The sequence below is a fragment of the Scylla paramamosain genome, chromosome 17 (assembly GCF_035594125.1).
Source record: "Scylla paramamosain isolate STU-SP2022 chromosome 17, ASM3559412v1, whole genome shotgun sequence".
Lineage (NCBI taxonomy): Eukaryota > Metazoa > Arthropoda > Malacostraca > Decapoda > Portunidae > Scylla > Scylla paramamosain.
Window position 1 is genome coordinate 16,623,017 of NC_087167.1, and position 72,089 is coordinate 16,695,105.

Below are 72,089 nucleotides of genomic sequence, written 5' to 3' on the forward strand. Positions count from 1 at the left end.
AATTTCCTACCGCACATATCTCGACCGACGCAGTTTCCAGACAGCAGGAATCTAGGAAAACCATCCCTCTTAGATCATATTCACACAAATTTCAATAGAAAATTCATTTCTGGAATATTAGACTTTACTATTTCAGACCATTTGCCTGTGATCGTAAACATTTCAGTATCCCCAAAGACCAGAACTCCCATAAAATTACGTTTTCAAACTTACACCATGCAAATAAGCAAACTTTTTCTCATAATTTTTGCTTGTTAGACTGGAAAACTGTATTTTTCTTCACAAGACGTTAATGTAAACTGAAATCCAACAAACATTTAATGAATGCTTTCCTCTTAAAATAGAATGTGTTTCAGAAAAGCGATTGCAAAATCCATGGATTGCACAAGTTATTATTATTAGATCCATAAAAATTATAAATTATCGTTATAAACACTTTAATATAGGAACAATAACTGAAAAAAAAAAAATATATATATATATATATATATATATATATATATATATATATATATATATATATATATATATATATATATATATATATATATATATATATATATATATATATATATATATATATATATATATATATATATATATATATATATATATATATATATATATATATTATAAGGAGTGGGTATTGCAAAGATTTTATTTGTTGATAAAAAGAAATGCGAAAAATTCATACCACATGAACTTTTCACTAACTTCAGAAACACCACTCGAAAAGTTTGGCATCCAATAAGCCAACTCAATCATAAAAGCAAAAAATTCCCTTTTACACTATATTACTTACTAGCAGAATTACCCGGGTAAAATTTGGCTCTCGAAAGCATGGTTTATCATCCTACTAAGTCAGTCGTTTGTTTGGCAAGGCTATTAACCAAACAAAGTTTACTTCGAAATGAACCTAAAATATACGTCCGTTTACTGTTGTACATGTCCTCTGTCGGCAACCATTAAGAAAGCTTCCCCGAAATGAACTCTTTAGGACATACAATTTATTGATTTCTTTTGGAACCTGTTATCTCAACATTTTTAAGAGATACAGAAGTGAATATTTTCCCCTTTGACTGGACTTGATGTAACAACTTGGGATTCAACTCCAAGCTGACGATGAATGCTCCATTTATACCTCTCACCGTCATCAAAAAATCCAAGCTAACAATGAATGCTTGGCACCACAATCAAAAATGGGTTACGGTATATCTGGCGCCACCATCAAGAATTGGGTTACGGTGACAGATTTGCCTGAATAATCTAACGGTTTTGGGTTGGAAGTTAAGACATAGCCTATGTCACTCCCCGGTTTCATAACAATATGTTCAATGGTTTTTCCGTGAAAAACGGACACGCCCACTCACACATACACAGACAGAGATAGACAGTGTGTTTCATTATACAAGATAACAAGAAAAAATAACAAATCCAATGGAATTGGCAGAACAATTAATTATTCATTACACAAGCATTGCTTCCAAATTAGATAAAAATATCCAACCCTCCAAAATTAACCCAACAAGTTTCCTATAAGGTGACTATCCAGATTCAATGGCAGTTCCCATGATTCGTCTTCAAGATGCAGAAAGTGCCATCAACTCCCTAAACAACAAAAAAGGAAACGTGCATGAGACACTTATTTATCTGATAAAAGACAAAAACACAACAACTGGGTTCTCCAATATCTTTTTTATTTCACCAATCCATTGCTACTGGTAAGTTTTCGCAAAATCTTAAACATGCCACAGTTATTCCCATCTATAAAGTTGGTTCCACAGATATTGTAAACAATTATAGGCTAATTTCGATCTTACATGTTTTCTTTCTTTTCTTTTTCTAATAAAAAAAAACGTGTTAATTACCTAGATAATAAATCCATTATTAATCCAGAATAATTTGGATTTAGGCAAGGATTAAGTACATTTAGTACATTAAATACTTTTCAGAAAAAAAATCTATTCCATTTTTAATGCGCAACTTTCCACTCTAAGCATTAACATTTATTTCACAAAAACGTCTCATACCGTTAGACATGATTTATTACTGCAAAAGCTATATTACCATGGTATTTTGAAACACAATCATTCTAAAATCATTTGATATCAAAAAATTTTAAATCTGAGTATGTATGTAGTATAAACTGTGCAATTCTAATAACCATGTGGGATCACGTGTTTACCATAACTATGCTACTCGTGCTCGTGTACACCTACGTACACCTCAGCACAACTTGTCAGTCTATAAACATTCTTTATCATATTCTGGGACTGAAGTTTGGAATTCTATCCCTGATCAAATTAAGAGTATACCGACTTTATATTCCTATTTTAAAACTCATCTTTAAAAAATATATATTATTATATGGGAATTCCGTTCCTACGGCGCGACGTAATGCGATTTTTGCCCTAAGTCGGAACTCACCTACGCTCTCAAATGGTCTCAGTCTTTTAGCCTTCTCAATCAACATAAGGCTCACTGGGATACGCCGTTGATGCTGGACTTCCAGCCAAAGCACTAATAATCTTTCCATCGCAATTATGAGACCACTATGCTGCTTTGTAATCACAGTTGATTTCATAGGAGCAGATCCTTTCACATGTTCAAGTATGCGCTTTTTATCGCCGATCATCGAGACAGTTGCGCGATTCAGGCCAAACAATCGGCCAATGTACGATGGTATTTCGCCCTTTTCCGAGCGTTTTATTACATATAATTTCACCTCCATGGATATATATGGCTTTCCTTTTCTTCGAAGCACTGCCATCAGAAGAGTCTGATTTGAGCTTGGGACCCATAAGGAAGGGCAAAAAATTTTCAAAAAGAAAACACAAACGAAAGAAAGCGAATGTAGCACAGTCCGATATGACGTACAACGGCGAATGTAAACAAAGTTGTCGTCCTCGTATAGCGCCGCGTGACGACGCAAATTTATGAGAGATTGCGACGTAATCACGAAGCGCCGTAGGTCGAGGACGTTGTAAACCGAGGATTCCCTATATATATATATATATATATATATATATATATATATATATATATATATATATATATATATATATATATATATATATATATATATATATATATATATATATATATATATATACTCGTATATATATATATATATATATATATATATATATATATATATATATATATATATATATATATATATATATAAATAAGTTGGGGTTCTGTTGTGGCTAGGGATGTATTTCTAAAAACCATTTCTTTGTCATAAACATATGTTACAATAGGTTAAAACTGTGTTCATATTTTCCTTCATTTACTGACCAAAAAACTAGGCTTCATATGGGCATGTTACTGATGTTTTAATAAAATTTTGTATTTCCTGAAAATGCAGTGTGTAAGAATAATAGTGCTTAAAGCAGTAGTTTTCAAACTATTTAGTATGGTGGCACACTAAGAAACAACCATTTTTTTTTTGCGGCACACCTGCCCTTATATATATATATATATATATATATATATATATATATATATATATATATATATATATATATATATATATATATATATATATATATATATATATATATATATATATATATATATATATAGTTACCCTTGATAAATGTAAAAATGTAAATTACAATTTACAATAGCTTCATTATATTATGTACACAAATCAAAATCCCACCCAAATTTTCACGGCACACCAAAGAGATAATGGCGGCACACTCGTGTGCCGCGGCACACACTTCGAGAATCACTGCTTTAAAGTGTCTAACCGGGATTGCTTTGCACCACTCTGGGCGATCCCACCCCCTCTTAAAACCACTAATTTAACCTAACCTATACAATCTAACCCAATCAGATATATACTTACAACGCCTATTACACTCCAGACACTTCACAGATTGCGATAAAACGCCTTAGGAACGTAAACTCTATCGCATACAGCGATAATGTAATTTTGCAATAAAATGTTAATAACAGCATTCGCATTTATTTAATTCAGTCAGAATGGCAGCTATTTACAAACTGATGGATACATCCTACAGGGCAACATGTTGTCTCTGCATTGGCCAGAAATAGAAGTTATTAATTACTGGCGGAAAAGGACGTGACGTCACACGTTATAGCACCTCATGGGGTGGGGAGCAGGTGCATTAGTATCCTGCCTGTAAACAAACACACGAAAGAACGCAGCTTAGGCTCAGTTGATGGAGTGGTTCGCTGGACTTTTAAAAAAATCCGAGACGCCGAACATTCTCGGAACTATTACAACCATATCAGACTCGTCCCCCAAAAGATTTTTACATCCACGGCAAGACCACAGTGTGTCCTACATTATATGCAAGTTTTGTTATTGTACATGACACAAAGTTATTATTAATAATACCCGAGTGATGTAACAACACACCCTTTAGGTCAAGATGAGTGGTTACTTCTCATAATGGACCATTAATAATAAGCGAGCCTCACGCTACATTGTTAACTTGGGCTGAAAATCTATCTGCCACGTAGCAAAAACTATCATGTAACACTCTTCCAGTAGAAACTATTACATAACCTCTAAACTGTCATGTAACTGTCTCAAACGTCACATTACAATGAAGGACATTTCAAACCTAAATATTTTTTAATGTATAACCTAAATGGAGTAAGGGGGGTGCCTTGATGACTCCCAAATACACTCAGATCTCACACTGAAACACTATGTTCTCATAGAGTGGAACCTCCCTGCTTCACTTGGGCCATCCAACTGCCTAACTGCCTCGGCACAACAAGTAGCTTAACAATACGCAAACTTTTACATCAGACACAGCCTCTAATGAATTGTTAACCTAACTTTGAAGTAATAGTAATCTAATATCCCTAGACATGTGCGCCTTCCCCGGAAAATCCCTAGATATCCCAAAGGGAATAGGTGGGGAAATAGTTTGCAATTAGGTACATACACTACATAGCTAACGTAGTCTAGCATAACCTAACTTACATACGTATGTATGTGTAGACTGGCAAAAAGTAGGAACACTGTTAAAAACCATGAGACTTTACCTTACTCTCAAATGGAAGGTGCCCCTCCTCGCTGTTATTGGGATCAGTGTTTATGCACCGCCATAATCCTTGATCTTCACTATTGTAACACTTGTGACATTTATGACGCTTGATATCCACAGCAGTAACACAGTAATGTCTAAAGAAATTCACAGCAGTATCGTTTTCCCAAAATAGCAACACTTCTTTCGAATTAAGAGTAACAGGACTGGTCGAAGGAAGACACGGCGACGCAATGATCTTACCTGACCTTCCGAGTTCTGTGATTGGCATGTTATTTCAACGAATTATTTCATTGGCTGTGATGCAGTTACCGAGCAGGCGCACTTCACGTCAAGGTTCCGAATCCTTGCTCGAACAGAGCTTTCCTCGAACACCGCAGATCGAAACATGACTCGGAAATACAATGGCGAACAAATCTTAGGCAAGTGATTCATGCTTCACAAAATCTCCCAAACAACTGACTGGTGAGGGAAAAAAAAATCATGATAGTAGTTTCACAACGCAGTGAGACAAGTCAAAAAACAATCAATTAAACCAATCAATTGAAATGTCATGGTGTTTCCTGATATTGAACACCCACGAACGCATTTCTTCCTGTGGTACAAGCTAGGAAAGAAGTGACTACAAGAAAAAAAAAAAAAATGCCGGGTATACCTAGCCAACCTCGCATTTCCGCACATATATAAAAAAAATAAAAAATAAAAAATAAATAAAAAATAAATAAAAAGACCCGAAATTTGGAATTCGCAGCAGAAATATATTGAATAAAAATAAGAATTTACCGGGCAATGGAAAGATATTCATTTTTTTTAAAGCATTATTAAGAAGTTAAATGATATTTGTTGTAGAGTATCATGTTACTGTCTGGACAGTGTGACACAGGACTGGGCAGATAGAGGATGTAATGCCTTAACCCTGTCTTAAATAGAGCATAAAAAAAAGTATTTAAATAAAGGAAACTTCAAAAGGCAGCTTCTGAACATTTAAATCGGTCACCGTCATCATCCACAAACTTATCTAAGCTCCCATTGATACTTGCAGCTTCCTTTTTCTTATCGTGTTTGTACACTCACTTTATTCTTGCAAAGTTTGTTCCAATTGGATTTGTCTTGAGAGCTTATCCCATGATTGGCATTATCGATATCACCAGCTTGTATGATTTCAGAGCCAGACCGACTTCCATAAATGTTTTCCACTCATTCCGGTTCGTTTCTTGTACATGCAAAGATACTCCCATCATAATATCTTCTCTCTCCATTGTACCTTCTCCCATCCCTTGTTACACTAATGGTCTATCAGCTACTTGTTTTCCACAGGCTCCCTGCTCTAGACATAGACAGCCCCTGTGAGACCCAATTTGAGTCAAAACATACAGAGGATGATTGTGCATTCTGGTAACCATTCCACAACAGGACAACTAAGGTTTATGACAATAGACTCACAAGGGGCACACTTTGAAAAACCTAGAAGTCGAAAATAAATAAAATGCAAGCAATTTTTTTTGTTCCCTGGCCAAGGGTCCAATATTTTTTGCTCAGATCTCGTATGTGTATGTACACTCCCTGATGAAGCATTCCAAGAATAAGAAAAGATTACTTTTTTTTTTTTTTTTTTTTTATTTGTGATCGACTCCATACAGAACGTCTGACCACACTAGTCAAAGAGACCCATGCCGAAGTCTTCATCGGACTCCTCTTCCTCCTCCTCCACCTTGGGCTCCTCCTTGGGGGCTTCTGCAGCAGCTGGTGCAGCAGCAGTAGCAGCAGCAGCAGCAAACTTGCTTGGGTCCTGGAAATTAAATTATATAAAAATGAACAATGGTATGTTACATGACCAATATGGTGCTAAGTGATTGAATAAGTGCATGTAAGGTTCCCTGGTAGTATAATGAGTTACAGGTTTGTGGGCTCCTATCCCTCTCACTCCTCTTTAGAGGTCTCTTTCAATGCGCAGGGAATACAGTGGCAGAATTTAGTCCCTACCACAAAACTTAGGCACTGCACAACTGGCAACATACATCCAAAGCAAGTATATCCTGTTGGGCCTTGCTTAGGATGTATGTACCCAGCTGTGCCATGCCTAAGCTCTTGGGGCCATATTAACAAAGCTTCTCTAAGTTCATTTCAGCCTCCTGCTTAGACTTGTGTTTATCTCTTAAGCGGTCTTAATTTGTGCAGAGCCAAACTCTTAAGTCCCAGTGTGAAACGGTGAAAGAACAGAAGTGAAATTTCATATTTTTCATTTTAAGTTAATAGTGCAATCTTTTACATTTTTATTAAATAACAAAAAATATATAATTTATCATCAATTTTGTAAGGGTATGAGCACATAAATTTGTGTTTATTAATAAGCAAATTAGGTCCCACACAAGGTGCGTGTATTTTGTCTCAGTGTTTACGTCCTTGAACCAGCGCTGTCCAGCCATTCAAACTCAGCAATGCTCCTTTCCTGCCCTTTTTCTTTAGTATGGAGGAGATGACTCCTTAGGTTGAAAAGGCCAATAGAGGAAACCCAACTGGACCGATGGCAAGAATTCCCTACCTCATCCATTCAGTATATGTGAAAATATGTATCCTGAAGGCTTCACTCATTCAGCAGCACAAAAAAGCTACATGGGGCTCTATTACTAAGGTAAATGAGACACTCCAACAGGACACATGGAGGTCCAAGGTAATCATTGCTGCAGAGCTGCATTTCCCATTGGCTAAATAACTAATTATTACTTTAATTACTAGTGTCAGTGCATCACTCCTTCCTGTGGAGCTCTCCCACCAAATATGTCACAAATAACACTACTGCAGTTTTATTCTATACATGTCCAAAAGTTCAGTCACTCAGGGCATCAAAAACACCCTTACGGGACTGACAATTCTTGAGGTGGTGGGCTCATATTCAAAGGTCGGCCACCTTTGCCTGGTTAACTTAGTCTTAGCATAACTCTTAAAGTCAAGCTGACTCTGGACCTGTTTTAAACTTAAGACCTTGACTAAACACAACTTCGGAAGTTAAGCACAACTCTAAGCATAAGAGTTGGTCTGAATCAACTTCTATAGTTAAGAATCTTTGTTAATACAAACCCCTGGGCCTGTATTCTTCTTAGTGCTTATAGTCAACCCTAACTAACCATCATAGCTAAAAGAATTTATGATTGTCAGTCTTGTGGTCGTTGGAAGTTGCTGGTCATATCTCAGTCACCATCTGATGCTAAAACAAACACAATTTGTCAACTTTTAAATTAATGGAATTAAATAGGTTCTTGGCATTATTTTCTTAGATTTAAATTGCTTTGACTTGATATTATACAAGTTTTGAGGAAGTTATAGTAAAATAGGAATTCACTGAGAAAATATGCTAAAACATATTCCCATTGGAAATTGTGTAAACAAAATTTAATGTAGCACATCTACAATCCTCTGCTGGCACTGTATATAGATGGGCGAAGCAGAAGGCCATGTGAATATTCCCCAGTTTTTACCAAAACTGAAGGAGCTATATAAAGGCCTTCAAGACATGGTACCCCAAGCTAAGCAGCAAAGGAGAGCAAACTGGGTAGGAGATGAATCTCTCCAGATTGCAATGTTGTATAGGGGCAAAGTTCATAAACTCAGAAAAAAAATTCAAGAATGTCAGTGTATCTAATCAAAAGAAACATGATATTATATACAAGAGAAGATTATGGCCAAGAGCCCAACAAAAGCAGGTGGCACATGGCAAGGTTTCCTTATGTTCCAGAAAACTGATCATACCACTCAAGGCAATAATCTACAATACTTTATTGCCTCATAGAAAAACATTATTTACTTATAGTTACTAATATCCATTGTTATATTTACAATAAAAATGATCGGGGTCATGCTGTGGTACATACAGCCATGTTATCATAGTGTTGACACATCTGACCATCATAGGCAGCACTAAGACAGGGTGAACCATCATAGCATCTTGTGTTATTTTATGGTCAACCATAAGAGACAGCAATGTTTCGCTATGACCAACAGATTTAGCTATGGTGGTTTGTAGAATACAGGCCTTGGGGCAGCGTGGTCCACGAGACTATCCCTTTCTACCAGGGACTTAAGGAGCTAAGAGAATGAATGATGTGGTGCTTGTCTGAGCCAACTTGTGGGACAGCCTGCCTGGTTTTAGACAGACAAGTGAGAGGTATAAACGTTCTCATTATAGGGGTACAAGTGTGAGTCTTGTAAGGAAGGTGTTAAGTGTTTATCAAAAGTGTTGGTTTGAGAAGGTACAGCTGGAGTTATCTGTGAAATGTAGTGTAGCTCTGGAAGCAGAAGAGATCGTAGTAACCAAATGTCTGCTGTGAATCTGGTTTGAAAATTTCACACCTGTATTCCTAGATTTACAAAGTCACTCAAGGAACAACTATATGACCTACAATGAGCATCTTCTCATATTTATTCAAACACTTCAATGTGATCTCCATGTATCAGTGATCTAAATTTTTAGACATTCTGTTACAGGATATATAATCACTGTTACCAGAGCTAGTGAAGATTAAATTATAGCAAGTCTTGTGAAGGCAAATCTACACAAGTAATCTATGTAGCATACATTACCTCTGTATGTAAGGATCTAAACAATAAAAAGTATATTATTCAGTGTTATAATGAATATGCTGAGAGAGAAAAAAGCTTCACCACTTACAGCCAAGAACTCCTTCAGTTGCTCTGCCTCCTTGAAGGTGACGTCAGTGACAGCAGCAATGGCCAGCAGCCTCTTGAAGCCATTCACGACAGAATGAGGCACAGACACGATGGTTGGATAGCCAATGGAGAGTGACAGTGAAGCCACTTTAGCCAATCCCTGAAAAAAAAAAAAAAAGGAAGTCAGTATAATCACTAAATAGAGCAAACCATATTATATAAATAATCTCTATGTCTTGTTACTTCCCCTCCAGGAGCCTCTCTCAAAGGAATGGCCACAGCAAAGCTGGCACATAATACATGCTCAAATCTGACTCCCCCCCCCCCCTCTCTCTCTCTCTCTCTCTCTCTCTCTCTCTCTCTCTCTCTCTCTCTCTCTCTCTCTCTCTAATATTTGCCCACTTTATCTGTTCTTCAGATATTTTTTTATATTTTAAGTCACATTATAACTCACTTGGTGCCTGCTCCTGAGAGTTCCTATCAAAAAGACTGCTGTAATATAAGTTTCACAGCTGCTGAATGCCTCACCAAAGGGCAACTGGAAAGCTTACGTAACAACAACAAGAACAGCAACCCCTTATAACAAGGATTTATGCTGTACTCACATTAGCAAAGGACAGGCTGATCTGGGACACCTCAATGTTACAGAACCCATGCCAGCAGTTTTAACACCCACTTCCACCTCATAACACAACTATCAATATACAGATGCACCATGAGTAGGGTGCCATGGGATCCTCCATCACCCACAACAGGCCTCAGAGGTGACCCAACAAGGCATTCATGTCGTGAAAACAATTCATGACAAGCAAATCACTTAGGGTTCCTGACAAACATCAACACCAGCTGAGCAGCTCCAAGTTCTCCCTAAAACTGAACTTATCCTCACATAAGTTGTGCCTAGTGCCAACCACCACCACTCCACAAAAGCCCCCAATGCTTCAGAGAGGGAATTTCACAATGCACCTGTGAATCCCCATAATCGCTTAACCTGTACACTGTTCAGTATGTATGTATGTATGTATGTATGTATGTATGTATGTATGTATGTATGTGTATCTATATATATATATATATATATATATATATATATATATATATATATATATATATATATATATATATATATATATATATATATATATATATATATATATATATATATATATATATATATATATATATATATATATATATATATATATATATATATATATATATATATATATATATATATATATATATATATATATATATATATATATATATATATATATATATATATATATATATATATATACTCGTATATATATATATATATATATATATATATATACACACACACACACACACACACACACACACACACACACACACACACACACACACACACACACACACACACACACACACACACACACACACACCTGTTAGAGAAGTGTTTAGTATATATACAGATGGGAAAAAATCCAAAAATAAAAATCATATGGTAAACACATTTCCATTCATGGTATGGGAAAAATGTATATATAAAACAATTAAACAATCTTTTTTTTTCCTGTTTTACAGGCTAAATAAAAAACATACAAAAAAAAATGCAACCTGACATGATCCCTATCTCTGACAAAGCACAACACTGTACAGGTTAAAAAATGAAAAGTGGATAAGGGCAGGCATGAAGCCAACCTAGCACCACCCTTGTATGTAACACAAGAAATAAAGATTAAGACATCATACAGTACAGTAGACCACACCAACCCTCACTGCTGGAAGAGTCCAGTCATATTACCATCATCATTCTCTTACAGTATATTCAAAAACTGCATTTTATCCATACCACACTATAGCCTATTCCCTTCAGTTTCACATAAGTATCCACTCAAACTTGGAAATTTTGGACTATTTGGAGGGAGTACTGGTCTGATATAGCCAGTTTGGGGAGGAAGTAATGTTCCATAAATGCATATTACATGAATACATATAACAATAAAGAATACTTTACACAAATGTATCCGTAAAACACTAATACATATTAATAAGTACGTGAAACTAATAATGCCCACAAAGTAAAAGCAATAATGGTAATGAGAGAGAGAGAGAGAGAGAGAGAGAGAGAGAGAGAGAGAGAGAGAGAGAGAGAGAGAGAGAGAGAGAGAGAGAGAGAGAGAGAGAGAGAGAGAGAGAGAGAGAGAGAGAGAGAGAGAGAGAGACCAAAAAAATTGCCCCATGTAAACCCGCCTTAACACAGGACAATTTCCCCCTCCTGGCTAGCTCCAGGCCCCCAGAACTTGCAGGTTTCAGCTGAAAGTATCCAAATGGTCAAAAGAAGCCACTGGTCTGCTCACATACATCAAAACATAAACAATTAAACAGTCCTCCTCTGACAAACTGGCTGCTGTAGCTATAATTCTGGAGAAAAAAAAAAAAAAAAAAAAAAGTAGTGTGACTTCCTCAGCTGACGATGTAAATAAATAAATTCCATGTCTATTTTTTTTAATTTTAACAAGTAAATTTAAATACTCTCATTATTTACCTTAAATAATGGTACAGTCAACAGTTATTATTAAGACTTTCTAATCAGGCTACACATTTTGAGCGGCCAAAAAAGATCAGCTGTTTCCAAAATCCAGTGTTCCCATGTATGCAGTTGCCCATGTTGAGCACACAACTAAAATCCTAAAACAAAACTTGTTAGTACTAACAAATCTTTGATGGAATTATACTGATCAGTCTTGTAAAAAAAAAATCATCATACTCCACCACTGAAACTAAAAAAAAAACTTACATCTTGGAATGACTTCATCAAGTCTTCGTCAGTGATGTCAAGGACACGGGGAGAGAACACAGTCCCCTGGTCATATACTTGCTGCACCACCAAGCCATAGGTGAAGGGGGAGATGTTCAGCATGTTGAGGAGCGTGGCTTCGCTAGCACCCACCTTGTCTCCTTCCTTCACCAGCTGCACATCATTCTGAGAGAAAAAAAAAAGTTTGAATCTATCTTTACTTTACTCTACTTGAGAGAAATGCCTACTGAACTAGCCACTTATTATCTGTTGAAAACACTAATCACTTTGGCAATACGGGTTAACATATCTTTAAAGAAAAAAATAAATAAAATAAAATAAATAAAATAAAATAAAATAAAATAAAATAAAATAAAATAAAAAATAAAATAAAATAAAATAAAATAAAATAAAATAAATAAATAATAAAATAATAGACTGCAATGTGAGCAAAAGCATTTTCAGTAGTGGTCCAGCACAGCATACAGTGTTTGATTTTCTACTGAACACAATTCACATCCCAGCTGCCAGATAACAGGCACCACCACCCTTGGGAAAAACTGTTGTGTACATCATTCAAGCTGACTTTGGGTAATAATTCCATATGATACAGGAAGAAGGATTAATAGATTCTTCCAATACTTAAGGTTCTCGGTCTTTTTTCTTGGGAAGAGCAGCTTTTCAGGATACCAGCAAACAGAGCAGAGGAGAGGCATGTGAGGTGTGTGGCGGCAGCACGTGCTCATGTTTAGAGTTCACGTGTATGAATTCTTAGCCAACTATAATTTTCTCCCTACTTTAGCTTCATGTCAACTATAATATTGCAAAAATATATATTTCTTCGCCCACACATGATTATGCTGAGATGATGCAAGAAACGTAATGACACAAAAAACAGCACTGCTCCGGGATTAAAGTCACAGCCACAAAATAGACAAAACATCTATCTGTCAAAAAGATGCAAAATATCACCAGAAAACACAGCATCTTCCCTTCTTTTCCTTGGTTTATGTCACTTTCATGTTCTTTTTAATGTGAAATAAGAAAAGGAATATTTCTTTATATAACACCAACTTTCTCAGTCTCAAAAAGCATTATATTCTATACTTTATTCTTCAAAATACATTCATACAGGAACTTATATGATTGGTTGTTTGCCTTTTGAGCCTTTTAAAGGCAAATGTTCTACTGGGCATGTATGCTTCTGTCTGCCTTGCGAGCAAAGCATTTGACTTGTCAGTGACACTACTGAAAACACCTCAACACCTTAAAGCACGATGCAGTGAAATGTGACAGTGGATGAAACTTATTCTATGATTTAAGTGTCTGGAAAAAGCATTACAGATGATTGTAACAAGAACAGCTATCCATGACCATTCTGAGGTGCTCAGCCTACAAATTACAAAAGGGCCACCTTTACATTAGAAAACATCAAAGCAATCATTCTACTTACCACAATTTCAATGGTACCCCTGGAGATCTTGGTTGGGATCTGCAGAGCCTGGAAGAAGCTAGTCTTCTCAGGACCAAGACCAGTGTTCTGGCTGGGGATGGTCACAGGGCAAGGAGCAATGGCTCCAGCACGGGCAGGGGCCTTCTTCTTGTTAGCAAGCAGCTTGTCACGCACTTCCACCAGGTCTTCATTGGTGAAAACAAATCCCACATTGTTGACAATATGGGGAAGGAGTCTGCAAGAAAGCAATTATTATTAGTTCAAATCAAAAGATTGAAAATAATTATAATAGTCTGTATAGATAGATGAGGATAATTTAAATGCAAAATTAAATAAATTATGTGATTTTGTCTCGCTTGAATAGACCTTACTGTACCACACTGAACATTACTAAGTCATATAAAGAGAAAGATACAATAACTTTCCATTTAGATTAATGTTGGTCTGCAAACAGCTGCTTCAACAAGAGGAAAATAGAATATATGAAGACAAGAGTAAATCCAACACACCTTGTAATGGAAGACACAAAGGCACAAGGCAAACGTAATTTCTAATTATTTATTTATTCTTATAGATTACTGTAATATGAAAAAGTAAAAATTCTTAACTATCCCTACTTTTCCCACAGTCTTCACTAGTCTAGATCTTTGCCACCTTTGTACCTCTATTTCACACGAGTAACATTTCAAAGCATTCCAATATTGGCAACAAGACACCCATCACCTCAGAGGGAAAACTACTTGTTCTCATACTATCATTATTAATCTATCCACTGCAACTACAATGAATATCCATATATCTATCTATATACCAGGATGAAAGTCCCATGCAGGGTAGCCCAGACAAAGCACCACAAACACACACACTCCTGCCCACATCAGCCCCTGGTGGAAAGGGATAGTGTGATGGACCACCCTGCTACACATACAAAGTAGTACAGTGGAAGCATGGATGTCTGTTATTATGGATACAGAACATAGCCTTACTTCTCAAGATTGGGGTTGGTCTCCAGGTGGCCTCGGATAGCTTTGCGCATCATGGTGTTCTTGCCCATGAGCACCACAGCACACCCACGCAGGGCCATGCGGATCTCCTGCATCTGCTTGGAGCCCACATTGTCAGCGCCCACAATGAAGCAACGGCTGTACTCGTCAAACAGCTGAGTGATCTTTGTGAAGTAGTTAGCCTTCCAAGTTGGCTTGTCCACCCTAACCATCTTGAATTGTGGATTAAGGCACCGTCACACCGGACTTAGGGACTGCAAGAGAAGGGCTTAATGTAAATGGGCTAAATAATAACTCATAAATAAACAGATATTGAAATGAAATTGGTATTTTCATTCAAGAGTTAGGTTAGGTTTAAGTTAAAGGACTTCTTTGATTTCACAGCTTACCTATCTTCATTGTGTAGATTATGATTTGAAAAGGCATCATTTTACTTGGAAACAGTCAGTCCTGACATTGTTATATTTAACTTGGAAACAGTTAGTCCAGACATTAAGTTATATTTAACTTGGAAACAGTTAGTCCTGACATTAAGAAGCTAATACCATTTTCATAATACCCGAATGATTGAAGATATAAAAACCAACAATAACCATCACTTTTGTATCCTCTCCGACTTTCTAGCTACCAACAGAATGATAAAAGTACATAGGTTAATCCCAAAATCACAAAATTTCCCCTTAAAACATGGTGCTGACATCTGAGGAGCCTTTATAACTGACATGGTCATAATCTGGCAAGTACATCTCTTAGCTCTCCTCTTTCAGGGCCTGTTGCTCTTCTTTGGTCCTTGTCACACCTTGGATTGCTCTACTTATTTACTGTCTCCTTTTGTCTGTAAATGGATATCAGGTCCATGTTATATACAAGCATGAAACTCACATGCCATGTAGGATTGGTGACCCTGCCATAAAACACACAAAAAAAAATAAATAAATAAATAAATAAAAAAAATAAAAATAAAAAATTGGGGGGGCACATGTCTAGTATAGCTGTAATAGCATTCAAGACCAAGGAGAAATTCAACATTTTTTTTAAGTCCAGAGAGCTCTGCACCAGTCAAGAGCAAATTTTAATATATATATATATATATATATATATATATATATATATATATATATATATATATATATATATATATATATATATATATATATATATATATATATATATATATATATATATATATATATATATATATATATATATATATATATATATATATATATATATATATATATAAAATTGTGGGTAGCAGTATATTAGGGTTTCATTGTATCTATATAGCTGACCCCTCTAATCATGTGCTGCCACTCATGAGGCTACTTGTGTGGCCACTAAGTGTGACTTTTCACAGTAGGTTCAGTTACGCTTTTCATTTGTTTTAGGGAAATGTCAGGCGTTCTGATAAAGGCTCACTGTCATTTGTTAATATGGCTAGCCAGTGGAGGAAGGTGAAGCAAACAGTGCCAGTGTTCAGCAGTGGGATATTTAGCAACAATGTTTAGATGAGATATACAGACAAAGATGAGGTTCCATGTGTTTATTAAGGAAGCCACCAAGCTGTACTCCCCTCCACTGCCCTGAGAATCTCTACACCACACTGGTAAGGCATAAAAGTATAATTTTTGAGGTCCCTTTTGTTTAGATTATGCTAGGCTAGGTTAACTTCCTAGCAGAGGGACCAGCCCCCCCCACCCCAATGGTTAGGATAGGTTAGGTTAGGGAATTTTGAAATATTAAGGTAAATTTACTTAGATGTCCATATTTCACTTACTTTACATCCCCCTCACCCAAAATCTTCAATTGCTCACTGGCCCCCAAGCTTCGAGGGGTTAGGGGAGATTGGGGGGAATGGAGGGGCAGACTTCGTATCAAGAAATACCAGTGCTTGAATTCCTCATTTTCAACACTTGATTAAGAATGTTATCCTGCGACTCACTACTGAAATGTCTCCTGTCATTCCCAGAGCCAACTTTTATTTCATCCTCGTTTGATATCTCCCTTGTCATGGCAATTAGGCAACAGAAGTAAGGCTCAATGCAAGGTAATGGGAAATACCACAAACCTGCTGGCATGCCAATTCCTAGTATGTGTAATAACAATTAGAATGACAATTAGACTGAATTATATACCATATGCAGGATTGTGGAGAATATTGCACTTAGTCAACATAACCATACATATGTGAGGCCGACTTGAAGGATTCGACTGACTAGAGCAACCACATCATCGGGAAGGGAATTCTAAACACTAACACATCTAAGGGAGAAAAACCGTCTTCTAATTTCTGTTGAGGGTTAATCTGGATATCACGTTCGTGTTACATACGGGCACGAAACTCCCATGAACTCGCCGTGAACATAAAAAAAATTGTGGGGTACGTAGTATGACTGTAATAGCACTCGTGTGAAGAAATTTGATAAAATTTGATATTTTCTCCGCAAGTCAAGATTAAACAATGAAAAGATTTTCTTTTGCTTATAACTGGGGTTTGTGGGTAGCGGCATATTAGGATTTCATGGTATCTATACAGTTGATCCCTCCAATCACGAGAACTTATCAAGAAATACCCTGCTGAGCAAAATGAATGGGCAATCTTGTAGATGTATCCACGGGTTCCTCTTGATGGCAATAAGATAAATGTCACATGGCTGAAGAACACATTTTCCATGAAAAATTGTCCAACATTTTAGCAAATCGGCTCTGAAGCCTTCCTTTTATCGAGTACAGAACGAGAGCTTTTAAACGGTGTGAGTAAGGGACATCAGCCAGTCCATCAATCCTCTTGGTCCATCTTCTCTGAAAAGATTCTAGCAAGCTCAAGTCCCCAATATAACCAGTGTTCCACACAGAAGCAAATTCAAGAAGAGGCAAGAAATTCCCGTCTTATCCCTCGTCTCTCACACCCTATTTGTCTCCCAGTGATTCCTGCTGGTGAAATGACTCAGAGAAGAGACACCCTTTATGAAAAACAACTACCTAGCCTCAACCACCACTCAGGTAAGCTCTATGATACCATGACGGCAGGACACAGCAGGCATGGACCACCCGCTTATTTACCACTTTACCACCGGAGGTCTGCTCCACCTGTCTCTCTCTTATGCCCCTGGTCCAGCTTGACCGTAAAATATGCATGATATAAATAATTAGGGTCTATATCCTGCAATGTGAGTAAAAACATTTAAGAGAGCAAACCACCACACTCACCAAACCGCAGCCACGAGGTACAGAGAATGAGAAGCGCTCAGGGCAAAAGTTACTTACTTCTATCTATGTTACATATATCTTTATCTTTAGTCAAGAATTTGATTTCTCCATATTTTTTTTTTTTTATTGCTGAGCTGTTATGGTGGATTTGCTTTATAATATATGGAGGTTTTGAAAAGTTTTGGTACAGTTATTTTCATACATTTAGAGCTTGAGCTTGAGCTTAATGTTATAGGTGACAAGATTCTTATCTTATCTTATCTTAGCTTTCAGAATGGCACCTCCTATTGTGGAAAACGAAGTAAAGCAAACAGTATCTACCACACACACACACACCACATTCTCACCAGGAACTTTACAGCCTCAAATTTCCTTGTATTCGTCTCTCTACACATTCTCATCATCATCATCCATTCCCTTTCCGTTTTCTCGATCCACTCTTGCATTTCGTATTATATCCTAATTCAGTCAGAATCATTCGTATTATCTCTCATATCTCTCGCACTCCAAACTGCCACTGATCCTGAGTTTGGTGATGCCGGTAATGTGAGAACTTCTGTCAGGGGGGGAAAAGAAATAGTAAGGTATATTTAATAAACATACAAATCTAGTTCTCGCTAATGATGACAAATCCTAGGTCAGGCCTTTACATCGCGATCAACAAACTAGAAAATATGCCAGTCTGTTTGCTACACACGATAATAAATCTGGTCAAATGAGAAAATAATATACCTAGCTAATTTATCCCGCTGTCACAAATCAAACAGCAAGTGCTACCGTATGCTCTTCTTTTCTTGTTCTTTTCATATACAACAATATATATATATATATATATATATATATATATATATATATATATATATATATATATATATATATATATATATATATATATATATATATATATATATATATATATATATGTATTTTTTTTTTTTTTCACAAATCAAGTCAAATCCAAGCAGATCAAATAATCTTTACAACATCTCAGTAACAGTGACAATACCAGCAGCATCACCATCAATGTCTTCCGTGTTTTCTGTTCTCTTTCGTTCATGCTATAGGTTCACATTGTCACTTGCGCCACGCCAAATCTTCTTCACACCGTCATATTCTACGATTTTATCCTTTCCTTGTCCTGCGATTCAAATCATTAGAGTACCTGCTGACAACTTTTTCAACTTTTTTTTCGTGTGTACTATTTCGAATCTCTCTCTCTCTCTCTCTCTCTCTCTCTCTCTCTCTCTCTCCTGAATCCCGTACGTTTGTGTTCAATGATAATAACAGTAATAACAGTAATAATAATAATAATAATAATAATAATAATAATAATAATAATAATAATAATAATGTTAAGAGATAGACTGCATATTACAAGGAATAACAAGATGAATAATAAGTGCATAGGTCATATGATAATGGCATGCATGAAGCAAAGGAGGTTATTATATGGAGAGAGAGAGAGAGAGAGAGAGAGAGAGAGAGAGAGAGAGAGAGAGAGAGAGAGAGAGAGAGAGAGAGAGAGAGAGAGAGAGGTAAAAGGAGTGATACCGTCTTTGGGAGATGCACCTAGCAGGAACACCATCCCAAGATTTTTGTCCTGAAGTGCCCAGTGGTGTTTGGCAAACAATGCAAGGATATGCTGAAAAGACTTCTGGTAAACTCTGGAACTACTTACCTGCTTCTGCATTACCCCCTTCCTTTGACTTGATTTCTTGAAAAGGGAAGGTTTCAAGACACTTATCCTCAAACTTTGGACAACACATTTGGTCATTCGCTTTAGGGACTGACACTTCAGTGGGCTTCTTTTCTCTTTTTCTTTTTTTTTACTTCCTTTTTGTCTTCCTAAGCCTCTTACATATAAAAAAAAAAAATAATTTAAATGATGAAGCCAGGATAGATCTTCAGTGCACTAAAAGAGATAACAATAATAAAGGCTGCATATACTCACCATAAAAAAGCTGTAAGCAACATAAGAAAGAAATTGTGCATTGTATTTAGAAAACTGAATATGATTTACAGATCTAAAAGAAACCTACTGGAGACACATAAGCAAGTCTTGTTGAGTGATGCTCAACAAAGTCTCCATTGGTGATTGGTCAAGCAGTAATTACTACTTCACACTAGTTTAAGATATAGTTGATATTTGCATCATTCTTCTAAAAAAGCTATTTTCCAGTGTTAACAAATTAGCTACTTGTGACTTTCATTTTCTTGTCCGCCATGGATCAATGAAAGAAAACTTACTTTATGGACTTTTCTTCAATTATATTTAATTATCCATGAAGACTTGTTTCATAAAACCCAATTTTCATCTATCAAATAAAATTCAATTACAGAAAAAATCCACATAGTAACTTCCATTCATCAATTTCCAATGTAAAATGCTTCAAGAATGATTGGTCAATAAATAATCATTGAGTTAGGAAAACCAGCAGTTTAACACTGGGGAAAAAATACAACTATCATGAACACTTTCACAACTAGCATAACAGCAGTCACAGAAAGTTTACTATGTATTTTAACTATTATTTTATAATGCCCTTTCAGTTTTTTTTCTAGGCTTGAAGGATGAAAAGCACAAACGATTACAACTTGTATACTACTATTTGAGTTTTCTACATTCATCTGAATAGACATGACATGCAATTGCATGCATCATTTATTTTCTTTACCTGCATGGTGTGTGTGTCTGAAAGAGAGAGAGAGAGAGAGAGAGAGAGCTAGAGAGAGAGAGAGAGAGAGAGAGAAGGAGAGAGAGAGAGAGAGAGAGAGAGAGAGAGAGAGAGAGAGAGAGAGAGAGAGAGAGAGAGAGAGAGTCTGCATTTTATCTGAACAGACATGACATGCAATTGCGATGCATCATTTATTTTCTTTACCTTCATGTGTGTATGTTTGCGAGAGAGAGAGAGAGGAGAGAGAGAGAGAGAGAGAGAGAGAGAGAGAGAGAGAGAGAGAGAGAGAGAGAGAGAGAGAGAGAGAGAGAGAGAGAGAGAGAGAGAGAGAGAAAGAGAGAGAGAGAGAAAACCACTGTGCAGTGGTAAAAGAAGAACTGTGGCCACAGTATTTAAACACTAGTGTACAATGTTTTAGTTTAATAGCAATAGAGGACCATGAGTTAAGAAAGGCTTAAAATCTAGTGTATAGCATGTGTGTGAGCCAATACTGTCCCTTATTAAGACAGTGGTATACTGTAAAGAATGATTAATGACTTGCTCCTTCTCATAATACTAACTCCTCTCACATGAAGCAGATGATAGAGATAGGGCAAGAAGGAAGATTGCTGTACTGTCAAATGCAGGAAACGTACTGAAATAATAATGAACAATAACAGTAGCTGATGCCAGTAATTTATTTATATTATAATGTTAACCACTGTTTCAGAACACAGCTGATTACTCATCTCTTTGTGAGAGCAGGGGTGATGAGAATGGAAGGAGAGAGACATACATATGACAGGCCCCAGCCACCTCACCATGTCACTGTCATCCCAGCCGTGGGATTCCAACCAATTACCACCCACTTCAAGAATACTAGGGCCTTTCCTTGGCAGGAGAAGTACTTTAAAGGCAATTTCAATGGCAACAACACATGACTGGGCTGTCAAACCTCCCACAGCAATCAAATGTTGACATGTGACCTGAGGTCAAGCTACATCCAAGTCCTCACACAACCAGAGCCAAGATATCACTTCAAATTTTAATTCTCCTTGTGCCATGAGGTCACACACTCTTCTGCCTTTGTAACACTTTGTCTGGCCACAGGTCACCAAAAGATTTGTGCAAGGTTCAATGTTCACTGAAGATCATGTAACAGAAACAAAAGTCTTATGCTGGTTAATAACATGACCTTTTTGTATATCACATAACTTAAATATTGTAGTATACCAAAGCAAGATAGAGGTTTACCTGTATCTGTGTTAGAAATGAGGTCAAATTCTAGTACCCAGCAGTATTCACTAACACTGCATGTTCCCACAGCTGAAGTAAACAATTTTTCACATGTAATACAACTGTTTCACCTGAAGTCAGAAAAGTTTGTACATCAACACTGCACTGCTGTAGAAAGAAAATCTACACGCTAAAGATTTCTGAAATAACACTTAAATGATTCTCGTATTCTGACTTCATGCAAAACTGGCATCATACTAACACTGATGTTTACACGAGCAATGATATACAATGACATATTGATGCAGCACAAGCATGAAAATATTCATGCACCTGGTGACAATAATTACCTGACATTGGCAGATGACACACCCACACCTCTCACATTAATTGTATAAAACAACTTTAAATCAATTAAATATATTCTATAATTATTAAAGACATATTTTTTTCTTTCTTTCTTTCTTTCTTTTTATCATGTATACAGAGTGGTTAATAGATCTTAAGCTTACCACATTGCATTAGAGAGATGACATCATGAATAACTAATAATCATGTCATCTTCAACACAGTTTCCCTTTGGCATAGATTGGGGGTATGAAATCATGGATGACTTAGTTCATGGAAGATGTGATGGATACAATTTGAGTATTGATATAGAAAATAGAAGAAAATCCTTTCATCAATGTAATAGTCAGCATGACTAAATACCCCAAAATTCACTCTGACTCAATACAGGGATCAACCCTGAGTGAAGAAAAAAAGACCCCTCAGTTATGTCCCTGTGCACACAAGGACCATAACTGTACAGGCTCTGCCCAATTAACAGATGAAAAACTCTTACTTAACTTGATCTTTTAGTAAATAAAATTTGAAAAATCATTATTTGCATTTTAACAATGTCTAAAGTAACATTACATTTCAAAGATGGTGAACTAAAGCTATAAGAAAAATACTTTTCACTTCAAAATACATCCCTGAATCCAGTCATAGTTACAACTATTTCACAAGTGCATTAAAAATATAAACATATATGTAGTTAGGAATAGTATCCTGATACTATAACATATAAATGCATGATCCAACTTTGATAATTCCCATCTAGTACATATAACAATGTGGGCATCCTTCATTACTGTACCCTTGGACCATTTACATTGGTTCTGAGGCATGATATGCTTTCTTTCTATACAAATTAGGCTTTCATCACAATGGGAACTGTTCCTTAATATATTTTTATACTGCAATCTGCCTCTTTTCTTACCAGCCCTGTGCTGAGAAACTGTCAGCCACTACATAATAAAATGTTACAATTTTTTGCTTGTATAAATACTTTCCCTCATAACAACACAATGATTAAGGTCACACAAGATCCTGAACACATTCTAACTCCAAAATGAAATACCAATATGCATATGTAATGATATAAATCAAAATTCATATTCCATTTAAATATGTTAACATGTTGATTTTTTTCCCACTTTATTTGACCTGAAGTAGGGCATGATATACAAGCTATGCAAAATTTACTTTCACTGAAGGACACAGCCTTTTTCCTCTGGCTGAACGATTCTGCATCACTATCATTACACTTAAAGTGTCAAAAACAGTAAGCACCAAAGAAAACTGAAGCATAATAAATGGAGATTTACAGTTTTATTATCTACAAGATTGTCATAATTTTGCTGCTTCAGGTTCAGAACTTGAGGTACTTCAATTCTGGCTTCATTACCACTGATACAAAAAATGATACTAAAATAATAAATGCAATGACCAGTCCCCACAGATCAAGAAAGTATGTTTATCTAAAAATAAACAATAATTTGCAACTTATAACAAAAGCACTAATATTTTTAAATGTATGCAGTTTCTTTTGGCGCTCATGACTTATGATAAACTCATAAGTCACTCTTCATAGATCATCGGCTCAGGAAAAGCACAATCTAGAGCTTGGCAGTTACTGGAGTAGGAGGTGGAACTAGGACTGCATGGATGACACTGACATCATCACAGCTTTTGTCTTAATTAATATAATGTATTTTCAACAAGTGGAACCTTAGTTCACATCTTGGAACTCTACATCTATCTGAAGTCTGTATGTACTCTCTAAACAGAACTCTTGAATGAATCTAATTATTTGGAATGCAAAAAACTTCTTGCCCTAATATAGTATAAAAATTAAGCTGACAATATGTACTTCAAAAAATACACAAAAACTAATATCCATGTGAAAAGATACTAAGAGCTCAGTATTTAGTTCCAGTGAGATTTTTCAATCAATAATACTAGACAACAGTTTCTGCCACATAACATCAGCAAAGTGCTTTATAAGCAATTGAACATCAATAATTCAAAAGCAATTAACTACGACATTCCAACAGCAGATGAACAACATCCTAATCAAAAATTTCACAACAAACACTTCTTAGTAGCAATTACTGGCAGTTCAAGAGGAGCACAGATTACATCACTAAGAACAAATACTACAAGTGCTCCTGAAGTTGTTATAAATTTTTGAAGAAAAGTTTTCTATTAAAGACTCTTAACACCTTAGCTTCATATAATGAAGTCTGACAGCCACATGAAAACATTTAAGTTAACTTCTAAAAGACTGAAACCAGTAACTAGATTAAGAATTTATTTTTTTCTCAATTCTGACACTTTTTGGCTATTGAACAAAATGTTTCATATACACATTTTCTCATCAAGCCTTTTCCAACACAGTTTGCAAGCCAATTTTCCCCAGTTAAAAACACAACTTGTCTTCATATATTGCCCAAATGACCAAAAAGGTGAGGCACTTGTCCAATTTTCTTCAAACAGGAATCTTGCCATAGTGTTCAGGTCACACAACATGCCTGCTGTGAACTCTGTAGCATGAAGATTTTTCACTGACTGAGAAACCAGTCATAATCTTCATGCATTATCTTGATGTTGCCTGAACCCCTGGCAAACAGGCAGCCTTAGTTTCCTACTTAAGAGTCTTCAACTATAAAATGCCTGTTCATTTTATATTCCACTCTTCATCAAATGTCAGTACATCACCTTCAGTTTTGTTGCATGGGTGTTTCAGCAGCAAGACGCTGCTTGAATAAAACAGTTTCTTCAAAGATTAGTTCCTTAAGCTTCTCTTTTGGAAGATCATCTAACTCCATTTCAAACTTGAAAGGTTCTTCAGCAACAGGCTGGAATATGAAATAAATATACATAAAATGTTCATATTTACTATGTGATATTTCATTTCTAAATTTTCATCCTACTAATCACTCCTCTTAGGTTAGTTAATAATGTTCATATCATACAAAGTATTTCAGAGGTTTCTCAGATACATTATTTTAATTTGATCTCTATCTAGGTAACATATGAAAAATAATTTTGACCAGTCAAGTGAATGCATGGTCTTGTTGTATAAAGATAAGTGTACTAGGCAAGAATCTGCTGATTTTATCAGTACAAGTCCATCAACCACTATGCATAACACACACATAAAATTACCTCATCAGCAGGGTCATAATATTGTTCCAGGTATGGATGAGCAAGTGCATCCTCCACTGTGATGCGTTTATGGGGATTGAAGGTCAACATCTTATCTAACAGGTCCAGAGCTTTGGCATCAGCATTTGAATACAGTTTTGTCCATGGAACTTTTGGTTTGTATGGGAGAGATTGTAGATAACTTCTGGCCTGTAAATGCATTGCATATATCACAAATAAGTTATACAATGCCATACATTACAAAATTACATCAGAGAGCTGACTTATCACCTCATTATCTAATCATGCAAACATCAATCCATGTGTCTGGGATATAGCTACTTGTAAACAGTGTTTTTCATATAACAACCTAAAAATAAGATATGACATTTTTATTAGATACATTCTTTACTTGCCAAGACAGAGATTATTCCAGGATATAATATATTGTGTTGTTTAATATTAGCTTAGTTGCCAAAGTACCTTTTCATTTATGATACAGTCTAGATCCTCTTGACATGGGGAACCCAAGATACCCAGGATGTGGGTTCAGTTGATCCAAGTAATGCTTCCCAGGGAACAAGGGACGGTTAGACAGCATCTCAGCAAGAATGCAGCCCACAGACCAAATATCAATGGATTTTGTGTAGCCCTGTAATAAAAGTACATTTTAGAAATAATCTAAACTATAATTTGCAATAAATAGTTCAAGAGTTTATTATTATCCTCATTTTGAAAGGTTCCATACATAACTGTATATATCTGCCTTGTTCACTTAACTGTGGGTTGCCAAGGTGAATGGTCTCTAGCAGCTTCCCTGCACATAAGATCTTTGAAGCTCCACTAGATCACTTTATTTCAAGTTTTCTGTAGTAAACCTCTATAATCTCTCAAAACCCCCAAATGATCTCAGTCCATCTGTTACTATCACTAGACTTACACACTTAACTCCCATTCTCTCCCTCACTTTATCATTTGTGATCTCTTGCCTACTCTTCAGAGATACACTACACATCATTAGTATATCATGCTGAGCCTACCATGCCTTAAATACACTCAGGACACTTACTTATTTTATCATAGTGTCAAATATTCCATGAAACTTAGAAACAATTGTACTGAGTGATAAAAGCAGAATGGCTGCCTGGGTCTTGATATTGAAAAAGTTTATCTTATGCTGAATCCTGAGGAAAACTATCTGGTAACTCGATTCAGAGACGTGCAAGGGTTATCGCTGATATGAAGTATACTAATTAATGAATGCTTAGTAAGAGAGAGCAAGGGAAACAATACATCTGCAGGCTCCCTACTAGGAGATTTGTCTGTTGTCACTTACCCATTATGTTTCAAATGTTTTTGAAGTTACAGTAAAGTAAGAAAGATATATTTCTGACATTTTAATAGTGACATAATTTATGATTCTAATCCAAGATTCAGGATACCTCAACCTTTAGTACTATAGAATTCTATGATTTTCACATTAGAAAATAATAATTAGTACTATCATCTATATATGAAGCAAAGAGAGAGAGAGAGAGAGAGAGAGAGAGAGAGAGAGAGAGAGAGAGAGAGAGAGAGAGAGAGAGAGAGAGAGAGAGAGAGAGAGAGAGAGAGGAGAGAGAGAAGATGAGAGAGAGAGAGAGAGAGAGAGAGAGAGAGAGAGAGAGAGAGAGAGAGAGAGGAGAGAGAGAGAGAGAGAGCTATACAAGGTAATCCCAAGTCATTGCTACTTCATCAAAATCCTAAACAAAAAAAAAGTCACAGCTTAAAAATTATCTTACCTTTGAGTTGAGCATGATTTCAGGAGCACGATACCAGCGAGTGGCAACATACTCAGTCCAAAAAACCAGTGTGATCGTGTTCTGGATCTGCAACTCGCGCCAACCCAAAGTCACATATCTGAAAATTGGAATAGCCTTTCAGAAAATACAGCAACAGGGCAGATTCATGAATTCCTTTAAAGATATTTCTCTGCAATATGCTGTGCATTCTTAACACAAAGATAAAGAGTCTTGTTTTTCAAAACTCTTAAGTAAAAGTTTCACTGTGCAAAGGTGAATGAAAAGAATAATGATCAGCCTAGCACTGAGAGACAAGATTTAAACACAATGGATTGAGGGAGTAGACCAAGGTTAAGAATAAAAGGAAAAAGTGAACATAAACAAGTTATGTCAACAGATAATAGATGCATATTCAAGAGTAACAGGACAGCAACCTAGAAATGGCAGGGCAGAGACAAAACTAGAGGGAGAGATAATACAATTTGATGAGATGGCCTGGAATGAACTGGCAGCCAACAGAGATGTACAGAGAAGGTCAAATGGTCTTAATCCTGCAGTAAAACCATACATGATGATGATGATGATGATGATGATGATTACTATAATACTCTTCAGACTTTTCAACAACCAAATGAATTTTTGTGACTGTTATGTTCATGTTATCAGTAGTCACCAGGGTTGCTCTTGCCAACTCCCACCCTAAAATTATCCACACAAACCAAAGCTGAGAGTTAACTGGCTGTCTATGTGTGTGTTCATTTTAAGTCATCTAAGGGAAGCGTAAACATAGGTTTAACCCCTAAAAGATCAGTAGTAATGATTTTCATCCCACTAGGACTGGCCCTCTAGCGTTACACATGGAAAATAGCCTCTACAGGGAGATCCTGTTATACCAACATCTGTTATATGAGAAACCAATGACATGAGATGCGTAAATTAGGGACTACAGTGGAACCTCGGTTCTCAAACTTAATTCGTTCCTGAATGCCATTTGAAATCCAAAATGTTTAAAAACCAAAACAATTTTCCAAATAGGAATCAATGTAAAATGGATTAATCTGTTCCCAGACACCATTCTACCCTGTCTTAGCAGCTTATAACAGATACTACCCACTTACTGCCAAAATGAAGATGATCATAACACTTAGACATTTTGCTGCTGGGAAAAGCTATTGGAAAAATGCATTGTACAGTAGTGATGGTATTGGGGGATCATCGAGACAGCCACAGGTGGCTCAGGATAACTCCTCAGTGCTGAAAACTATTTGTTTATGCAGAGGCTCTTTAAGGGGATCACATTTACCTTATTTCAAAGATTGAATTACTGTCTTATACTCAGTGTCTCTCCTCCAAATATATAAAAATGAAGTAAATATCTATAGAAACTATAAATTAGTAATAAACAGCAGGTTTTGCTATGTCTTTTAATATCTGAAATCAAGTAACTTTGTTCTAGAACTGAATTATGGTATGGCAACAGAAGCAATATTGAGTTCAAAACTTTGTTCAAAAACTGATTTGTTCGAAATTGAAGATGTTTGGCAACTGAGGTTCCACTGTATTTTCCTTATACGAGTGCAAAAATCCAATGATACAGGCTTCAGCTTGAAGTGAGAAAAATTACAAAGCTTAAAATGTGTGTCCTCCTGCAATCTCCCACTAACACATCTGCGCTGTATGGTGATATATGTTGATTCAGATGCGCAGAGATGAGGTTTGTGAATGCTAGAAGAGAACTGTGCACTCCTCCCTTGTCTCCTACCAACCATGCATTCTCCTGCCAGTCCTCTTTTAAACTGAACGAGGTATCTCTCAGACTCCCACCCTTACGGCTTTACTGCACATTATTATACCCGTATTTTTATCATATTTACAATACAATACAAGTACAGTGTACAGTGCTTTATGTGACTGATTGGTGCTTGGATGTGTTACAGTGTTACTGCTGGCATGATCTTTCATTTACAGTCTTTGGTGTGGTGTTGTATGTGTGACTAACCTCTCAGGTGCTAACTATGTATCCCAAGTGGCCAACAAGTTCCAGTGCAAGTCCTACCAGTAAAGCTAAGTGAGTCAATAACACTCACAAAGAAGGTAGGAATTGTTAAGAGGCACAAGAGTGGTGAGTGAGTTATCCTCCATAACACATTAACAATGCATTGTTGAATATTATGACATTTTACATGTTTAATTAACATGTAATCATGTTCTTTGTATGTTATTTTCTCATTCAGGTTGCTCTATCAACAGTTCTGCAATATTGACACATTTGTTGCATTTGGTATCATATGTTTTAGCTTGAAAACTTGCCTTTGACAAGGGTCATGGAACCGAATCCCTTTTTTGCCGTTAGTTGTTTCATTATATGAGAATTCACTATACAAGCAATTCAAACAGAACCTAACTGCTTGTGTCATCTGGACTTCCCTGTATTCACACACCTTAAACTTTACCTGCACTGGAAGACTGAACAAAGTAGACTCTGTAATCATCATTGTCTTCCTCTTTCTAACAATGCTCCAGATGTCTGTATATGCAGTGGTTATGGAAACACTGCCAGTTACAAAGGAGAGACTTTTGGAGGGAACAAGTCACTCACCTGACTGGATATGGCTAGCACCTAATGAAAACTGGTGCCCTGAGCTCTATTCACCAGTGACAGAACAGTGGGGTTGGGGGCATGGTGGAGCACATGCCCCACCTATTTCAGCATTGTATTCCTCCCCTCTGGGTGTCCCACATTTAAGGGCAGTGTCCCCCCTCACACTTTGAATAACTAAACAAACTGGTAACATACTGATGAAAAAATTTGTGTTAAAAAATTAATATGCATGAATTGATTTATAATACCATTATGCAACAAAAGTGGATACGTTAATGGACATTTAACTAACACCTATTTATTATAAGAATAATATACACATAGCTTGGTTGTTATTTAATTATAATCCAAAGCTGAAACTCCAATACAATCTTTCATATAATGTGGTTCTTATATGGTCATCAATATAAGGTATGATTTGGTATAACAGATATATTACCAATGCTCAGTAAGTTAGAAGCTTCTAATTTAGCATCATGGCTATAATGAACAATAGATCCTATGCATGTGCATGAGTAGTGGGTACTGGACTTGGTTAAGTGGGATTCTGGGTATGTTTTTGGACAAAAACATGCTATGACAAGAATATGAGTTTGTGAATGATGAGTTAAATGAGCGTACAACTCACCAAAATGAAAGTGTACTGTAGGTAGTGGGCTACTGTTTGATTGTCATAATGATAGAAAATTCTCCCACTATGTCATATGCTAACTGATTTTATAGATCACAGACCTCCCATTGTCATTAAATAAAAAATAAAGGTTTGTTCTGTCGTAAATACATTTCTTTCCTTTAACCCAAACAGTGATTAGATTTTATCTGTTTCTTCTGGTATTCTGGCACTTCAAGACAAGTGTTACCTGTTACTTTGTTCTTGCAATTATGCAATCTATCCAGTCAGATATGAGAATTATCTGGCCAGATTGGAAGTGCAGAATCCTTGTTAAACTATCATCAGTATCATGAAAACACTCTTGGAAATTCCCAATGACTTCCACTACACAGAGCATCTTAGAAACTGTCGAGGTGAGATGCAAATCATGGACACATTTCATTGAATTCAAGTTTGCACTAAAGGCAATTTATTCCATTCACTGTTTTCTAGGACTATCAGTTTTTAAGACAATACAATTTCATAAAGAACACTATTACTGGCATGCAGTCTCCAGCACTAATTGAAGTGGATAAACAATCCCCCAATATACACACTGCTACTCAGATATACTCGTACACCAAAAAGATGCCAATCATTTCAAGTAATATGCTTTCTAATCTTAAATTTCACACAATAAGGATGCATTTTTCTGCAGTAAATATGGTGACCTTTATTTACTTTGAATTACTTCAACACTGTGAGGCTTTTGTTAAAATACATAGCATTGAATTCTCAACATGCTCAGCCAATGAGATTCTACAAATACAAGATTGGGCAGCCCATGAGTTTGCACACACCAAGTACATGAAAAATAATCAAAATAAATAAATAAACAAATAAAATAACATATTTGCCAGCACATAAGATGCTATTTTTTTCTTGGAGAGAGAGAAAAAAAAAAAAAAAAAAAAAAAAAAAAAAAAAAAAAGTCTAATAATTACCATGCGTCTAATGCAGTCATTGGACAGACGCCAATAGTATAAGCATGGAGTTGAAGCAGTAGTACACTACACAAAAATATTGTTACATACTACTAATAAAATTCTCTCTCTCTCTCTCTCTCTCACACACACACACACACACAGAGAGAGAGAGAGAGAGAGAGAGAGAGAGAGAGAGAGAGAGAGAGAGAGAGAGAGAGAGAGAGAGAGAGAGAGAGAGAGAGAGAGAGAGAGAGAGAGAGAGAGAGAGAGAGAGAGAGAGAGAGAGAGAGAGAGAGAGAGAGAGAGAGAGAGAGAGAAATAAGTAGAAATGACATTTTCCTTTTGGTAGACATCTTGGAGGTAATATTATGAAAAATTTCCAAAATGAAAGACAAACACAGGAGGAAGCAGGGTTGGACTTTTATTGTTTTTTTGGGGGTTTTATTAATCTTTGTTTATTCTTCATACTCATATGTAAATCAGGTTAAGTAAGCAATTAAGAAGTAATCTAGAGTGAAACAAAAGGTATAAAGTTTTTTTTTTCATATATTAGGGGCACTGACCAAGGAAAAAAAAAGCCCACTGAGGTGCTGATCCCCAAACAGCCAAAAGTGGTCATCAAAAATTACAGGATAAGTGTCTTGAAACCTCTCTCTTGAAAGAGTTCAAGTCACAGAACAGAGAGAATACAAAAACAGGAAGGAAAATCCAGAGTTTACCAGAGAAAGGGATGAATGATTGAGAATAATGATTCACTCTTGCATTAGAGAGGTGGACAGAATAGAGGTGAGAGAAAGAAGGAAGTGTTGTGCAGCACGGCTGCGGGAGGACAGGAGGCACGTAGTTAGCAAGTTCAGAAGAGCAGTTAGCATGAAAATAGCAGCAGAAGATAGCAAGGGATGCAACATTGCAGTGATGAGAAAGAGGTTGAAGACAGTCAGTTACTTAGAGGAGAGGAGTTGATAAGATGAAATGCTTTTGATTCCACCCTATCTAAAAGAGCAGTGTGAATGGAACCCCCATACATGTGAAGCATACTCCATACATGGACAGATAAGGCCCCTGTACAGAATTAGCAGTTTGGGAGGGTAAGGAAAACTGGCGGAAGCAACTCAGAACACCTAACTTCATAGAAACTGCTTTAGCTTGAGATGAGATTTGAAGTTTCCAGTTTAGATTATAAGTAAAGGATAGACAGAGGATGTTCAGTGTAGAAGAGGAGGAACAGTTGAGTGTCACTGAAGAAGAGGGAATAGATGTCTGGATGGTTGTGTCGAGTTGATATATGAAGGAATTGAGTTTTTGAGGTTGTGAACAATACTAAGTTTACTCCGCCCCAAATCAGAAATTTTAGAGAGATCAGATGTCAGGCGTTCTGTGGCTTCCCTGTGAGAACTGTTTACTTCCTGAAGTGTTGGATGTCTACAAAAAGGCGTGGAAAAGTGCAGGATGGTATCATCAGTACAGGAGTGAATAGGATGAGGATTGGTTTAGATCACTGATGAATAAGAGGAAGAGAGTAGGTGACAAGAAAGAACCCTGAATACTGATAATTGATTTAGAAAAAGAACAGTGACTGTCTACCACAGCAGTAATATAATGGTCATAAAGAAAACTTTAGATGAAGTTACAGAGAGGATAGAAGCTATAGGAGGGTAGTTTGAAAATCAAAGCTTTGTGCCAGACTCCATAAAAAGCTTTTGAAATGTTTAAGTCAACAGCAAAAGTTTCACTAAAATCCCCAACAGAGGATGACCAAGACTCGGTAAGGAAAGCCAGATCACCAACCAATAGATCAGTCTTGATGGAACCCCACACTGGTGATCAGATAGAAGATTGTAAAGTGATGGATGTTTAAGAATCTTCCTGTTGAGGACAGATTCAAAACTTTAGACAGGAATGAAATTAATTTGAGGGATTAGAATGGTCACCCTTTTTAAGAACAGGATGAATGTAGGCAAACTTCAAGCAAGAAGGAAATGTAGATGTTAACTGTTAGAGTTGAAAGAGTTTGGCTAGGCAAGGTACAAGCACTGAGGCACAGTTTCAGAGAACAATAGGAGGCACCCCATCAGATCCATAAGCCTTCCGAGGATTTAGGCCAGCAAAGGCATGGAAAACATCACTGCGAAGGATTTTAATGGATAGCATGAAGTAGTTGGAGGGTGGAGGGGAAAGAGGAATAAGCCCTGAATCAACCAAGGCAGAGTTTTTAATAAAGGTTTGAGGAAAGAGTTCAGCTTTAGAAATAGATGAGATGGGAGTGGTGCCATCAAGTTGAAATAAAGTGGGCAAAGATGAAAAAGCAAAGTTATTGGAGATGTTTTTGGCTAGGTGCCAGAAGTCATGAGGGGAGTTAGATCTTGAAAGATTTTGACTTTCTATTGATGAAAAACAGACACTTGTTTAGGTCATGCTGATATAAGTTGATCCAGTTGGACAAAGCCTGTGTTAATTTGTACTATATAGGAAATGAATGAGTCAAGTTTGACTACTTTTACATTTCTTATGCATATGTGCATATATAGACCTTATTTATCAATATGATATAGGACTAAATTTTTATATATAAAATAAAAAAAAATAAAAAAAAACACTTAGGCTGGGTTGTTTTTTTCTTTTATTTATTTATTTATTTTTTTCTTTTGGGGTGGGTTTCTTTAATGCCAATCCTGGGAGGAAGTGTGTTGTGCTGGGAGCTTTGTGCAGGCATGGGAATTTTGTAAGCCTCTCCACCTCTTAGCCTCCCAGCCTTCTGACAGTGCCAGGAGCTGGCCCAAAACTGTCATACAAAGTAGTCATAAATGTGGTCAGTCGAAAGTCACATAGGTCATAAGTTGATGACCACCTGTGTATATATATATATATATATATATATATATATATATATATATATATATATATATATATATATATATATATATATATATATATATATATATATATATATATATATATATATATATATATATATATATATATATATATATATATATATATATATATATATATATATATATATATATATATATATATATATATATATATATATATATATATATATATATATATATATATATATATATATATATATATACACACAGGTGGTCATCAACTTATGACCTATGTGACTTTCGACTGACCACATTTATATATATATATATATATATATATATATATATATATATATATATATATATATATATATATATATATATATATATATATATATATATATATATATATATATATATACACACACACACACACATACACACACACACACACACACACACACACACACACACACACACACATACACACACACACACACACACATAGATAGAAAGATAGATAAATACACATTTACAGGTAGGCTGGGATTGAAAAATTGTTAGGCAAAATTTGTTTCACAATACCTCAGCTTTCATGAATTAATTCCATTCAAACTTGTAATAAAAATTTGTTGAAGAGAAGTGTATTAGAACAGCCTACATTAAATGATATACCTTTGCTTTTCTGAAGAAAAGTTACATATTTTCATTATACAATTCCTTTGGTAGGCTTTTATTTTATCTATTTTTTACCAACATAACCCCTACCTACCCAAATCAGGCTTTAAAGAGCACTAAGACAATCTTTTGCTGTAATATTACAATACTGTGGAAGAAAAAAATAATGGGATAAGCAAAGATTAAAAGAGAGAGAGAGAGAGAGAGAGAGAGAGAGAGAGAGAGAGAGAGAGAGAGAGAGAGAGAGAGAGAGAGAGAGAGAGAGAGAGAGAGAGAGAGAGAGAGAGAGAGAGAGAGAGAGAGAGAGAGGACCATTCTTCAGATATAACATTATGCTGACCATTAATTAATCTACAATTTTGAATAGGTTTATTTTTACCCATAGCAGGTATAATCCTGCTTAACTCTGGCAATTTTTAGGATGTGAGATCTTAATTTAAGAGGTAGAGTAATTATTATATAATTGCCACCAAAAAATATGTTAATATATATATTTTCATCTTTCCATGCCCTTTCTGTATCAATGAATAAGTATTTTATATACAGGTTTCAGTCAGCCATAACTAAGTCACTCATAAGTATGAAAGAGAATATGAAAACCCATAGTCCTCTAGAAAGAAAATTATGAATTTTTCATAGCCATGAGTACAATTATTGTGGATACTATTTATGACTTTTTATAAGTACCATCCCAGTTCTTTAGTATCTAACTTCACTCTGCCTTCACACGCCACGTCAAGTGTCGCACTGTCATGATGGTTGTGGTGAGTGACATGTTGCTATAAACGACTCTGTTTTCAATATGTGGAGCTTTATCTGCATTCTGATTACACTATCATGTTCACAAGAGTTTCTCCTACTTAATGTAATAATATATTTCAGCATTCAATGATTAACTGTTGACAACAGCAAGCATAAGTAAAACATGTTATAAACATTTTTCACATCTTCACAGTTCAACTTGTCATAATACCATTTTCTTTTTTTGTTTTGTCAATTTTTTACAATACAACTTGATTCTACAGTCACTGCTGAGTCTGATGGTGTCAACCAAAACTAGATATCCTATATATAAAGTGAGTTATGGCACACAATATAGAAACATTTCTCACTTAAGCATGCAAAATGTGGCTTGATGTGTTAGCAAGACGGTGGTACAGCCAATCAGCTGCGAGTTTACAAACCTGCCTAGGCACCAGAAATCTAGCTTAAGTGAAACTACATTAGCTTGCAGGCAGTGTTACCAATGACTGAACTACAAAAATTGAGAGTAGCTAAATTTAGTGTAAAAATAGCAAAGTGGCTATAACTGCCTCTGGTAAACAGCTTCCAGTCTTTTCGGGACATTATAATACCAATGTGCTTACAGCAGTATTCTTCTGAAGATAGTAACAAGAGGTCACACACATCAATGTCCAGACTGGTGTCAGTCACATCTGTCTTTCGATTTCCATACATATGGGATGAGGCAAAGGTGTGTCATGTTCTTTCAAAAACAATCACCCCCACAGTTTGCCAGCTTCATCAGAACCATTCCCAAACCACTAACCTGACTATCTTTTTTAGCCCAACCAATCCCTACATCTTTACAGCATCCTCTGACAAACAAATAAAAAATAATTGAAGAAATAATTTCAACCTTCATCTTCATGATCTCCATAATACAAAACTTGTATATTTTCATCAGCACAAGTTCTGCTGATAATGAGTGTCTAATTCATAAATAAGGCTCTTATTCAAGAGTACCCCAATCTAAGACAAACAGAAGGTCTGTAAAGGAGAATAAACCCTAAATGAATCAAATAAAACTTACCTTCAAGTCACAAGTAGTGTTTAAAAGAAGGTTTGATGGCTTCAAATCCCGGTGCAGAACATTTGCTGAATGGATATATTTCAGACCTCGTAGAATTTGGTACAGGAAATAACATATGTGGTCATTACTCAGTTTCTGAAAGGAGGCATAAATTATTTGATTATGAGATAAATGATGTGAAACATATTACTCATATAATTTGTTGCTCTTTACTCATCATCATCCACTTGTCTACATGCTATATATACACTCATGTTCTTCCTAATCTCATAATCCCCAACACATTCTTTTAGTGGCATGGTTAAAAGTATCCCAGAACCACTCATTGTGCAATTTGAGTCATAAACCATCAGTTCCTCAATAGCAAGATGAAAGAACATATCAGAAGTGTTCAGCGTGGAAAACTTGTACATCAATGTGTATTTTCTTGTAAGCTTGACCACAGCACATCTGTGCTCAGTATGTCAGGAACTATTTCGAGGGGGTAACACTTGAAAACCACATGATTGGTTCCCTAGATTTTTTCCTTAGGTTCTTGGCCTATAGTGTCAGCAGGCAATTCTACTGGAAATCTCTGAAGGCTTCAAAAATTGGTTTCTTATAACTGCGGCAACGCAGGTGGTCGCTCCCTGCCCACAGTGGTACAAGTAGGTCTTTAGTGATGCCCTTACAGAGGCTCATCCCACCCTCCAGAGCTCCTCAGTGCAGTTGTTGTCAAAGACAAGGTTGATAGGAAGCATGTGGGTGTTCTACAGCCACTTAGTGAAAGATTCAAGAATGGCTAGTTTCTGGCAGGACTCAAATGCAGATCCCTGAGATCACCAAGTCCTAAAGCTGACCACTAGGCCACTGCTTCCCATACATACAATGTGACTAAATTCAAACATGATTGTTGATAAAATAATTAATGATTCTGGCACTCAGACAGGTCTGGCCATGGACTACTCACATAACTTTATCACTATAACTAATGTCCAACAAGAGAATTGCAATCTGCAATTTATGAGGATTACAATAAATGAGTGAATTATCTTCAAGTATTATTACTGTTTTCACATTCCCAAACCAATTAACAAGTAAAATGTAGCAAAACCCAGGTTTCCCTAGACAGGTAATAATTACAACTTGGCATATCATAAGATTCAAAGTCCTGATTATCTGGACAGCTAAGATACCTTAATGTTATTTTAACCACAAGGTGAAAAAAATTAAATTACATACATACCTGAGATTTGAGAAGTTTGTACAAATCAGTTTCCATTAGACACTGTACAATGTAAACATCTTTCATGCTTTCTATCGTTTGAGCCCGTATTATGTCTCTGATATCTATAACCTGGAAGAAAACACAAATTATCGCTTGCATAATAAAGTGCAAAGATATTTGTATCTAAAATTCATTACAGTAAAATTAAATTTAACTGAACACTACCTGAAGACAAATATCTATATCATTTCACTGCATTTCATCAGTACACTAAAATGATAAAATGGGCAACACCTAAGGAATAATAATGCACACTGGTAAGTGGATGATTTGTCCCCTGGCAGGGCTCCTTGAGCCAGCAGCAGCTAATCTCATCTACTTCCTACTCCATTACACACACACACCTCAAAAATACATATGTGGAAGATTTATCTACCTATACTTCAGTGGAGGGGTGTAATATGGAAGTGAACAGCATGGTGCCAGAGCAACACAAGTGCCATGAATTTTATTTATCTTATTTACTTATTTATTTATATATTTTTGTGTGTGTGTGTTTAAAAGGGGCCCTAGCCAAGGACAACAAAAATTTAGGGAAAAAAAAAAGTAAAAAAGTAAAAAGAAAAAGGCCCACTGAGGTGCCAGTACCTCAACAGAGGTCAGAAATCTTACTTGTGCATTGCCTCAGGAGAAATTATATATTTCTTAGCCAATTTCAATAATTATAGTCAATAGTACATGAATGAAAATAAACACAGCATCAGCCTGCTTAGTCATCATATTAAAATTCATAAAGACAAAGTTGCTACACATCAGAGGTTCATTCAATATCAAGGGATGGTTTTTGTAGTGTAACTCAAAGCCAACCTTAAAGTGTTCCTTTAAATTCTTAAGAGAAAGAAAAAAGTCAATGAATCTTGTGCTAAGGAACCTCTCATAAGCAGCTGGATATAGTGTACAATAAACCATGATGCAACACTTACATTTTCATGTTTGAATCTAGTTAGGATTTTGATCTCTCGAAGGGTTCTCTGGCAATATGTCTGATGCTCAAAAGGGCGATATCTTTTTTATTGCCACCTTTGTTTTGGTAACTCTGTCACTAGCAGATCTGAAATCAATTAGAAGAAATGGCTCAGTAAAACAAGCTACTCAGCACTAACTCAAAGTGGCACACTTGAAATATATTTAGATAAATATGTAAGTCAATAACTCATGAAAATACATACATGAGCTTCACTATTACCATTTATACTATCTAATATTAAAGAAGCTTAATGTGAGTTATTCTGCTTTACCTTAACTACTCAATCTACAATGTCCTTCATTCTCACTATCAGAGAGAGAGAGAGAGAGAGAGAGAGAGAGAGAGAGGAGAGAGAGAGAGAGAGAGAGAGAGAGAGAGAGAGAGAGAGAGAGAGAGAGAGAGAGAGAGAGGAGAGAGAGAGAGAGAGAGACGAGAGTGAGAGAGAGAGAGAGAGAGAGAGCTGGGCAATTAGAGGATAAAATTACTATTTGACTTCTCAGGGAAAGGAACAATGTTAAGAATAAGCATACACAAAATAAAAAGTACAGGAGAAAAATGTTATGTATACAATGGCTCTTAACTTTTAATGGATGAAATAGAGAAACTTCCTGAATCACACAATATTCTGCAATATGAATACAAATGGATCACATTCAGTTTGGGGTCAACGCTAGAGAGGAACGACTATGACACTCTGGTTATGTGCAAAGAACTGAGGAATGTATGTGGGGAGGAGGGTGCTGAAGATAAGTAACCAGGCAGGAGGAAATGTAAAGACTGATTAAACTGATTAATTGATTGTTTTTATTTACTACCAATTTCACAATCATGTATCTAATAGCACAGTAATTATATGCTCAGCTCAATCTTCCAAAGACAATGTTTATGGATGCATCAAATCAAAGTGGGTATAACAGAAAGGTGACTAAAGATTGATGAAACTGGTTGATGGTTTATATCTACTGGCAATGTAACAATCATTCATGGATCTAATAGCACAGGTCTTCCAAAGAAAGGGTTTATGGATGCATTGAAAGACAAGCATGCAATGGGAGTGACAGACAACACACAAGCCAGAGTAAGGCAGATGGGTGATCCACTGTGGTGACCCTTAACAGGAATTGCCATTACTAGGATAAATCCAGTATTCAATGTCTATCCTATATTGGCCGGGGGTAAAAATAAGTGAGAGGAGGGAGAGGGAAAAAAAATAAAATAAATAAATAAATAAAAAAAAATCTGATGTAATGTGAGAATATGATGGTAGACTGAAGTAAATGCCATTAGCAGTCCTATTATATATAAAAGGGCACAAAATGTTATCAACAAATCTGATGGGACAATTCATAAGCCACATTAAGTATCCTGTCTTGCTTCAATAGTCATGTCATATTTGAAAGAACACTAAAAAACATGATCAGACCTGATAGGATACGTTATAAGTCATTTTAAAAAACTCATCTTGCTTTACCAAACATTAAAATACCTGTACCAAGTTCCACTAGATCTGGCCAGAATTTTTTGTGTAATTATCATGAATTTAACTAGCCTATAATCAAAGTTTTCTTGAGCAATTTTTTTTGCACTCCTTAATCACGTATGATTATATTGAACTAACCCCTCAAACATTCTAGCCTAACACTAACTCAGTAACTCTCATAACCTCTTCACATGGCATCTACTGAAGGTACAAAACACGAGTTTAGAGTCACCTATCGCAGTTTCTCAACAGAGTCACGCCAGTAACTGCAGTCTGCTTTTTCCCACATAGTGACATCTGGCAATTTTCCTCACTGGACAGATACACCATATTGCTTATTGGTTATTAATAAATAGCAAGAAGAGTCCAATTCTTTTCCTCATTCCAGGCGTTTACTCTAAACAGGGATCTTACCCTTATCTGTTCACATATATGCAAGTTCAACTCACACAGCCCACCTACACAGTATAGTCAAAAGCTTTTCATCTCATTGACTCCTCTCATGGAACAGATTATCTTGAATCACTCACTTATCACCAGTGTTATATCACTTTGTCTTGCATCCATACCCATCACAAACATCTGTTTTGAGTACAACGTGTGGAAGTTGTGCACATAATAGAATATTCAATGGGAAGAAGTATGTATATGTTCTTGAGTGTCTATTATTTACTTACTGTCTTGCATCCATACCCATCATAAACATCTGTTTTGAGTACAAATGTGGAAGTTATGCACACAATAGAATATTCAGTGGGAAGAAGTATGTGTATGTGTTTGAGTGTCTAAATATCTGTATATATATAAGTTTTCAATAACATTCATTGGTACCATCATAATTTCAGGTTTACTAGACTGCTCAATATACTCGTATATTTTGCATGTGTTCCAATAAGAGCCATGGCTCAGCAGAGAGAGAGAGAGAGAGAGAGAGAGAGAGAGAGAGAGAGAGAGAGAGAGAGAGAGAGAGAGAGAGAGAGAGAGAGAGAGAGAGAGAGAGAGAGAGAGAGAGAGAGAGAGAGAGAGAGAGAGAGAGAGAGAGAGAGAGAGAGAGAGAGAGAGAGAGAGAGAGAGAAATCTGTCTGCCTGCCTGTCTGTTTGTTTCTCTTTCTCTGGCAGTGTTGCAAGTGGCACACACTGTGCTTCTCCTTTAAAGCCTTCACCAAGCATCATTTCATGGAAGAAGCAGCACAGTCCTGTAACCCTCTCAAGGATACATGATCTACCTGTCTGGTGCAAACTCCCACATATTTCTCTCTCATTACACTCATTCACATGCTCTTTCCCTTTGCTAAATCCCATAAGCTCTTCAATTTTATCCTTTGTGTTGTTCTACACACTTTCAATCATAATTCAGCTATACGCCCTTCCCAGTACACTTACACTAATCCTTAATAGTTCTTACATCTTACTTTTAGGCATTCGTCTCCTCCAAGGCTACCAAAACGTGAAGCATCAAATCAACAATAAAATTTTCTTTCACATTTCTGGATTTCAATTCTAAGGTTATCTATGCCTAATTCTTCTCCAAAACAGATGTCTTTAGCTACTCCAATGATCTTTCTTCCATCATCAACCTATTGATTCCTATATCATCTAACCAATCTCTCTCTCATATTCTATGAAAACTGATTCTCCTTGATTTTCAATATTTATGTATCAATTCCTTAAAATAATGTTCCGTATTTACTTGACAGCTTCTTTGCCATTCATAATCCCCCAATTACTTTTATTTTCATCAATGTTTCATCTCATCTTCCTGTCCATCTTTCTTCATCCATCTCTAGTACAGTCTTCTGTTATCTTTAAAATGTACATTTCACTAGATTTCTTTTTCTTAATCTTCATCTATGAAACATACTTTTACTGTCTCCTATCAATTACCCCAAATTCTTTTCATACAATATATATATATATATATATATATATATATATATATATATATATATATATATATATATATATATATATATATATATATATATATATAAACTTTATTTTTTACATATTTATTATCATTATTTTTTATTTTCCCTTCAGCATTACTGCTTTGGACTATCCAGATCATTTTTTTCTTTTAAAGCCTTTTATCCCCATTGGTCCACCATGAATATTCCTTCTTTCTTAGTTCCATAACCTGCTCATAAACACCTGGCACCTCTTTAAATATTCAGAATATTTTTTCTTTAGTTCCACATGTTGAATTACTAGTTACTCTGATAATATTAATGTACTTACTCATCATTCAATTTTCATCTTGCTAATCTGGTCTTTCCTTCCTTAATCTACCTATCTTTTTCCTAAGTTTACATTTTAAGCACTTTCATTTTCATTACCTAGCTCTTTGACTGATGTGGCTTCTTGAGAATAAGGCATAGTACGAAACTGGCACAGCAGCAAACTAACATCAAAGACAGTAATAAAGGCTACACAGGATACACAGATCCAATTTCACTCACTACAGATAAAATCAACCATACATGAAGGTTTGATGTGTATTATAGGCATAATATAAGACAGGATCTAATCAAAGCACTAAGCATAAGTAATATAAGGAATATAAAAAGATAAAGGGTTTGGATCAATAGGGTTAGTAACCAGCAAAATAGGCAACAGATTCAAGCTTTACAGTTATATTAAAAAAATAATAATAATAAGTAATTAAACAAATAAATGAAAAAGGGAAAGAAATTTATTCCCAAAAAGAGTGGAAGATCATAGGAATAAGTCAGTTATCAGATTGTTGGTGCAGTTAACATGTAACTTTGAGCTTGAACAAATTTATAGAAAAGGACAAGGTGAGCATTGGTAATAATATGGTATGAATAGAATCCTAGAAGTAGGTCTAATAGTTTGTTGCAGCTTCCCTTACGTTTTTCTACAACCTCAACTTTCCATTACAGGAGCCAACCAAATATCCTACATATGATTTAGACTCCATAACCAGACTAGATAAGGGAAACAATTGTAACATGCCTAACTTCAGGAAACACCACTTGCTGTGTGAAAAATACCTAATATATCATGTACAAGGATGCTAAATAAAGGTCTGCCTGATATATCATGTACAAGGATGCTAAATAAAGGGCAATGTTTCAACTCCTTGAAATCCAACACATCAATAAGGAAAATAGTGCCACCACTCAACCTGCCAGATAGCAAGGCACTAACCCTGGGCACTGGACCACACCACCACACCCTGATCACACCATACACCAGCAGGGCAACATCAGTGTGTCACAATAACCAATCAGTGTATGATGAATAGTGAGTCAGACATTTACTCAAAATTTTCAAGGGGCACTAATATGACTATCTTTCAGCCTCATTTATTTACGTTAATAATAGCCTAATACCAGTGGCCAGTAATCCCCTGCCAAAGGGTAAGGCAGGTCAGTCCCCCTGCACTCCACCAGGACCAGACCATTGCGTCAACCGGGGCACCAGTGGCCGTGACGTCACCCCACCCAGGAGCGCCCAGCCTCCCTGGGGTCGTTGGGGGGCTGCCCCGCCATAACACATCCTCCAAGCCCTCCTCCAGTTGTCCCTCGCCTCATGGCAGTCAGTGGCAGTGATAAAGGCCAGGTATAAGCCGCCTCTGTGCCTTGCCTCACACTCTCCCAACGCTGATCAATAATCCACAAGCACAACAGGTCCATTGCTCCTCGCCTCCCAGCGTGCCCGAGCCGCAGCCACCTGATACTTACACCACCATGCCATAGGCGCCTTCTCCTATGTATGATAGGTTGAAGTACCGCGGCCCCACCTCGAAGTAATGACTCCTGACCGTTTCCCCCGTCTGTTGGTTGTTCCTCCGACATGACGCACACCGCCGCTCCACGTCCCGATATCAACTGGACGCTGTGTCACTTCACGCTGCCAACATGCAGGCTTCTGAAAACACCCAGACACTTGCCTCCCTTTCTTTTTCAATGCTAACCTTCCCACACTCTTCACTATATCTGTCGTATATAAAATCAACGAATATATATATACTGTCTGTGTGTGGTGTAAGTCCCAGGGCAAAATAGTGACAGTGAACAATAATGTTGGAACTATTGACGTTATACCCCCTTTACGGGAAGGGTTAATGATGTTTGGGATGTCATTAATCAAATATGGAGTAATGCACCATACAGTACTTGGAGGAAGGAAGTGCTTTGATAGCCAGCATGGCTGGTATGTGAAGCTCACAAATCGTGATGTTCAGTCAGATCTCCCTTTTGAAAGTTCCGCAGAATGACGTCGATTAGTCACAGTAACAATGTTTTTCTATGGATGCATTCAGAAGACTACTCTTTCGTTGTGGTATTACTGTCTGCTTCGGAAGATTTCCATGCCAAAACAAAAATTCATTTAGTCTATGACGGGGAAGGTGATTAGAGAACCATATTATGCTTATCGCTGCAGAGAGAGAGAGAGAGAGAGAGAGAGAGAGAGAGAGAGAGAGAGAGAGAGAGAGAGAGAGAGAAAATTTATTATTACTGCTTAGTGTAACATGAAATTGATCGCGGAATTCTTTGATTTTCTACGTCTACATAAAAGGTTACAAAAAGCGTGCATGATTATCTCAGACCGTGCAAATTATACTAATGCCTAGAAGCTGGTTTTAACGATTTTTCTGCAGCTCAAAAAAAAAAAAAAAAAAAAAAAAATTATATATATATATATATATATATATATATATATATATATATATATATATATATATATATATATATATATATAAATATATATATATATATATATATATATATATATATATATATATATATATATATATATATATATATATATATATATATATATATATATATATATATATATATATATATGATTGGATATCACAGTACATGTGATGGTATCCCTGTTGCATTGTACACGTTCTTTTAACTCTTTCAGTCCAGTGGCTGTCTTATAGGACTTTTAATTAGGGTAAGATTACATGATTTTACTAATTTTATGGGTGATGTCTTAAAATCAATGAATTGTGTGTTGTGTCTAGGAAAAAAATTCCGTCAAAAGTTGTAAACGTAGTTTCGTGTGATTTCAAGTTAAAATAGACTAATTTAATTTTAGAGAAGCACTCTGATTTTATGGCTAAAATCACATTCCATGGTTATTATTTAGGCTACTCTGTTATCACAAGAAACAAAGTTGATAAATAGGACCTGTATATTGTCTCGTTCCATAACAAAGTCTGCTTCCAAATACTTTTTATTCCTAGATTCTAATTCGGAAAATTTTAATGAGCTGCAGTGGAAGTTACTAGCGTTTTGAAGTGAAAGTTGTTGGAGCTTTTCAAGGGTATTTTCATTCTGGTGATAGTCAAAAGAATTCTTCATCAATAATAGGAAGAACCACCCATGAGAACTCGGCTGTTCATTTCTGAGGCTTTTGAAAATAGTCTATCATGAGAGGCCGTAGCGGTTTTACACACGGTGGAGTGGACGGAGGTCATCTTTAAGACTATGGCAAAGGATGAGAGTACGATGCAGACTCAATATCTCAAATGATAAGATTGCAGAGGCACAACTATTTCCTATTAGCGAGATGGAATTCAGGCACCGATGAATTATCACAGTCATTCTACCTACACATTTCTCTCACACTCTTCTAAATAGTAAACAATATAATAGGTAAATTGCTTCTCCAAGCGACTAAGTCCGTGTTTTCAGACGTCTCAGCGTCTTATCCCGATTATTTTTAACAGGCTCTTGTGGAAGTTATTGGGATTTTCACGTGTTTTCATGATTTTTGTGATAATGTAACAAGGATTCGGCTTCATAATTGTGGAAAAAGAGAATCTATTCTATGAGAATCTCATAAATCATTTTATGAGAGTCCCAAGTATTTCAGAGTATGAATCTTAGACTTACACTCATTACTGTCTTCTTAAACGCTGTCTCTCATTAAAACTATTTTCAAAAGCTACAGAGATGATTAGTCATGTTTTCATAGGTGTTGTTTTTTGTTAATTAAGTAGAATCCTCGTGAAACTATCAATATAATCATGAAAACACCAAGGGAAACCCTTATTAACTTCCCTTACAACCTGTCATATTTAAGTGAAAGCACGACGGTGTTTAAAAACATGGTGTTAGTCAGAAGTAATTTTTTTACATTTCTTTTTTACTGTTTTGTGCTCTCTTTCAATTTCAGTTCCATGAGAATATGATAGCTTTGTGTTTGTTTATGGGAATTCTCAGCAGATCATGTACAGGCTTCCCACCACGACTGTAGTACATAGAACAGCCATCTTGAACAGCGCAAGACGACCCACTTAGGCTAGATTTGTGACAGTGGGATCTTTATTTCCCTTACTTTATTATTATTATTATTATTATTATTATTATTATTATTATTATTATTATTATTATTATTATTATTATTATTATCATTATTATTATCATTGTTGTTGTTGGTGGTGGTGGTGATGTTAATGTTGTTGTTGTTGTTGTTGTTGTTGTTGTTGTTGTTATTATTATTATTATTATTATTATTATTATTATTATTATTATTATTATTATTATTATTATCATTATTATTGTTAATAATAATTTAGGGTGTACATGTTGTAGGAAAGGCCGACTAACCTATCTGCTGCTGTATGTGATGTCAACTTTAGTCGAGCGATTGTGATAGGTGTTCCCGGGTTCGATCCTTTTATTCAACGAAATACCTTCCTTATTTTGTCCGATGCATTCTGAAACTCAGTAATATAATGTACGATCACAATGAAAAGAAAAAAATGCAAGTCCAGAATTTACAGTTTTTATTTAATTATTTATTTATTTATTTTTTTTACTTTTTAACATGTCCATCAAAGCTGAGATGTTTAAATTACTGAGCGCTCATTCGATAGATTAAGAGCGGGTATGATCGTCTCTTCCAGCAAATTCACCAGCCTTTCTAGTACATACAAAACAGTAGAGGCAGTGACTGAATTCACCCAGTATGAAGCAAGTTACTAGTGAATAAAAAAAAAAAAAAAAAATAAATAAATAAAAAGTAAGAAAAAAAAATAAAGAGAGAGAGAGAGAGAGAGAGAGAGAGAGAGAGAGAGAGAGAGAGAGAGAGAGAGAGAGAGAGAGAGAGAAATGATAAGAAAATAAAGGAAGCTGCAAGAAGCCATCAGGCCTACACCTGACAGTCTTTGTATGAAACACCCTTACATATTTACATCTATCATCCTCATCCATAAATTTGTCGAGGGTGTGTAAAACTTTTCTGAAAGACATGCAGGAGTGATAATCTCCGAGTGTAGGTAATGACGCCTGCCTGACCACTCGGCAATAACGTCCTGAGCTACTACTTGATAAGCAAGACCCTGGTGATTTGTGGCCTAAAGGGATGACAGTTTTATGACAAGCTTGTGACTTATGAGGAACCATTAAAAGTGAATGACCTGTTCCTAACGTTCATGTGTCTATCCGAGGAGAATATTCGGCCTTGTAAGGGCTTAAAGATGTACGAGATATCCTGGAAATACACTCGAGAGATGCAGGGCGTGCTAATGGGATGGTGTGGTGGTACGGTAAAGGATGGCTTGGTAAAAATGAAGTGGGTAAATAAGTAAACAAGTAAAGGACTGCCACATATAGGCTTCTTCCATTTTCTCATGTTCTTAGATACATAGATATATAAATAGATAGAAAGGTGGATATAGATAGATAGATAGTTGGATAAATAGATAGATAGCCAGCTAGCTAGATAGATGGATGGCTAGATAGATAGATAGATGGATGGATAAATGGATGAATGAATGGATAGATAGACAGATAGAAAATAACATAAATAGATAAATAAATAATATATTAAATCCTTAAAAATACCAACTAGGCTACAACTGTACTTCCGTGCCCCGCAACCAACACACCAACTGTTTATCACTCTATTGAAATCAGGAATATTTAAATTTTCACAAGATTAAAGCGTGGCATTCGTGCAGGTAACTCGATATACTCACACTTTTCATGCAAAACTATATTATGTAATACAGCAAGTGTCTGGGTACACATAATTCACTTCACTTCAACAGAACAAAAGAGCCTACAAACACACAAGAAAATAAGGGAAGCTGCAAGAAGTTATCAGGCCTATACGTGACAGTCCCAGTACAAAGCACACCTACGCTATCTAGACCTATCATTCCCGTGCACAAAATCTGTCTAACCTATTAAGGCTCCCTATTAACTTCCTACTAGCAACCTGACTGATTAAGTACGTATCTTTTGAATTCATGCTTGAAATATTATTCCATTTAAGGAAACTTATATATATATATATATATATATATATATATATATATATATATATATATATATATATATATATATATATATATATATATATATATATATATATATATATATATATATATATATATATATATATATTCCTTCATTACAACAGTAGAAATGTGTTACGAAAGGCACGTTCAGTGAAGAGGAGTGTCAGTCTTGAATGTAGTGGCATGTAGAGCCATTCTCCCAGGCGGCTATCAGTGACGTCTCCTTTAACCAGCTGCCTCAGGGTTCCAGGGTTCGATCCTCAAAATATGGCGCAAACAAGGTTTTGAGAACTTCTATACTATCTCTCCTTTTCTGATCAGCACGTAACCCCATCTCCACTTTTTTTCTCTTCTTCCGTGCGGCTGTTTTGGTGTGCCTATACTGTTCACTGGTTACGTGGATCAGATACTAAAACACATACGTAACATATAATAAAGAATATTTAAAGATAAAAAAATACACTACATGGACAAGACCAGCTACTTCCAGAGAGAGAGAGAGAGAGAGAGAGAGAGAGAGAGAGAGAGAGAGAGAGAGAGAGAGAGAGAGAGAGAGAGATTATGAATGAGTAGGAAATGCCAAAAGAACTTTTTAATAACATCTAATGTGTGACGCTGTTCTCTTGGTACGGTGGGAAGCAGCACAGGAAGAGATGCCCCAGACAGGCTTTGCGGGGCTTCGTGGCTGTTCTAGGCTAGGAGAAGGCTGTGTTGTTTTACTCTTCCTTCACTGAGGGGACATAAGTTGACTACAATGACGAAGTTACGAAGCAAAAGAACAGAGGAAAGAGACGAATTCGTAGCTATGTTGTTTTATTCTTCCTTTAATGAGGGGATGTGAAGAGACCACACAGACGGAGAAGAAACGAAACACAAGAAAGGGTGGGTATTATTTCGAGACCGTGACTATTTACGTATTTCCTTGTAAAACTATGATATTTTTTTTTTTTAATCGTGGCAATGAACGAATTAGCAATGAAATTAATGAAGTGAATTAATCTAAACCAAATCTAAGCTAACCTAATTTGGCCCTCGAATGGGAGCGCTATTGTTATCTCAGTATTATCAGATAGGAGGAAGGAGACAAAACAAGAAATAAATAAGATGAAAATAAGGAAAAGGAAAGAAGAAAGACGATATGAAGAAATGACCAGTACCCAACGTAGTTTTGAAACACGAGGTGAGAAGGGAAAAGAGACCCAAACACGGACGCAGGTCACCACAGCAGGAAAAAAAAAAAAAAAGGTTACAATTACAAACAGAGGATGCCATGGACGAAGGAATCAAAGCGCGCTAATTTTCAGAAATCAAAGTTTTACGTGAATTACTAGAAGCGTAGTTCATTGATATACCACTGTAATAGTCATGATGTACTGTACCAGTTAAATACAACAATAACAACAACAACAACAACAACAACAATATTTAATAATAATAATAATAATAATAATAATAATAATAATAATAATAATAATAATAATAACATTAATAATAACAATAGTAGTAGTAGTAGTAGTAGTAGTAGTAGCAGTAGTAGTGATAATAGATAATGATAATAATGCAACGAAGATAACAGAGATAAAGCATTAATTCACCACTTCCACACCAACACTTCATGAGTAGTGTGTGTTTTCTCTACACGCACCATCACGCGTGAAAAGACGCATCCCCGAGGCTCTCACAGCCCCTCTTTGTGGTCTTGCTTGCAGAGTATCGAGAATGATCACACAGAGGTTGAAATATGGACGAAGAAACACTGATAAACACTAACACACAAACACTGTTACGCAGCTGCACGCAGATGCCGATGGATACGGAGGGAATAATAAGAGTGCATGATATAGCATCACAACTTCTCCAACTCCTTGTATGATGAATACAACAGCAACAGCAACACCTCAACCTCCACTACTATCACCAATAATAACAATAACAGATTTGACAAAAAAAAGTAAATAAATGAATATGTAAATAAATAAAACGAAGAAATAAAGATAGGAATTATAGCCGAGAGGAAGCTGTTACTGGCGAAAATGAATCACCACTTAATTAAGAAAAGAAAAAAGAAAAAGAGAAGTTATCTTCACATAGTAAATTAACAGAATATTTGTAACCTCAGCATTAGCATACAAGTGACAACAAAGTTTTCATGATGTTTTCACCTTTACATTAATACTCACTGGATGAGTATTTACGGTGAAGTTAAAAAGCAGTTATTGCATCATTACCTCTCTCTCTCTCTCTCTCTCTCTCTCTCTCTCTCTCTCTCTCTCTCTCTCTCTCTCTCTCTCTCTCTCTCTCTCTCTCTCTCTCTCTCTCTCTCTCTCTCATTTCGTCAGGGGCTAATACGAGTAAACCTAGCAATGTGGGTGAACAGTAATATCTCTCTCTCTCTCTCTCTCTCTCTCTCTCTCTCTCTCTCTCTCTCTCCATATAAGTATGTGTGTGTGTGTGTGTGTGTGTGTGTGTGTGTGTGTGTGTGTGTGTGTGTGTGTGTAAATAAAAAGCTGTATAAATATTCAGTATGGTAATGATCTGCGGGTGTATCTGACTGTTGACCTTTTTGTTGGCCTCACTTTCACCACCGCCACAACCACCGCCACTCTTGTTGGCCTCATCCGGCAATGAAAGAGTGCATACCCTTATGTAGCAGTGAGGAGGCTCCTTTTGCTCCTTTCTGAGCATGGATAGCTTTTTCTTTTCCGGCCTTTTTTTTTTTGTATTAATTTTATGTTTACATGTATGAAGCTATTAACTGTTAACTTTGATATTTTTTTTTTATCACGTTCTGATGTCGTATGGGGGGAGAACATTTCGTCAGGAGGCGCTAATACGAGTAAACCTAGCAATGTGGGTGAACACTAGTCTCTCTCTCTCTCTCTCTCTCTCTCTCTCTCTCTCTCTCTCTCTCTCTCTCTCTCTCCACACACACACACACACACACACACACACACCACATGCACACACACACGTATGAGAAAAAGTGGCGGTGTCTTGATGGGGGAAGACCGAGCGTGCTGGGGAGAGACGTTATCCTCTCCTTCCTCCGGCTCCCACCTGCTTCCTCAGCCGTCGCGACGCCTGGCTCCATCATTTGGACACCACCACGACAAAACTCATGATCCATCGCTGAATTCTTCACCGTTTCTTGCGTATTGCAACCTATTCCGTAGTTTTAACTATGATAATTGTAACACCTGACGAGAAGAGGTGAAAGATAAGTAAGCGGGTGCATCCCTCCTCCCCTAACCCCGCCTTGGCGTGGCAGCGGCAGGACAGGTGTCAGGTGTTTGGTGGCGCGTCGCCACATCCGGCGGCTTCCTCTCTTAGGACGTCCGTGGCCGCTCCATTGTTCGACGCACGATGTGTTTATGTCACGGTTCTCAGCTCTTCGCTGTCCAAGGCACGCTGTGTGTCGAGGCGCGTTGGCTTTGCTATACGCCAGATCGACTGTGCTTCTTGAACAATGCTACCTTTTATTATCAAGGGGATTCTATTTTTTTCTTTTTTTTCTTTTCTGCCGAGTGTGTCAGCGACAGTTAGGAAGAAAAGAAAATAATAGACAAAAGTGTCGTTGCATGCGCGTGTTTAATGTTTTCAACTTCTGATTATTTTCTTCCCTTTTATTATCCTCCTCCTTCTTATCATAGCCGTCCACTTTCCGGATCCACCAGCACCCTACAAGTCTTCATCACCGTTATATTCCTGACCGGATCACTCATTACCACTAGCCTTATCACTCCAGCTACCAGCCTTCCTCTTCGTGAGCATATTTCCTCATCTGATTCGCTTACACACACGAGTACCACCACCACCAGTGCCACCAGCATCACAACGTTCATCTCTACCGCTCTTGACTAACACCGCCACCACTTCCTCCTCACCACTGCCTCCTTCATTGGTACTGCTTTCATCTATCAGCAAAAATTTATTGTCTTTCATTCATTATTTGGGGCAGTTTTTATTGGCATCGCTATCATCAATATGAATAACAACAGTAATAGTCATAGTAACGGTGGTATTCTTCTTCTTTTTCTTCTTCTGCAGCTGCTCCCATGTTCATATGGGGTCGCTGTTTCTCACTAGTCCTCTCCACAAGGCTCTGTCCCCAACCTCCTCTCCACTCAATCCTCTCTCCCTCAGGTCCTCTCCAATGCGATCCTTCCACCTTTTCTTTGGTCTGCCACGTCGTCTTCTTCCCTCCACTTCCATATCCAATATCCTTCTGCCGACATACCCTTCTTCTTGCCTTTTGATATGACCGAACCATCGCATTCTCCTTTCTTGTACTTTCTTTGTCACCTCCGTTACTTTGGCTGTTCCTCTCATAAAATTGTTTCTCACTTTATCCCTCCTTGTCACCCCAAGCATCCACCTTAACAATCTCATCTCAGCAACCTCCAACTTATTCTCCTGTGCTTTCTTTATTGGCCACGTCTCCGCATCATATAACAATGCGGGTCTAACCACCGATTTGAACACTTTCCCCTTTATTCTGGCACTAATTTTTCGGTCACAGAGCACTCCAGTTGTTCTTTTCCAATTCTTCCAACCCGATTGGATACGCTGAATGATCTCTCCATCCAGGCTGCCGTCCGCTGATATATGAGAGCCCAAGTATCCGAACTCCTTGACACCCTTTAACTTCATATCTTGCATCCATACTTCGCTCTCCTGTCGACCATTAAAATTCTGATATTCCATCTTCTCTCTGCTAATTCTCAAACCTCTCCCTTCCAATGCTCCTCGCCATCTCTCCAACTTTCTCTCTACCCCATCTCTACTTTCATCCACCAAGACGATGTCATCCGCGAACAACATGGTCCACGGTGCCTCCTCCTTTATATTTTGAACACTATCATCCATGAGTAGGTTGAACAGATATGGGCTCAGAGAAGATCCCTGGTGCAGACCCACTCTCACACAGAACTCCTCTGTTGTTCCCACACTGCTCCTTACCCTCGTCCTTGAGCCTTCGTACATGTCCTGGATCACTCTCACATACTTCTCTGATGCTCCTTTCCTTCTCACACTAGCCCAAACTTCCTGGCGTGGTACTCTATCATAAGCTTTTTCCAAATCAATAAAAATGAGGTGCAACTCTCTTTGCTTCTCCCCATACCTCTCCAGTAGTTGTCTTAGCGCAAAGATTGCATCGGTAGTACTCCCAGGCATAAATCCAGATTGTTCGTCTCCCACCTGTGTTTCTCCCCTTACTCTTCTCTCAATTATCCTTTCGTACAGTTTCATTGTATGTGACATTAATTCAATTCCTCTGTAATTTTTACAGTCCTGTATGTCTCCTTTCTCCTTGTATATTGGGACAATATCGCTGCATCTCCATGCATTTGGGATTTTCTCCTTCTCATAGATCTTATTTGCCAACCAACACAGCCACTGAAGTCCTTCCTCTTCTAAACTCTTCCACATCGTTCATCCTCCTCAATGCTTGTTTGACTTCCTCCCTTGAAATTGCTGTTGTTCTATCATTTGATTCCCCATCCTCCAACACTCCTCTTGGGTTTTCCTCATTCAAAAGTGCCTTGAAATATTCTTTTCATCACTCTCTTATTTCATTGTCATCAATTAGAACTCTTCCTTCCTTATTTTTAACCTGCTTGATATGCGTAAAATCCTTTGTTGACTTCTCTCTCTGTCTTGCTAGTGTAAATATCTTCTTCTCACCTTCCCTGGCTTCCAGTCTATCGTACATGTCTTCCCTTGCTCTAGCTTTCGCTTGTGCTACTGACCTCTTCGCTTCTTTATTTGCTTCTCGGTAGGCTCTTTCTGGTATTATTATTATTATTATTATTATTATTATTATTATTATTATTATTATTAATATTATTATTATTATTATCAGTAGTAGTAGTAGTAGTGGTAGTAGTAGTAGTAGTAGTAGTAGTGGTAATAGTAGTAGTAGTAGTAGTCGTAGTTGTTGTTGTTGTTATTGTTGTAGTAGTAGTAGTAGTAGTAGTAGTAGTAGTAGTAGTAGTAGTAGTAGTAGTAGTAGTAATAATAATAATAATAATAATAATGATAATAATAATAATAATAATAATAATAATAATAATAATAATAATAATAATAATAATAATAATAATAATAACTATAATAATAGTAACAATAATAATAATAATAATAATAATAATAATAAAAAAATAATAATAATAATAATAACTATAATAATAGTAATAATAATAATAATAATAATAATAATAATAATAATAATAATAATAATAATAATAATAATAATAATAATAATGATAATAATAAATAATAATAATAATATTAACAATGACAAGAATAAGACTACGAATAATTATAATGATGATAATGATAATAATAATAATAATAATAATAATAATAATAATAATAATAATAATAATAATAATAATAATAATAATAATAATAATGATAATAATAATATTAATACTGATAATAATAATAATAATAACACAAGAAATAACGGGTTCAAGCTTGAAAAATTTAGGTTTAGGAAGGAGATAGGAAAAAATTGGTTCTCAAATAGAGTGGTAGATGAGTGGAACGGACTCAGTAATCATGTAGTTAGTGCTAGGACACTAGAGAGCTTTAAGAAAAGATTAGACAAGTTTATGGATGGGGATAGCAGATGGAAATAGGTAGGTGTGTTTCATACAGGGACTGCCACGTGTAAGCCTGGTCGCTTCTTGCAGCTTCCCTTATTTCTTATGTTCTTATGTTCTTAATAATAATAATAATAATAATAATAATAATAATAATAATAATAATAACAATAATAATAACACCCCCCCCCCCCGCTGCTAACTCTGTACAAGGGCCTTATCCGTCCATGTATGGAGTATGCTTCACATGTCTGGGGGCGGGGTTCCACTCTTCTAGACAGGGTGGAATCAAAACCTTTTCGTCTCATCTACTCCTCTCCTCTAACTGACTGTCTTCAGCCTCTCTCTCACCGCCGTAATGTTGCATCTCTAGCTGCCTTCTACCGCTATTTTCATGCTAACTGCTCTTCTGATCTTGCTAACTGCATGCCTCCCTCCTCCCGCGGCCTCGCTGCACAAGACTTTCTTCTTTCTCTCACCCCTATTCTGTCCACCTCTCTTACGCAAGAGTTAACCAGTATTCTCAATCATTCATCCCTTTCTCTGGTAAACTCTGGAACTCCCTGCCTGCTTCTCTATTTCCACCTACCTATGACTTGAATTCTTTCAAGAGGGAGGTTTCAAGACACTTATCCTTCAATTTTTGACTACCGTTTTGGACCCTTTTTATGGGACTGGCACTTCAGTGGGCATTTTTTTTTTTTTTATCGGATTTTTGTTGCCCTTGGTCAGTGTCCCTCCTACATAAAACAACAACAACAACAACAACGACAATAACAACAACAACAACAATAACAACAACAACAACAACAACAAAAACAAACAACAACGACAACAACAACAACAGCAACAAGTGTAATGGAGGGGCAAGGATGTCTACAGCAGAGGCCCCTTCCCTACAAAACTGTCTAGCTTTAATCTGGCTAAGAGGCTGACTCAACAGGATGGCCCGATTGCTTCTTGCTCCCCCAGGACCAGCGTGACCCAGTTCTTTGTCTCAGCGGAATCATTAGCATTCATATTTCCCCTTCAACCCAACAGAGGTGTAGAATGATTGCATTTTAAGGTGTATCGTTGTCTTACTTCGCCTCCTATCCTTAAACGCTTTGTTCTCTTATAAGGAATATTTTTCAAAGATTAAAGGAATAACCAGTTAGGTTCTCATAGGTATATGTTTAACACATGATGCAGAATATTTGTAACACTATCAGAAGAATCTTGAAAAATCATCCTTGAAAATCCTCTTAAGAGTAATTGTGATGATCAGCTAGGTTCTCATAGATGTATTTGCGACAAATGATGCAGAATTTTTGTTAATTAAATCATCACTTGAATTATGAAAAAAAAAAAAAAATCCTTGAAGACCCTACTGACATCCACAAGACTCTAATGGATGTCAGTAGGGTCTTTAAGACTCTAGTGGCTAGAGCTTGTTAAAAAAAAAAAAGTAAACGTGGTGAGGTGCAGAAACGTTTGAAAAAAGGATGTTTATAACGATAGATGCTGGGAAAGAAGAGTCTTTTCGTAGCACACACACAAACGCTCCAAAAAGGTGACGAATTCAAACTACACCAGTCTTAGCTCACATATAGAATAATATATATACACATTTTCTTATTACAATTATAACAATGAAAGTTTTTTTTTAATAAAGTTTAATCAGTATATACGTATTGCTAGTCTCACTGCAAATGAAAGAATTTGTATACTTACGATATAATGTTACTGATTTCCGGTGGTCCCAGCCGACCCTCAGCCATGCAAGCTGCCAACATCCTTATCTAGCACAGTTTCCTCCCTCGCTCATGATGTACATAAACAATGACATGCTGTGAAAGTGTACTTCATGTTTGAATTTTAATATTATTTACGTTATCACACAAACATCAGAGTGGCGGATGAATGGAATATTCAGTAATCAGTGCAAAGTCAATAGGGAGTTAAAAAAAAAAAGACTAAACAAATGTATGAATGATGATGATGATGATGATATATGAATTATATTTGCACATAATTATTTTGCATCATAGTTATTTGAAATAAAATACTTAAGTTATCCCCTAATATCAGTTTTTTATGAGTTGACCTCACAGAAAATGTTTCTGATCGACTTTAACTTGGTATGCAGTCTTATTTTCTTAAGCTTGTGCTTGGCAAAAATATTCAGTAAATGTCGCCACATCCCGTTAGAGATATTGCTGGAGGTGCTAAGGGTGGCACGCTTGAGCAGCTGAGACGAGGAGACAGGCAGGCAGGAGCGGGACTCACAGGTCTACAAAAAAAAAAAAAGTTTCTTTAGCTATTTTCAGAAATGAAAACTCTAACGTGAAAATAAAAACAGAAAAAAAAATAACTATTTTGGCAGTAAAGATGTGTTAAGTCTCAGGTAAAGAAGTCTCTCTCTCTCTCTCTCTCTCTCTCTCTCTCTCTCTCTCTCTCTCTCTCTCTCTCTCTCTCTTAATAAATAACATATAGGGTGTTCCAAAAGTATATATCACATTACGACACGTTACATCTTAATAACTATGGAGGATATCAAAACATAAATTTTATTCCCCGAAAGCTAATATTTTCAAGTTTCTGTACTAAGAAACAGCTCAAAAGTGCAAGAAAATATTTTTTACTATATATATATATATATATATATATATATATATATATATATATATATATATATATATATATATATATATATATATATATATATATATATATATATGATTTATTTTAATTTTATTTTTTTTATTTCTTTATTTATTTTATCTATTTATTTATTTATTTTATTTTTTACAGATGTTCAGTGTACGCGGCGCGGGTTACACGACATATCCAAACAATATTCCATTTCTTGCCAAACGTGATCTAGCATAGCGTTGTCGATGGTTGCCAAAATTAACAGAAGAAAATTTGACGGTTTTATCTTTTAAATGGTACCAGTTTCATGTTGCTACATTTGCATCATATTCTTTTCTTTGCAAAATTGCTGCAGCAATTTTGCCTTTGTTAGATGTTGTAATTCCACATTCACCAAAAAGGAACAACAAAACTAATGTGTTAGTTTGCTGGAAATTTTAGTCTCTCCAGCGTGCCTTACTTTGTCATTAATCAGTAATGTTTGTAAAATGCCATTTTGTAGCAGGGGCGTGAAACGGCTCAATGTTGTCAGTACCACTTTAGGGGAACGCACTCTGCCGGGCCCACTGTAATGCCAAGGGACGGTTGCTCAGTGATGCAGTCATACCTGCTGTAGGTAAGATATCTCTTCATTTACTAATAAATAAAACAACGTATCTTATGCCTTCTGTCAAATGAAAAAAAATAAATAACAGGAATGTTATTTTATATAGCAGTGGAACATTTGTGAATCTGAATTATCCTATTATAATTTTCTTATTAATTTTTGTAAAGGTTGTTTATCTATAGATGACTAAGAAACAGGACACTCACATTTATCTGGATAAATCAAATGCTGTACAGTTTTCTGTCTACCTATATTTATATCTGTCTATCTATCTGTCTATCCATCTATCTATCTATCTATTTATCTATTCATGTGTGTGTGTAATATATATATATATATATATATATATATATATATATATATATATATATATATATATATATATATATATATATATATATATATATATATATATATATATATATATATGGGAATCCAACTAGGATATATGGGATATATGGGAATCCAACTAGGGTTGGATTCCCATAATCCTGGCTCAGTGAAAATACTACCAGCGTGCCCTTTGCCCATTCAACACCATGCACTCGTCTGCTGAGTGAGTGTCCGTGCAGTGATAATAACACCACTGGGAGTGGGTAGGGGAACTGTTAAGAGAGATCGAGGTGGATTGGGCTCGTGAGCCGACATCTGACGAGGAGTCTGAGGGCATGTACGACATTCACGGAAATGGCGACTAGTCCTATCATAACTGGAGTATGAAGGAGAACAAGATGCGGTAGAGGCAGGAATAGGAGGAGGAGGAGGAGGGGGTGGAGAGAAGTGGGTAGGAAAAGGCTGAGGGGGAGGAGAATTTTGAACAGCAGAGGAAACCTGAGGATGATATGGCTCAGACACCGACGAGGAGGCAGCATTACGCAATTTCGCCTCAACCGTCACCTTAAAATCATGTATGGAAGTGTCAGGAGGAAAAAAGGAATGTCAGCAGTAGGTTGAGCAGCAGTGTGAGAAGTTTAGTATACAGGAGATAGGAAAAGGGATTGAGGACAGTGGCCTTAGACATAGTGGAATCCTCAAAAAGTCAAGTGGAATGATCCAAGGAATGACTTAATTCAGTTCGAAAGCGGCCTGCTAGGCCAGCGGTAACGTGAGGGGCCAAGAAATGGGAATGAGAGCGCATGAGGTCAGGCAGGTGAGAAACAGAGACCAGACATGGATCGTTGGCTGCATAAGCAAATTCCTGAATGAGATGGTTGGAGAAAGAAGATGTGTCATTGCAGGAGGAATAAAAATTATCCTCAAGGCAAGCGCCATCAGGGGTTAGTGTGTCGCATGACATGCGAGGAAAGAGAGGAAAAAAGGCGAAAGAACATCAGAAATGTGACGAAGGAATGTGAACACAGAGTAATCAGAATCGTCACCAGTCCAGAAGAGCACAGAATCTGCTGAGAGAAAGGAAGAAGCTACGGAAAGGAGAAGAGGAGTTTTTGAGCTGTTTTCGACGTAAGACATATTGCAGGTGAAGGAAGAGGGTGGGCAAAAACAAAAAGAGTCTACCTGAACGAGTGTGAGGGGGTGAAGTGCGCTGGAACAAGTGACACACACAACAAAAGGGGCTAACGCCACAGGAGGAAGAGGAAAGAGATAAATGCAACACGCAAAATAATGAGGAAGAAGGAAGCAAAAAAAAAAAAAAAATGTAGTGTTGTGGAACTAATACGTGTTTGTGTACTTTACCGTTGACGAGATGAAACCGAAGATGGGGCCAGGATGGAATGATGGAAGCCAGGGAAAGAGAAGTCATGGTGTAGGCGACGACGAAGGTTAGGCAAGCAGAGGCAGGAGTAAGGGTGAGCAGTAGGTGTGTAGAGCCACAAAAAAAGGTGGGCGATGGAGATGTTAGGGCCCTTCTCACGAGAAGGCACCGCAGGACAGGAGGAACGCCCCAGGAGATGTGGGGAGCGTTGTGGAAAGTAGTGGCCCCTTGGGAAGATGTAGGAGCAGCAACATGAAGTATACAGGACTCAGGAGTGTTGCAAGGAAGAGAGGGACGCCCCAGGAACAGCAGGAGAGAGGCGTCGTGACAAGGCGAGAACGAGGCGTGAGAAGCGACGACGATGGACATATGGAAAGGCACACTGACGAGGATCAGGCAGGAGTGTGGCATCGTAGTGAGGCAGGAGCGAGGTGCAGGAACAAGACTCAAGGTGAGCAGGCCTGGTGCGATGAGAAGCAGTGGTTAGTAGGAGTGATGTGAGGCGGCATGAACACAAACAATGCCGAAGGAGGCACCGCAGGAAGAAGTAGAGATTCAGGGCCTTGCTACATCAAGAGGAGTGTAGGGTTGAAACACCAGCTTCTTCAGGAGGCATGTAGGGTTGGGTTGGAATCCTTAGTGTGATGTGTTGAGAGTCATTTGTAGTGTTAGGGGCGATGGAATCACATCTCATAGTTTCTTTGTTTATTGACGAAGTAGATGATACAGAGTGTCCTTGCTTCAGGGTCTAACCCTGAAATGTACGTGAACATATGAAACACATAATGTAAAAGATCATTTTGTTTATAGCATAAAGACAGACCATAGGAAAGATATTCCCTAGAGCTTTTGACACCTGATGTGACCCCCTTCCCCCATCTTCTCTCTCTCTCTCTCTCTCTCTCTCTCTCTCTCTCTCTCTCTCTCTCTCTCTCTCTCTCTCTCTCTCTCTCTCTCTCTCTTTCTCTCTCTCTCTCTCTTTCCTCCATACATTTTTGTGTGTGTGTTGTAATTTGTTCTTTTCCAAAATAATCCACTATATACGAGTATATATATGTATATATATATATATATATATATATATATATATATATATATATATATATATATATATATATATATATATATATATATATATATATATATATATATATATATATATATATATATATATATATATATATATATATATTGTTACAACCACAATTTCCTGCCCCTTCACAGAGCTGTCGAACCTGGCCTAGCTTCCTCCTAGTCACTTCATACATGAATGGGTACAGTGCTTAATATGGGTTACAAGGTCCACTTTTGACTCATGCACCCTTCTTAATAACGATCGAAATGCCAGGTCACACAAACTGAGGTCGCCAATCTGTGTTACCCAGCTACAAACAAGGGAACTACTCTAACAACAGTTCACTCCCCACAGCTGTGAAAGGTTTAAGAACCACATCTAAGAAGAAACAGTTATAACATGCAATAACACATATATGGTTGAGGTAAAAAAAAAAAAAAAAAAAAAAGCTCCACTGGAGAGTCGTCCTCAGTAACAAATCCTCCCACTTTCCAACAGCATGTTATAGCCTCAAGCAAGTAGTGTTGTTTGCTACTTCCCAGGCCTTGTCAGGACCTGAGGAGGGAGTAAAGTTCACTACACAGCTAATTAATTAAGTCCTCTTTGGCTGATCAGCATCAGCCAACAGTAGCATTTAACACAAAACAGACTCAGTAACAAGAAACACAACTACAAACGAGTGCCCATGAACACACAGGAGGGTTATTCACCACTCTCTGTACAAGAGTTCGGCCTGCACACACACATGTAGCCAAAGAGTCACTTTCCTCGATATAGAGTATGTTATACACAACTACCCTCTCTGGCAGGCTACTGAGGAGACTCTCATACTTATGTAGGTAGACTGTGGCATACAGCCAGTAATGACTCACTTATCCCTTTAAGGCAAATGACCCGACTAACTATTATCTCTTCTCAGTCTCCATCAGATATTAGTGACCGTCTCAATGTCTGCTTTTTCTAAGCACTGGGTAGTTACTGACTGTGGGAAAGCATGCCAAACATTCTCCCACTCTGCTGCAAAAGGGGTAGGTGTTCAAGAGATGGGGGATGGAGTGGTGACATACATACACTTATAATAATAATAATAATAATAATAATAATAATAATAATAATAATAATAATAATAATGATATCAGGTTTATTTATCAAGAGGCAGCAGACAATACAGTGATAGTCGCTGAAGGGGTCTTGATTTACATGGTATACATATTTACATATATATATGGTATATATATTTACATGGCAGCAGCTTCACCGCTTTTACAGTGTGGACATGATTGAACTGCATACGATATACTTTTTTGGCAGAAGTTGCACCATTTACATAGCTTCACCACTTTCATAGTGTGGACATGATTGAACTGCATACAATATACATCTTTGGCAGGAGCTTCGCCACAGAATAACAAACAAACAAACACCTACTAGGGGATCGAACATGGGACCTTCCGCCTCCCAGTCAGGAGCGCTACCCGTTACGCCACGTGCTGTGTTACACAACTAAAACACTGTGCTTCTGAAAATTCTAATGATCACACGAGGAAATTTAGATGAATACTAATTACTTCATTGTCAAGAGCAACTCTTCTACTAAATACTGGGTGAGACTCAGATTAAATCGATAAGGAGAAGTAAGGAAATTTACGTGGGGAATAAGAGTGGCTGTGAGAATAAATATTATACCAGCAGCTTCAAGGCTGGGTAGTTAGGTATCCAGGACACGTCCAAGCATCATCCCCAACCTGTCTCTCTCTCTCTCTCTCTCTCTCTCTCTCTCTCTCTCTCTCTCTCTCTCTCTCTCTCTCTCTCCTCTTCCTTCATTCTTCTTCACTCATTCGTTCTTATGTCTTTCTTCATTTTATATTGCATTTTTTTGCTACACAAAACAATATATATATATATATATATATATATATATATATATATATATATATATATATATATATATATATATATATATATATATATATATATATATATATATATATATATATATATATATATATATATATATATATATATATATATATATATATATATATATATATATATATATATATATATATATATATATATATATATATATATATATATATATATATATATATATATATATATATATATATATATATATATATATATATATATATATATATATATATATATATATATATATATAGCTGTCAAAATGCAACAAGTGGATAGGAACTAGACCCGTTTCATTGACTCGTTAGTTTATTCAGTTACGGTCAAACCTGACAAGAACGATTTAGGGGTCGTAAATACATATATTGGTCAATACACACATTATAATTATAGCAACAATTACATTCCTTACGGTTCACAACGTATATAGTGTCTCAACATCAAAACCTATAGAACAATGTTGTGTCTTCAACTTACGTATTCGGGGTCTATTGAACAATCCTGGGTACTTTGCCGTCCGTTTTCCACACCACTCTACCAGTGACGAGAGTACATGTTTTCTCCTCACAACAGCAGGCTTTCCTCTGCCTCTTGGCCTAACCAGAGGGATAAAGCGTCCCTCTACTCTGCCAGGTCATAGGGACACAGGTCAACCTCGGAGGCCCCTTGAGTCAGCACAATTATTCATCTCCCCTATGTCTTATCTCCCTGTTAATACTGTCTCGACACCTTTGGATGTAAACATTGGGCCTCAGTACCATCCTACACCATCACCTCGCTCTACTTCCCATCTTCACTACTACAATTAACTATTTCCTTCCTTTATATGTTATGACGCCTTCTGTGATTACGCCTTCTGGCGGTAACACCCCCTGTTGGGCGTTCACGCCCAAATCTTACACGAACACGTGACTAATTCAATTACTGAAGAATAATGACAATATCATCAAGCTATTGGGCTGAAGTAATCTTTATATTCTATATTACAACTGTATATGTATATTAGGCCTACATTAGGTCTCACCAAGTATTGACTTACTTTTTGCTCAGGCCTTCCAAGAAACAGTTTGTTTACTGGTCACACAAACACCTTGCGTGCAGTTCTTACTTTAACTTGATGTACAAGACCATCCTCTCCAGGCTCTGTTTGCATCACTCTGCTGAGCTTCCACTGGTTGCGGTGAAGCACTTCATTTATTATAATAGCCAAGTCTCCTTTCTTGAAGTTTCTCAGGCTTGTGTAACCATCGCGAATGTTGTTGGGTAGAGCCATCTATGCCGCATACCTTATACGGCGACTTGCATTCCTTGACAGTGTGATTGCGACCTAGACATGTATAACAGACTTGTGCCCCTTTTAACCGCTGTCCAGCGTTCTGCTATATTCATGTCGTGGAACTCCTGGCAGGCGTACAGTGGGTGTGCATTTTTACAAAAGACACATGGATTCCATCCTTTATTCCTTGTGTCTTTACTTCCATGTGACTCCCTTTCAGCTGTTGCAAGCCCATTGGCTCTTCTCTTCCAGGGTGTCTCATTTTCTCTATTAGTATCAGAGGCTTGCTTGTCAGTAACCTTTACGTGTTTTCTCCCTCCTTCACTGCTCAACTTGACTGCACTCTGCATTTTTATTAATCTTCATTTCATAATCATTCAGTAGATTTAGAAGCCATGTAATGCTGGGCCTCGATCTTTTGTTCCGCTCTCTTATGTACTTATGGAACTCATCATCATAAAAACTCAAGGAGCTTCCTAGTGAAGTGATCTGATATCATTAACATGTTCCCATAATTGTCAAAGTCTGATAGACTTCCAGCATTTTCCAGGTCAGTGGTACAGTTCCATAATTGTTGTACAAGTTTCTGTATCATCCGGACATTGTTATCTTTTATTTGGGGTCCCTTCAGAATCTCCCTCACTGCTTTATCAGTATGCTCCTCACTGTTTCTTAGTCTGTGTGTCAGCATGTTCATGGCTTCCTAATAGCCTTCCTCGGGACCCATGTTGACATAATCCATCAAGGAATCTTTCAGTGAGCCTGCACTTATTACCATGTTTAGTTTAGTTGAGGGATCCACTGCGACTTTATTCACATACTGGTGAAATTGCTTCATGAACAAACTAAATTCTCTCTTTGATTCACCCGTAAATGTGGGTAAGGGTAGTTTGGGTCTTTTAATGGTAGTTATCATTTTTTGCAAGCTCTTCGTCCACATGTTTGCGAGCTCACCAGACGTCAGTGTCTTATGCACAGAATTGGATGTCCCTGGCGATTTTGCCCTCATATCATTCGTGGGAGGTTTGGGTGAGTCTTCCTCCCCCTGGTGAAGGCATGTCGTGTGTTCGTGTGATGTCATGTATCGCAGATGACCTAAGCATTTTGCAGGTCGCTCTCTGCTGGCGTCTCAGTCATCTACATTTGTATTCATGGCGTCACTATCTGACCCTGATTCCTTTGTTATATGTAAGTTGTCAACAGCAAGTGATATGTAACGAGTGTTCTGTTTGTGTACCACTCGTGCATCAAGACTGAGGGCATCTTACTATATAACACGTGTGCTATTCAGGGTGTTTTAATAGTGTTTTATTGTGCAACATGTGCACCAGCATTCAGGGTGTTTTAACTGTGCAATATATGCACCACCATTCAGGATGTTTTATTGTGCAACATATGCACCAGCATTCATAGTGTTTTATTGTGCAACATATGCACCAGCATTCAGGGTATTTTATTGTGCAATATGTGCACCAGCATTCAGGCTGTTTTATTGTGAAACATATGCACCAGCATTCAGGCTGTTTTATTGTGCAACATATGCACCAGCATTCATGGTGTTTTATTGTGCAACATATGCACCAGCATTCAGGCTGTTTTATTGTGAAACATATGCACCAGCATTCATGGTGTTTTATTGTGCAACATATGCACCAGCATTCAGGCTGTTTTATTGTGCAACATATGCACCAGCATTCAGGCTGTTTTATTGTGCAATATGTGCACCAGCATTCAAGCTGTTTTATTGGGCAATATATGCACCAGCATTCTGAATGTTTTATTGTGCAATATGTGCACCAGCATTCAGGCTGTTTTATTGTTCAATATATGCACCAGCATTCAGGCTGTTTTATTGTGCAATATGTGCACCAGCATTCAGGCTGTTTTATTGTGCAATATGTGCACAAGCATTCAGGCTGTTTTATTGTACAATATATGCACCCTATAGGGTGCATATATATATATATATATATACCCCCTATAGGGGTATATATATATATATATATATATATATATATATATATATATATATATATATATATATATATATATATATATATATATATATATATATATATATATATATATATATATATATATATATATATATATATATATATATATATATATATATATATATATATATATATATATATATATATATATATATATATATATATATATATATATATATATATATATATATATATATATATAACCCCTATAGGGGGTAAGAGTTGTGTGGTGTCGGCGAGGGAGTAGTGGTAGAGTCTCTCTCGACTCGCCTGCGGTGTAACAGGGAGAACAATCGCGGCCCGTGCCATCACATGAAGTCAGCACACAGAACACAAACATTCTTACAAACACATAATACACAGTATAACATCAATAAGTAAAATAGCAAGGTGGACAGCCCACCATCTTTAATCTTATACTTCTTTCATTATTTCTCACTATCCTCTTATACTCATATTATTCTTCCTTCACCCATCTTTTCTATAAATATAGATAGATAGATAGAATAAACAGAGAATACCCAGGCTAAATTTCCTTTGCCAGAGCTACACAGTTATGACACTGGAGATGTTATCCTTCAAGGACTAAACACTGCTATGACCAAGTCGTAGTTGGGAGCCTAAACTTCTCGCTTGAGCAACTTACGGGCGGCCAAGTAGCACCTCACCTTCGCTACAAGCATTCAGGCTGTTTTATTGTGCAACATATGCACCAGCATTCAGGGTGTTTTATTGTAAAACATATGCACCAGCATTCAGGCTGTTTTATTGTGCAACATACGCACCAGCATTCAGGCTGTTTTATTGTGCAATATGTGGGCCAGCATTCAGGGTGTTTTATTTATTTATTTATTTTTATTTATTTTTATTTATTTATTTATTTATTTATTTATCTATTTATTTATTTATTTCTATTAGGTTTTAAATGTTGATTAATCAACTCGCCAATCAAATAGCCTCATCAACTCATCAACTCTGTTTTACACGGTCAAGCATGTTGGCCAACACGCTCATCAAACCTCCAACACAACATGTTTGAAGAGTGTTTACACGTTCAAACCAAACTGACAGACAACCTCAGTCGGTGCCAAAAGGAGAAGGAGCAACATGTCACTTACCCAAGACGAGGTGAGGGCAGTCGTGATAGTGATTGCCCTCAACGAAAAGAAAAGGAAGCGTTCAAAGTGGACAAAGGACTGCTTGCTGAAAAGGGACCAAATTTCACATACCAATTTAATGAAAGAGCTGAAATTAGACCCAGATGAATGGCGCAATTATATGCGCATGGATGAATCAACATATTTAGAACTTTTGAATATGGTCACTCCATTCATTACATGTAAAGACTTCTCTCTCTCTCTCTCTCTCTCTCTCTCTCTCTCTCTCTCTCTCTCTCTCTCTCTCTCTCTCTCATAGCATTGTATCTTTTATCTGTTTCAGTTTCCGGCAACAGAAAAGGAGTGTAAGACTGTTGGAGAACAGTTCGAGTTTAGATGGAATTTTCCCCACTGTCTCGGTGCTGTTGATGGAAAGCATGTATGGATAACGCTGCCATCAGAATCAGGGTCTTATTATTGGAATTACAAAGGATATAACAGTCTTGTGTTAATGGCAGTTGTAAATGCGAACTACGAATTCATTATGGCAGACATTGGAACTAATGGTCGCCTGTCAGATGGAGGAGTCATTGATAATACAGAATTTAGTAAGCGACTCAAAGATGAAAAGCTCTGCATCCCACATGAGTCAGTAACAGCTACTTCAAATTGTGTTTTGCCATATGTATTCATGGGAGATGAGGCATTTGCATTAAGGACAGATTCCTTGAAACCTTATTCTCAAAAGGACCTACATAGTGAGAAGCGAGTATTCAACTACAGGCTGTCAAGGGCACGGAGAGTGGCAGAAAATGCCTTCGGCATTATGGCTTCCCGGTTTAAAATTTTCCACACTTGTATAAATCTCAAATTGACAAGTATTGACAAAGTTGTCATGGCATGTGTTGTGCTACATAACTATTTGCAGAAAGCATGCCCTTCAGACTATTCCCCAGAGGACTGCTTCCATAGGGAGGATAGAATAAGCAAGATGATTTTGCCAGGCTTAACTGCAGATCCTAATTATTTAGCATTATTTAGCAGATCCTAATTATTTAGCATTATTTAGCACGGTCAGGGATCACGAAACTATCCTGAAATTGCAAAGGTAGTAAGAGATAGATTTAAGGATTACTTTGTGAATGCCGGTGCAGTAGCATGGCAAAAAGACTTCATATAAATCATGAAAATAGGAAAGGCTAGTCTACACCTTCAAACTCAAACTGTACAGTCTGATTGGAATTGGCTTAAATAGTGTGCTGTAATATTTCTTTCCAAAATAAATGAATACAATGGTTATGATAAGTTTAATTGATTCATTATTTAAATGGCTGGCTCAAGTTTAGCCTTCAGATCCAGATTGACATGTTGGATTCTTAATGAAATGATGATTCATAATACAAAATTGTCTGAAACTTCAGACTAATATACCAGAGAAGTCAGGAGACACATTTTAAAACCTACAGATTATATGAAAGCACCCATGAAACTGAATAAAGTCATCTATGCATAGCCAATAAAAAAACGAATAAATAAACGGCCACTCTGGTTCTGAAGGTTACTTGTTATCAGTTTTGGGCAAATCCTTGCAACTCATCTCTTCATTAACAGATTCCATATTTGATGTACTCTCTCGAGGCAACTCTTGATCACATATGAATATCATGTCTTCAAAATACCAGAGAGTGGGCGTGTAAATGTCATCAGTTGAATTTCCAGACTTTTTAGAGCTATCATGCTTTCGAAGTTCTCTTCTAAACGAACTACGGAGAGAATTTATTTTTTTCATCACATCATCCCGCGTACAATGTGGGTCAAGTCCTTGTAGCTTTCCATGCAGTTCATCTATACCCTTATTTCTTAAATTCCTGTTTGAGTATTCTTTTGATTTCACCTTCCACAAAGCCACATGCTTCCTGTATATATTAATGAAATCCACCATTACTTCCCTTTCCTTATCCTTAACGGCACACGTGTCACTCATTTTGCAACTGATACACTACGCCTGTCACTGAAGGAGATGTTACAGATGTTACCTCGGCGAGATTTGAGTATGTATGACGGTTCAAGACTGATGACCGTTCACACGTTCAAACATGGACATGCACCAAGCAAGCTCCGCCCACAAAAGTCAGGCCCCGTCAGACATCCGTCCAACACGTTGGTCAAACATGTTTACCCCTTTCACACGTTCAAACATTCTCTCAAACGTCGTGTTGTCAAGCGTGTTGGCCAACATGTTTGACCGTGTAAAACCCCCATTAGTAAACCTTTACAATAATCTTGTTCAACAATCATGTGTCACTTTGCCCAAATAATTATAAATGCGTGTAACTAAATATCTCGTTCTTACATGAAAGCATCGTACACGTAGCGCACTCATTTTTTCTTGTAGCTGTGTCCAGAATGTTTATACTGCACTCGTCACTGATTGCTGTTCTCAAAGTCATGCAAAGTCACTCTCATACCTTGATCAGCAGTGTGACAGAGCTCAGCGATGTAACCACAAGATGGTGCATACGCCTTTCCATAGACTTCATGCAGCCTCAATGTTACACAGGGTTCTGGTGTGCTGTGGAGTTGATGGGTAGCAGTGTGCCTCCTTCACTGTCATGGTCCACCCAACGTCCAACCAATAATCCACTCCCATCTTCTTTGGTATGCACGGTGTGCACACAGACCGTTTACGTTTGACTTTTGCCACAACAATGCTACAAGTTGATAGGAACTAGACCCATTTCATTGACTTGTTAGTTTATTCAGTTATAGTTAAACCTGACAAGAACGATATTAGTCAATACACAGATTATAATTATGGCAACAATTACATTCCTTACGGTTCACAACGTATATAGTGTCTCAACATCGAAGCCTACAGAACAATGTTGTGTCTTTAACTTACGTATTTGGGGTCTATTGAACAATCCTGGGTACTTTGCCATCAGTTTTCCACACTGCTCTACCAGTGATGAGAGTACAGGTCTTCTCCTCACAACAGCAGGCTTCCCTCTGCCTCTTGGCCTAACCAGAGGGATAAAGCGCCCCTCTACTCTGCCAGGTAATAGAAACAGAGGTCAACCTTGGAGGCCCCTTGAGTCAGCACAATTATTCATCTTGCCTATGTCTTATCTCCCCGTTAATGCTGTCTCGACACCTTCGGATGTAAACATTGGGCCTCAGTACCATCCTACACCATCGCCTTTCTCTACTTCCCATCTTCACTACTACAATTAACTATTTCCTTTCTTTATATGTCCTGACGCCTTCTGCGATTACGCTTTCTGGCAGTAACAATATATATATACACATATATATATATATATATATATATATATATATATATATATATATATATATATATATATATATATATATATATATATATATATATATATATTGTTACCGCCGAGTGGGTGAAAATTGTTGTTAAGCAAGCATATGCTAAGTAATATGATCTGTGTTATGAGAGTTGAAGTGAACTAGTATATGAAGCACAGGTAACACTAAGAAAACTAAGTTAATTAGAGTAGAGATTTAGGAAACTGAATTCATTATAGTAGTTAAATGCAGTAGTGAAGATGTGTGAGGAACTAGCTGTGGAGAGCTTAGCTGCAGAGAGGTAGTGAGGGTTGTGTTTACATGGTGTTGCTTGGTGACAGGCCTCCTTAAGACCCCAAACAGTGAGTTCCACATCTGTATTAAGAGGGGTTGATTGCCCTAATTAGCATAATCCATGATTAGTGATGCATTATGTTGATACAGTATGTAATGGTTAGTAGTGCTGTGCATGTCTTATGTTTATCATGTATGTCTTCAGGTTTGACCGAATGCAATAAACAATTCGCGTCACCGTGAGGGTCTAAAATCCTTTAGCTGCCTCCGGGCAGCTACAGTCAAATGTGTGGTCTTATCTGAATGTCCAGCGAGCAACAGCACCCAAAGGGAGACGCCGGCAGGCCTCCAGAAGGGACCGATGCAGTTCATCCTCTCAGAGGATGGAGCAGAGAAGTGACACGCAGAAAAGTGATGCATGGGGCAGGCATCCTCATCCTCCCAGGATAGATACAGAGAGAGAAGGTAGGGTACAACGCCCAAAAAGGGGGTGGAAGCATTAAAGGGAGAAGACGGAAGAAAGTCTGAGGGTGAAGCGTTGGCTCCAGGCATGAAAGAAATGATGGGCGCCATGAGACTCGCTTACATGCCACCACCTACATTTAGTGGAGGTTCTTGTGGGGACTATTGGGAATTTCAACAGGCCTTCAAGGACCATGTGGAGGTGACGAACATCCTGTACAGAACAAAGCTTAACAAAATGCTCTTATCAGCT

The 72,089-nt window shown here is 36.9% G+C and overlaps 4 protein-coding genes across 4 annotated transcripts; 1 reads left to right on the top strand and 3 right to left on the bottom strand.

Annotated features, from left to right (window-relative positions):
* Positions 1–6,630: 6,630 nt before the first annotated feature.
* On the bottom strand, positions 6,631–18,251 carry LOC135108513 (large ribosomal subunit protein uL10-like). Its single transcript, XM_064019604.1, has 6 exons — positions 18,151–18,251; positions 14,923–15,194; positions 13,937–14,171; positions 12,484–12,669; positions 9,700–9,858; positions 6,631–6,822 (listed from the first exon to the last, which is right to left on the bottom strand). Exons 2-6 carry the CDS (start codon positions 15,150–15,152, stop codon positions 6,688–6,690), a joined length of 945 nt encoding a protein of 314 aa, XP_063875674.1. The 5' UTR covers positions 15,153–15,194; positions 18,151–18,251; the 3' UTR covers positions 6,631–6,687.
* A 4,193-nt stretch (positions 18,252–22,444) lies between these two features.
* On the bottom strand, positions 22,445–44,350 carry LOC135108514 (mitogen-activated protein kinase 1-like). The gene is given in 12 exon segments (XM_064019607.1): positions 22,445–25,225; positions 25,536–25,724; positions 25,998–26,060; positions 26,062–26,166; positions 27,296–27,352; positions 27,354–27,413; positions 36,801–36,935; positions 38,026–38,136; positions 38,991–39,065; positions 39,067–39,118; positions 44,222–44,302; positions 44,304–44,350. Coding segments are annotated over 12 exon segments (1,098 nt in total). The 5' UTR covers positions 44,336–44,350; the 3' UTR covers positions 22,445–25,087.
* Positions 44,351–65,588: 21,238 nt separating this feature from the next.
* On the top strand, positions 65,589–69,275 carry LOC135108618 (uncharacterized). The gene is made up of 5 exons (XM_064019773.1): positions 65,589–65,679; positions 65,761–65,838; positions 67,659–67,793; positions 68,119–68,748; positions 69,229–69,275. Exons 1-5 carry the CDS (start codon positions 65,589–65,591, stop codon positions 69,273–69,275), a joined length of 981 nt encoding a protein of 326 aa, XP_063875843.1.
* A 45-nt stretch (positions 69,276–69,320) lies between these two features.
* On the bottom strand, positions 69,321–69,746 carry LOC135108619 (uncharacterized). The gene has a single exon (XM_064019774.1). The coding sequence runs from the start codon at positions 69,744–69,746 to the stop codon at positions 69,321–69,323; it is 426 nt and encodes a 141-aa protein (XP_063875844.1).
* Positions 69,747–72,089: the final 2,343 nt, after the last annotated feature.

Excerpts from the sequence above, each read along its gene's own strand:
- LOC135108513 (XM_064019604.1), bottom strand. The coding sequence starts at position 15,152 with ATGGTTAGGGTGGACAAGCCAACTTGGAAGGCTAACTACTTCACAAAG. Across the intron at positions 12,670-13,936 it reads GGGGTACCATTGAAATTGTG|AATGATGTGCAGCTGGTGAA; the intron begins GTAAGTAGAATG and ends TTTTTCTCTCAG. Across the intron at positions 9,859-12,483 it reads TGATGAAGTCATTCCAAGAT|GGATTGGCTAAAGTGGCTTC; the intron begins GTAAGTTTTTTT and ends TTTTTTTTTCAG.
- LOC135108618 (XM_064019773.1), top strand. The coding sequence starts at position 65,589 with ATGTTTGCGAGCTCACCAGACGTCAGTGTCTTATGCACAGAATTGGAT. Across the intron at positions 65,839-67,658 it reads CCCTGATTCCTTTGTTATAT|CATGTTGGCCAACACGCTCA; the intron begins GTAAGTTGTCAA and ends TACACGGTCAAG. Across the intron at positions 68,749-69,228 it reads CCATAGGGAGGATAGAATAA|ATTATATGAAAGCACCCATG; the intron begins GCAAGATGATTT and ends TAAAACCTACAG.
- LOC135108619 (XM_064019774.1), bottom strand. The coding sequence starts at position 69,746 with ATGAGTGACACGTGTGCCGTTAAGGATAAGGAAAGGGAAGTAATGGTG.